At 48.2% G+C, this 71,432-nt stretch overlaps 1 protein-coding gene across 3 annotated transcripts; it reads right to left on the bottom strand.

Moving 5' to 3' along the window:
- Positions 1-26,701: 26,701 nt before the first annotated feature.
- HNF4A (hepatocyte nuclear factor 4 alpha) lies at positions 26,702-58,043 on the bottom strand. Of its 3 annotated transcripts, none has more exons than XM_064276103.1 (10): positions 57,929-58,043; positions 53,300-53,474; positions 51,922-52,016; positions 45,730-45,836; positions 44,856-45,011; positions 41,374-41,461; positions 40,144-40,299; positions 36,692-36,928; positions 31,872-32,024; positions 26,702-30,766 (listed from the first exon to the last, which is right to left on the bottom strand). In XM_064276103.1, the coding sequence occupies exons 1-10, from the start codon at positions 58,041-58,043 to the stop codon at positions 30,624-30,626; spliced, it is 1,425 nt and encodes a 474-aa protein (XP_064132173.1). In that variant the 3' UTR covers positions 26,702-30,623. The 3 variants fall into 3 exon arrangements, with proteins under 3 accessions (XP_064132173.1, XP_023406035.2, XP_064132172.1); XM_023550267.2 differs by having other exon boundaries at positions 31,902-32,024; XM_064276102.1 differs by having other exon boundaries at positions 26,703-30,766; positions 36,662-36,928.
- Between the last annotated feature and the right edge of the window lie 13,389 nt (positions 58,044-71,432).

Genomic DNA, 71,432 nt, shown 5'->3' with positions numbered 1-71,432 from the left:
GTCAGGATGGTGCAGGTCACCCTTCCTCTTCCTCACCCTCTTCACCCCAGCCCCCTTGGTCCCACCTGTGGGGGAGGGAAGGCGACATAGAGAAGGAGCAACCACATGGCCTTCCCCACTGTGGGCTGCCAGGCCCGAGCTGGGAGAGGGAGAAAGCTTAAACCTAAGTTAAGATGGGAATTTCGGCTAGTAGCTTATAAGGACAGTCTCATTTCTAAATTGAGATTGCGTTTGTAACTAAAGTGACCATAGAAACGCCTGTTGCCTAAAGGGAGCAGAAAAGTAATGGGGATGAGTTTCTCTAGGGGTGGGGAAAAATGTTACTCCATGGAATAAAGTGTAAAAGGGATACTGGGAGACAAAATAAAGATGTGCTTTGATTATGTCACTCATTGATCAGGCTTGTTCAACATACTGGTCGCAGCGAGTCTGAGAATTCTTCAGACCAAGTCTGAGAGATGAACATTCCAGAATGCCCTAGAACTTGGTTCTTTAGGCAGGCAAGAAGTGTGGATGTCTCTGGGAGCTTCTTGAGCCCTTGTAGATGCTGCTGGTGTCCCACTCAGAGTGATATCCCACTCAGCACACCCATCACCCCGGATGGTTCTGTTGTTGGTTTCTAATGTCTGATTGCTGCCCCCTTCTCCAGAGAATCGCCCTCAGCTGACAGGACTCACCTCACCCAGGAGGTTATCCCTTGGCCCACGAGGTGGCTGATGGCCAGTGACTGACTGGTACAGAAGTAAAAAAGGCAAGGCCCCTTGCTTTACCTGAGACCACATCCTTGCTTGTTTCCTTTCCCATTCTGCCTCCCTCACTCCCTTACCAGTTCCTCCCTTGATAAATCACATGCGCCTAATCCCTGCCTCAGGCTCTGCTTCTAGGGAACCTAGCCAAAGACAATCCTGGGCATCAGAGGGTGCTTTTAGGACTGGGCCATTTTACTAGCCCTGAGCCAAGCACCCCATAGTGAAATTTCTGAACCTGATATCAGATTGCTCTAGGTTCAACTCCCAGTACCATCACTTAACTGCTGTGTGACCTCAAGCAAACAGGTTACTGTACTTCTCTAAGCCTTGGTGTTCTCATCTGTAAAATGGAAGAAAAACTACCATCCACCTCATAGGGCTTTTCAAGGATTAAATGTACACAAGCACCCAGCATGGAGCCTGGCACAAGAAATTGTTCTATCATGATTACAGCAGTCTAACAGCACTGACTACGTGCTAAGGAAAAAGCTTTTTGCCATCTTGTTGAGGATGCTGTGTCCATGGGCTGGCTGGGGTGCAACTGTAATCAAATAGCCACTGTTTATGGAACATCCACTATGTGGTAATCCCTATGCCACATGCCATGTGTGTGCTCGTTCACTACATTTTCACTACCTTTCAAGGTTGATATGATTATCTCCATTTTACATATGAGAAAACTGAGGCTTAGAAAGCCTAATCAAAAGCCCATGGAGTCCACAGGTTAAACAATTAGTACATCCAGAATGACTAAAAGACTGACCATAGCAACTGATCATACACCATTGTCGGGGTTGTAAAATGGGTACAATCACTGGAAAACAATTTGGAAGTTTCTTAAAAAGTTTAAGCATACACTTATATGACCCAGCAATTGCACCCCTTCGGTATTTACCCAAGAGAAATGGAGGTGCCTGTCCACACAAAGACATGTATGTGAATATTCATAGCAGCTTTATTTGTAATAGCAAAAACTGGGGAGAAAACGTCCATCCACAGGTGAATGAGTAAACAAATGTGATGTAGATGACGCACACAGAGGAATATTACTCAGCAATAAAAAAGAACAAATTACTGCTATGAGCAACAACATCGATGAATCTCAAAATAGTTAAGCTGAGTGAAAGAAACCAGATTAAAAAAAAAAAGGGTAAACATTGTTTGATTTCATTTACATAAAATTCCAGAAAATGCAAAGTAAGCTATAGTGACAGACAGTAGTCAATAGTGACAGTATTTGCCTGGGAGTGGAGGGTATGGTGGGGAAGGAGGGTTTAGAAAGGGATACAAGAGAGCTTTGGGCATGATTGGTAATGTTCATCATCTTGATTGTGGTGATGGTTTCACGGGTGTACACAGATGTCAAAACCCATCAATTTATACAATTTAAACATGGACAGCTTATTGTTGTTCGAGGAGCCCTGGCGGCATAGTGGTTAAGCACTCGGCTGCTCACTGAAAGGTTAGCAGTTCAAATCACCAGCTACTCTGAGGAGGAAAGATGTGGCAGTCTGCTCCTGTGAAGATTACAGCCTTGGAAACCCTATGGGGGAGTTCTACTCTGTTCTATGGGGTCACTATGAGTCGGAATCAACAGCAATGGGATTGTCGTTTAAAAAGAAACAACTGGAAAGTGGCACCATTAGGATTTGAACCCATGTCTGTCTTTTCTGTCTAATGTGAAACCGTTGCTCTCACCACTCAGGAGCTGGCAAGTGATTAGAAGGCCTCTTTTTTCTGGTTGAAGACTTAGAGTCAGTTAAAATGGCATCACCTTCAAGAAGTCTTCCTTGATGTCCCCACAATGGCGGACTGTGGTTTTTCAGAGACCGCCTTCTCCACGGCCTCAGCCCACACCACCCTCCTGCCTGCGTTCAGGGTTTGCCAGTGGATACTTTCCTCACTCGGAGGGCCTTTCCCTTGTGTCCTCCCATATGGTCCTCCAAATATGCTGGTTGAGAGCTCAGCATCAGAATCAGTCTGACCTGACTTTGGATCCCAGCTCTGCCATTTACACCAGTTGTCTGACCTTGGATTCGTTCCTTCACATCTTTGAGCTTCAGATTTCTCATTTGAATAACAGTCGACACTACCTCAGAATTGCCTCACAATCAAATGAGAGAGTTTGAGCTAAACAATTAGCACGGATCCTGGTGTGTAATAAATCACTCAATAAATGTTAACTATTATCAATCTTTACCTGGTCAGTGGCTGCTGACTGTTTAAGTTTCTCAGCCTTTGAATCAAGTACTTACCCACCCAGCTTTATTTATTGACATGGAAAGATGCCCAGAGCTTGTTGAGGGAAAAAAAAAAAAAACAGGCTACAGAACCGTATATGTTTCATAGGTCATTTTAAGAATTAAAGGGAAAAATGGACATATAGCTCTTAGCATGGTGCCTGGCGCACAGGAAGCAGCTGCTAAAAGCTAGTGTGATTATTTGTAGTGTGGAAGCATTTTGTAGCCTGTCCAATGCTACTTTCAAATGTTGTTATGATTTTTAAAAATTGCCCTCAAGTCAATTCCGACTCATAATGACTCTATAGGACAGAGTAGAATTGCCCCATAGGGTTTCCTAGGCTGTAATCTCTATGGGAGCAGACTGACACATCTTTCTCCACTGTACTAGCTGATGGGTTCAAACCACCCACGGTTAGCAGCCATCACAACTCCTTATTGTTATGATAAATCAAAAAACAAAACAAAACCCCAAACCTGTTGTCGTTGAGTCGATTCTGACTCATAGAGACTCTATATATAGACAGAGTAGAACTGCTTTCCAAGGAGCAGCCGATGGATTCAAATCGCCCATCTTTTTGGTTAGCAGCCAAGCTTTTAACCACAGCGCCACCAGCTCCCATGAAATGAAATAACGTTTGTGATTGTGCTTAGAACAGGACGTGGGAGGGAGGGGGGGTAGGCCTGTGTGTTCCCTTCCATCATCCCTCTGGCACACTTGGTGGGCTATTCTGGGCAGGGCTTGGGATGGACTTGGAAATAATGGGTTTGACGTGGCCTTTGATAGTTTCTTGTGTAGTCCTGGAGCAAGAGAAACAGAAAAGCATTGCCCTTTGAAATTGAGACTCCACATGTGGATGAAGGGTGCCCTTTGCAGTAAGTGGATTCCCTGGGTACTGCAAACGGTTAACACACCCAACTGCTAACCGTGAGGTTGGAGGTTCAAGTCCACCCAGAGGTGACTCGGAAGAAAGGCCTGGTGATCTATTTCATTAAAAACCCTATGGAGCACAGTTCTACTCTAACACACATGGGGTCACCATGAGTCAGCATCTCCTGGAGGGCAGTTTCCAGTAGCTAAGATGCTGTGATAGAATATAGACACTTGAGGGTGCTGCAATCAATCTGCATTAGAGAAAAAGTGTGAAATAATAATACAACTGCTGTTATATTTGATAATGGCTTCCATTTACTGAGTTCTTTTTATCATTGTAAAAATATATACAACAGAACATTTGCCAATTCAACACTTTTCAGGTGTGCAATCTGGTGGTACACATTTAATGAATTCTTACTATGAGCTCCTAAGATGTGCTGAGAGGATCACAAGCTTTATCTCATTTTATCCTCCTGCCTGCCCCATGAGTTAGATACTACTACTAAGGATTTTGTGGATAGGGAGTGTTGCTCTTATAATTTTTTAAAAGAATATTTATTCTTTTTTTTTATTATTGTGTTTTAGGTGAAAGTTTACTGTACAAATTAGTTTCTCATTCGAAAATTTATACACAAATTGTTCTGTGACATTGATTGCAATCCCCACAACGTGTCAGCACTCTCCCCCTTTCCCTGTGTACCCCAGGTTCCCCATGTCCATTGGTCCAGGTTTTCTGTCCCTTCCTGCCTTCTCATCTTTGCTTTTGTTACCCATGAGGCCTCCTCTACTTGATTGAACTAAGAAGCACATTCCTCATGTGTGTTATTATTCCTTTCATAGGACTGTCTAGCCTTCGGCTTTCAGGTGGATTTGGGGAGTGACCTCAGTTCTGAGTTAGCAGGGTGTCCGGTGGCCATAGTTTCAGAGATCCCTCCAGTCTCTATCAGACCAGTAAATCTGGACTTTTTTGTGAATTTGAATTTTGTTCTATGTTTTTCTTCCACTCTGTCTGGAACCCTCTATTGTGATTCTATCAGAGCAATCCGTGGTGGTAGCTGGTCACCATCCATTTCTTCTGGGCTCGGGCTGGTGGAGGCTGTGGGTCACGCGGTCCATTAGTTTTTGGACTGATATTTTCCTTTCATCTTTGGTTTTCTTCATTCTCCTTTGCTCCAAATGTGATGAGGCCACAGATGTATTTTATATGGCTGCTCACAAGCTTTTAAGATCCCAGATGCTCCTCACCAAAGTAGGATGTAGAACATTTTCTTTATGAATTATGTTGTGCCAGTTGACCTAGATGTCCCCCGAGACCATGGTCTCCAGCCCTAGCCCCAATAACTTGGTCGCTCACAGTGTTTGACTGTGTCTAGGAACCTTCTGTGACTTTGCCTTGGTCAAGTTATGCTGACTTCCTGTATATTGTGTGTTGTCTTTCCTTTCACCAAAGTTAACACTTGTCTACTATTTAGTTAGTGATTTCCCCTCCCTCATAACCATCAAAGATTTTTGTTTTTTTTTTCCCTGTGTGTAAGCCTTTTCTTGAGTTTTTATAATAGTGGTCTCATACAATATATGTCATTTTGTGATTGGCTTTTTTCACTCAGCATGGATGAATAATGCCTCCCAGATTCAGCCCTGTCGTGAGATGTTCTGTGGATTCATCATCGTTCTCTATTGTTGGGTGGTATTACATTGTGTGTATGTACCATAATTTATTAGGATTTATTACTGTACTGAGTTATGGTTTAAAAATCTTGTAAAGTGAACAAATCTTAAGTGTATAGATTGAATTGTTACAAGTATATACACACAGGTAACCTCCACCCAGATCAAGATATAAAACTTCTCTAATACTTTCAGGTCACTACTCCCTTCCCACCCAAGGGAGCTACTATCCTGACTCCTATCACCCTAAGCTAGTTTTGCTTGTTTTTGAACTTTATATAAATGAAATCATACGTATGTAATCTTTAGAGTTGCCAGGTTTAGCAAATAAAGTGACAGCATTTCCAGTTAAATTTGAATTTCCCGTTCGGACATTCCTGTACTAAAAAATTATTCCCTGTTATCTGAAATTCACATTTCACTGGGTGGGTATCTTGTATTTTATCTGACAACCTTAGCGGTCTTTTGTGCCTGGCTTCTTTCAACATAACTGTGAAATTCATCCATGTTGTGGTGTGTATCAGTAGCTTACTCTTTTTTCATTGCTGTATAGTATTCCATTGTGTGAATGTACCACAATATATTTATTCCTTCTACTGTTGATGAAAGGAGCCCTGGCGTTCCAGTGGTTAAGCAATTGGCTGCTAATTGAAAGGCTGGCAATTCGAACTCACCCAAAGGCTCTGCAGGGAAAGACCTGGCTATTTGCAGATTACAGCCAAGAAAACCCTATGGGGCAGTGCAACTCTGTACACGTGGTTGCTATGAATCAGAATTGGCTCAGAAGTACCCAACAGCAACAACAGTTGATGGACAAGGATGGGTCGCTCTTAGAATGGCAGGATAGCAGAGAGCCAAGCAGGTGTACTCTAGCATCAGAGGCCTGCAGAAAGGAGGGGTGAATCCTAGCTCCACCTCTTACTACCTGTGAAACCTTGGTCAAGCTAGTTAATCTCGTGGTGCCTTGGCTAGTTCATCTTTAATATGGGCTAATAATAGTATCTCAAAGGGAATCGTAAGGTTTAAATGAGCTGTTACATATAAACCACTTAGAATAGGGCTCTGCACCGAGTTAGCACTCAAATGCTGCTGGTGTTATTGTGCCCCTTAGACCTAGGAGGAAACTGCAGTTCAGAGGTGTGAAAAGACTTTACACAGCTAGTCACACAGCTAGTAAATGATGGAGCCCTTTGGTCATTGATATTGGCTAAAATAGATTTATTCCTTCATTCGAAGATTTTTTTTTTTTTTTTTTTTGGTCAGGGGGGAGCATCTCCAATGTGCCAGGCACTGCTTTAGGTCCTGAAGTTACACAAGGAGCAAAAGAGCCAAAGTCCCAGCCCTTATGAAACATACATTGTAGGGGACCTAACATTTCTGTTGGCCTGCTATGTGCTTTACCTGTGCTTCCCATTAATTAAATGAAGTCGTGTCTGAAAAGCACTTAACGTGGAGCCCCACATGCATTACTGTTCTAGAAACAGCAGCTGTTAGCCAGAGTGTAGCAATTTCTATAGCCATCTTGGGTGATGGGTATCAGCAGCCCCGTTTTGCAGGTGGGAAAACTGATACCCAGAGAGGTGAAGGAACTGGCCCCAGTTAATGCTGCTAGTGCGAGGCAGAGCAGAAATTCAAAGTTGTGTCCACCTGACTCCAAAGCCCTCTTCTCAGACATCTTCACCCTGGCCTCCCACTTTGTTTGCTTTACACAGCTATAAAATCTAGCCATTGCTGTGGCCAGCTCCCAGGGGAAAGCACTGTGTCTAGGTTTTGCCTAGTCACACAGATCAGGGATATAGGACCCCTGGCCTCTCTCTACAACAATGAGCAAATTTCTGGAAAACTCTCAAGGCAATGGGTGCTTGTTTTTCAGTCCTGAGGGCCAGGGTGTATAAAAACAATACTAGGGTTCTAAGGTGGGCAAATCTGCTGCAAAAAGACCTCTTTAAAGTGTTGAAAAGCGAAGATGCCACTTTGAGGGCTAAGGTGCCCCTGACCCAAGCCATGATATTTTCAGTCACCCCATATGCATATGAAAGCTGGACAATGAATAAGGAAGACTGAAGAATTGGGTTATGGCATTGGTAAAGAATATTGAAATCTGTCTTGGAAGAAGTACAGCCAGAATGCTCTTGGAAGCAAGGATGGCAAGACTTCGTCTCACGTACTTTGGACATGTTATCAGGAGGGACCAGTCCCTAGAGAAGGACATCATGCTTGGTGAAGTAAAGGGTCAACAAAAAAGAGGAAGGCTTTCAATGAGATAGATTGACACAGTGGCTGTAACAATGGTCTCAAACATAGCAACAATTGTGAGGATGGCACAGGACCAGGCAGTGTTTCGTTCTGTTGTACAAGGTCGCTATCAGTCGGAACCGGCTCGAGTGCGCCTAACAACAAAAGGTAGGTTTTAAGGAGCACTGGTAGCACAGTGGTTAAGTGCTTGGCTGCTAACCAAAAGTTGGCAATCTGAACCCACCAGCTGGATAAAGATGTGGCAGGAGAAAGATGTGGCAGCCTGCTTCCATGAAGATTTACAGCCTTGGAAATTCTATGGGGGAGTTCTACTCTGTCCTATAGGGTTGCTATGAGCTGGAATCAACTATAGGGTTGCTATAAGTTGAAATCAACTTGACGGCAACGGGTTTAAGGTAGGCTTTGGATGTCTTTAAGAATTAGTGTGAACACTGAAGGGAGGATTAAAATCCCAAGAAGGAATATTTTGCCAAAGGAACAGGCCACTTCTAGTCTTTTTTGTTGGGATGAGACCACCATCCTTAAAGTTGGGGATCCAGTGTACAGCCCTGACCTACCCTACCCTTTGGAGTCCTCTGTGTCCCTGATGAGTCACTGATGTCCAGTCACTGCCATCCTTCCAGCCAAGGGCCCTGACTCATAGTAAAAAAGACCACACCTGTTGCTGTCAAATCACTCTCAATTCATGGTGACAGAGGAGAACTGAGCTCTGTAGGGTTTTCTTGGCTGTAATCCTTATGGAAGCAGATTGCCAGGTCTTTCTTTCATGGCACTGCTGGGTGGGTTTGAACTCCCAACGTTTTGATTAGAAGCCGAGCACAAACCATTTGTGCCACCCAGGAATCTGCAGCACATAGTAGGCCCTCAGTAAACATTCACTGAACACAGGAAGAGTGAATCATGTCCGTTTCTGGATTTTGTCCCACCTGTACTACCAGCATATCTGTTGCCTGTGTTCCCCCCAGGCCCAAGAATTAATGAATGAACCAAGTCACTATAATGTGCTAATAGTTTATAGGTATTTAGAAAGACAGGCAGCAAGACAGAGGAGACAATGGAATGGATGACCAATGGTGGCCCATCAGGCTATGGGGGGACTGGCCTTCTGAAAGTCCAGAGGCGCTGTTTCCTGTCCACTCCCTCCCCAGGAAAGGGCTGCTAGGAGTTTTCTGCCTGCAATCCCCCGCCCCATGACCTGATCTTCTATTACCCCAGCCTCGAAAAGGCTGGGCCCACATGGCCATAAATTCCTGTTATCATTAGTATCTCTCCAGCTCAAGCTGTTTGCCAGGAGCCCTACAGTTATTTTTATCACTTATGAGTCCTGTAATTATTTTTTATCACTTTTTCCTCACAGCAGTTTTGCAAGCAGGACTAGTTTTGCTCTGTTTCGATTTAGAGTTGAGGGTGCCCAAGTCTTCGGGGGTTTCAGAGAATTTCCTGGCTTGGTTCAAAGTTCCAGAGAGGATCAGGGTTTGAATTCACAGCCCGCACAGAAGTCTGAGTTGGGGCCTTGTGTGAGGCTAGAGGCTGTGGGAGAGATGGCAGGTGGAGAATAGCCATAAGGATCCAGGGAAAGGCCTTAGGCTTAGCTACTTCCTAGCTGTGTGGCCTTCGGCAAGTCACTCAACCTCTCTGGGTCTGTTTGTTCATCAGTCAAATGAGGCGGTAGTAAGAGTACCTGCCTCATGAGTAAGTACATGTAGGTACTCAACAACTGTGAGCTACTAGTTAACATTGAGCTGAGACCTAGATTCTAACTTAGACTCTGGCCCACCAGGTGACTTTGGGCAAGTCCCTTGCCCTCTCTGAGCCTCAGATTCTCCATCTGTAAAATGGGGATGAAATACTACATATCTTGCCTGCCTCACACCCTGGCTCTCTCATCTCCAGCACGTCACCTTTCTGCAGGCCCCCAAACCTACCAGCCTTTCTCCTGCATTTGCAACTTCCTGTTCTCTCTGCTTGGAACTAAGGCAAGCCCCAGCCCTCAGCTTTGCCCGGTTAGCTCTCAGTCACCCTCAGATTTCAACTCAGATGCCCTTCCTTCCCTCTCTCCCCCTTCCTTTGTTCACTCATCCCATAAAAATTTATCTAGCACCTACTATGTGCCAGGGTGGGCAAGACTGGTAAAGTCCCTGTCCTCATGAGGGGAGATAGACGATCACCTAAAGAGAATTTTTTTTTTTTTTTTTTCCTTTTCAAGCAAAGCAGTTACAGGCTGTGATGAGTACTTCATGAGGGGAAATTACAGCACCACGAGAGGAAGGTTGTTTTCCAGAAACCTCTCCAAGGGTCTCCTTTTGTTCTTATTAATTTCCTTGGATGGTCACATGGTACAAAATCCAAGCGGCACACAATGTCACATGGTCAAAAGCACTTCTCCTAAATATCTAGAATCGGCAAGTATATAGAGACCACAGTTTATTAGTGGTCACCAGGGCAGGCGGCCAGAAGGGGGAAAAAGGGGAATCACCATTTAGGGGACACTGAGTTTCTGTTAAGGGTGATGGAAAAGTTGGGGAATGGATACGGGTGATGATTGAACAACATGATGACCACAATTAACGTCACTGAACAGTACACGTGAAGAATGTTGAAATGGTAGACATTTTGTTACATATATTTATCATAATCAAAAAAAAAAACTCTAAAAAAAAAGAAGGTGCTTCTCCCTGTCACCCTCTCTTGTCCTCAGCTTTGCAGTCCTGAGAGGCCCCATTGTTGCCAGTTTCTTGGCAGTTGATGACATTCGTGGTGACAACTGAATCACAAGAAGAGGCAGCTGTTTGATGATACAGAAGGAGTCCAAAGGTCAGGAGCAAAGGCCCTGAGGCTGGACTCGTGTCCTGGAGTGGAGTGGGACGAGGACATGAGGTGGGGGCCTTGGGTTGTTACTGCATGTGGCAGGGGTATAACTGTGGATTTGAGGGTGGAGAGGGGCAGGGTGAGTGTTTTCCAATTTGTGTTTTATAAAATCCTTCTGTGGTTAAAGCAAGAATGAGGAGAAAAAAAGACTCCCTTTATGGATTGCAGGGGCCAGGCGGGGGAAGAAGACCCAGGGCCAAGGCAGGCAACTGCAGACTTCAGGATGGTGACGCCCAGGACGAGGATGGAGGAGTGGAGAAGGTGAGACAGGGTAGGACTCAGGTTGTCTGGGAGGTGGAGTTGAGACCAGCTTGGATCCCATTGTATGCCCGTTAGTAGTTATGTCTTCATGATTATTTGATTGGCGTTGCACGCTGTAGCCCTGGCACAGAGGGGGCCCTCCAGAAATGTTTGCTGAAGAGATGACTAAAGGATGAAAAGGCCCTTTGTAAATGGAGCCACACCCCTGAGAAACTACTACAGCAGCCTCCTACCGGCTCCTTCTGGATCACCTCCTAAGGCCCTCTCCTCCCACCATCCCTACCTGAAAGTCGTCTGGAGTCTGCTTCCCAATGGCAGAATTCTAGAACCTCAGCCTGAAGCCTTTCAGGTTTTCTTAGCTATGGAGCCCTTTTCCCATGAAAGCCTGGTATATAAAATATATAGAAAGTTATTTTACAACTTGAACCCAGGTGAGCAAAACAAACATGAATCTTTTTTTTAATGTATATAGTATTTTATTGTGTTTTGGTGAAGGTTTTTAGGTTCCCATTCCACAATTTCTACCCAAATTTTTCAGTGACATTGACTATGAACATTCTCATTATTTCTGTTCTGGTTTCCATTAATCTAGTTTCTCTGTCCCCTTACCTTCTCATCTTTGTTTTAAATAGACATGACTCGTAATGCAGATATTATAAAAAGCCATCCCCCAGAAAAGCTAGGCTATTTCATTCAACACCAAAATTTCAAACCTGGGGCTGACAATTGCGTCCTATGTGTTTATTCAACAGTCATCAGATGTTTGCTCTCGGCCAAGGGAGAATCCAGCAATCAGCCTCTGAATCCAGTTATTTCAGCATTTGGTTTCCTTTACATCTAAAGACATCATGCTTGGTAAAGTAGAGGGGGAGTGAAAAAGAGGAAGACCCTTAGCAAGATGGACTGACCCAGGGGCTGCAACAATGGGCTCAAACACAGCACAATTGTCAGGATGGCGCAGAACCGGGTAGCGTTTCTTTCTGTGGTACAGAGGGTTGCCATGAGTTGGAGCCAATTCAACGGCACCTAACAACAACATCCAAAGAATATCCAGAGAGATACTTCCAAACAGGAACAGTTTGTGTGTATGCATTTTCCAAAAACATTATTTTTTTCTGGACCCAAAAACGAAATTTTGATGAGATAAGGTAAGATCAAAATTTAAGTTTCAAAAAAAAAAGAAAAATTAATGGATAAAGCACCAGATGGCAGAAATAAAAAAAATACAGCTCACTAAATCTTCATAAAGAGAACACCACCATGTTGCTGGTGCCAAGATAGAAACAAACCACAGTCAGCCCCCCAGAAGCCTTCCTGTGCCCCTTTCCAGTCTCACCATCCACTCCTCTCAAGAGAACATCAGCAATTAGTCTTCTCTGTTGCTGAAGTTTACATACATGGAGTAACACCGGATGTACTCCTGTGCCTGGCTTATGTTTGTGAGAGTCATCCACATTGCATGTAGCTAGAGTTCAGTCATTCTCATTGCTGTATAGTGTTTCACCCTATGAATACCACAACTTCAAATAGTGATGGCTTTTTAACAGCTCAGCTAGTAATTTGAGTTCACAATCAGTTCAGAGGTTGGGACCAGGGACTGGGTTTGGCGCACAGACGGGTTTTGTTTCACCCACTTAATGTTTTTGTTTTGCTCTCATTGGATTAGTTCCTCTTAAAGGCGGCCCTCTGACTTCTCTTGGAGGATTGCCCACCGCTGGCCCCCTATCCCCACCTGCCAACATGCTGCTGGAGCTGAGCTGTGGCGACCCTTTCTCAGTGCATACATTCCCATTTTGCCACAGTCCCCACCACTCCCTGTTGTACTTCACTCAGCGACATTGCTTGCCTGGCCCTGTGAACATTTGAGTTTTCTACCCCAGCTTTAATCCAGCAGAGGTGGCCAAAAATGCTTTATTCTGAGGTCTCCACTACAATGGTTGGTCTGGCGGCCTCAGTTAGGACCTGAGTTTTCTGCACTGGGTTAAGCTTTGCAATGTACATTTGAGTGTTCAAATAATTGATTATTACCATTTCAAAACTGCTTTAAAATATATTTAAATGTGTAGTAGAAGTTACGGTTAAATATAGGGACCCGGGACCCAGATAGGAGCCCTGGCGATGCAGTGGTTAAGCGTTTGGCTGCTACCCAAATAGTCGGCAGTTTGAATCCACCAGCTGCTCCTTGGAAACTACGGGGCAGTTCCCCTCTGTCCTATAGGGTCGCTATGAGTTGGAAACGACTCAACAGCAACAGGTGTAGACCCAGACAGCCTGGAATCAAATCCTGACTCTCCCTCTTTTGGGAGCTGTGTGACCTCCGGCAATAATAGAACCTCTCTGTGCCACTGTACAAGGGGGGAATATTCATACCTCACTGGGTTCTTAGGAAGATTACACGAGCTAATTAAAAAGAAAAGAAGCTAAGATTAAATGCTCTAAAGTCATTAGAACAGTACCTGGCACATAGTAAGTGTTCAGCAAATGTTAGCTATTTATTATCTTTCAAGTTATTACGACCGGCAAATTGTCTGAACTGTTAGAATGACCAACCATCCCAGTTTGCCTGGGACTGAGGGAGCTGTAGGGAGATATGACTCTCAGTGCTAAAACTAGGAAAGTCCTGGGAAAACAGGATGACTTTGTCACCCTTGGCCTGCCTGACAGTTATGTGTCTCACTGTAACTTCGCAGACTGGCCTTTTAATTTTATTAAATTATAAATTGTATTTTGAAAACGACCTTTGAATCACATGTGGTAGAAGCCTAGAGCATGTCTTATGGGGGTAGTTTCTACAAAGCATTAATCTTGCCTACATTTCCCCCATTTTACAGGTTGGAAAACTGAGGCCCAGGGGTACAAAGCACTTCCATGCTAGTGACAGAGCTCTTCCCCAGTCCCCACCTTGATGTTTCTCCATCACTTCCTCCACATAGCTGGTGAATACTGTTTATTTTGTGTTAACCATGTGCTAGGTAACATACTAAGTGTTTTCCATTAATTTTATTCTCACAATAATCTTTGGAGGTGGGTTCTACCATTACACCCATTTTAGAGATGAAAAGTGGGTTCTTGCCTCTGTCCCACCTACCTCCGTATTCCTGGGATTATCATTTTTTCAAAGCTTCTGGGTTGTTCGAACAGTTAGCAGCAAAAACTCAGCTGTTAATCGAGATGTTAGAGCTTTGAGTCCACCCAGAGGTGCCTTGGAAGAAGGGCCTGGTGATCCGCTTCCAAAAAATCAGCCATCAAAAACTCTATGGAGCACAGTTCTACTCTGACACAAATGGGGTCCCTATGAGTCAGGATTGGCTTGATGGCAGCTGGTTTTATCATTCGTTCATGATTGATTTATTATGTATATATTTGGTCATTTGTGGTTTACTTGGAACTTGTGTCATGGGAAAAGTCACCCAGGTCCCCTGAGTCCTATGTAGGCACTGAGCCCAGCTCTCTGTCCTCTGAAATCTGAAGGACTTTATAGTTCAATCAGCAAATGTCTGCTCATCTTCTAGAGGGGCTATGTGGTCAATGACACAGAGACCCTGCCCTCAAAGACTCAAGTCTGGTGGGGAACCCAGCTCACCAGGGTCTCTTCCCACTGGACAGTTGGTGGCCTGAAGACTAAGACTGGATCTTTTCACCCCTGTGTCATTAAGAGAACAGCAGCAGGCGTGTAAAGTAGATCACGCCACAGGGGGCTAGAAGGCACACCAGGAGCCCGTAACTCCCCAGCCACGAACCATCAGGGTCCAGGCAGGGATACGCTGGCACCTCAGAGGGTTAAATCAGGATTTCCCAGTCTCAGCACCAGTGACATTTGGGGCCAGATTAAGTGCTTGACTACTAGCTGAAAGGTTGGCGGTTTGAACCCACCCAGAGGGGCTCCTTGGAGGACAGGCCTGGCGATCTGCTCCTGAAAGGTCACAGCCTTGAAAACCCTATGCAGCAGTCCCCTCTGCACACTTTGGGTTGCCACGAGTCAGAATCGACTCCGCAGCACCTAAGACCAACAACAATTCTTTGTTGTCGGAGTGGGCTCTCCTATGCATTGTAGGGTGTTTAGCAGCATCCCTGGCCTCCACTCGCTAGATGCCATTAGAGTTCCCTACACCAGCTGTGACAACAAAAAATGTCTCCTGACATTGCCAATGTCCTCTGGGGGGCAGGAACCATTGACTTAACTGAAGTGAGTTTTATGAAAGGACTATTTACAGAGGTGTGGGCAGCCTAAGGGAACCTACAAAAATGGCAAGGCATGCAGGGAAGAGGGACAGTGGAAGCTGTCACCAATCTGAGGCCTGCAGGGAAAGAGAGAACAGGGTTACTGGACCCAAAGACAGCTGGAGCCATGGAATTGAGGCCAAGACAGGAGTTGAGGCCTTGTAGAAATGTAAAACCCATTGCTGTCGGGGTGATTCTGACTCACGGTGATCCCATGTGTGTCAGAGTACAGCTGTGCTCCATAAAGTTCCAGTGGCTGATTTTTCAGAAGTAGATTGCCAGACCTTTCTTCCGACGTACTGCTAGGTGGATCTGAACTGCTAACTTTTCGGTTAGTAGCCTAGTGCACACCTGGTGCACTACCCAAGGACCTCATGGATAAATGCAGCCCCTGCCCAAATCAAGGCCAAACAGCAAGGGCGTGGGTGGTATAACCTGCCCTCCCCGCCCCCCCCCCCCACTTCTCCCTCATTCTGCCCTTTAATCTCTGCTCATTACTCCCTTTGACCGAATCCAACCAGAAGTCAGAAGCATGGGTGCTTGAGTGTTGTGGCCCATTGAGCCTTCTGGGACCCTAAGCAGAGCAGATGATGGTGTGGGTATGGTGGTGGTGGTGGGAAAACCAAGAATAACCGTTACAGGAAGCTGGAACAGGCTCCAAAAGGCACAGCATTTGAGCACAGTCTTAAAGGATGCATAGGAGTTTTCCAGATGAAAACAACCGGGAAAGGGTATTTCAACCGGGAAGAATAACATGTACAAAGGCAGGGAGTTACAAAAGGGCCTGGCTCACTTTATAGTTTATTTCATCATGATTGTTTGTTTGATTGATTGACTTGGTCCTACGTGCATTTGCTGGAAAAACATCCAAAAGGTACCAAAGGGCATAAAATGAAAAGCAGGTTTTCCTCCCACTCCTGATCCCAGCCACCGGACTCTCCTTCTCTGAGGTCACTTTTTTTTCCCCAGCGTCTTTTATCTCCTTCCAAAAATAGTCGTGCAAATGCCAAAAAAACAAACCAAACCCATTTCCCTTGAGTGGATTCAAACTCACAGTGACTCTATAGGACAGAGCAGAACTGCCCCGGAGGGTTTCCAAGGAGCGGCTGGTAGATTCGAACTGCCAACCTTCTGGTTAACAACCAAATGCTTAACCACTATACCACCAGGGTTCCAGTCATGCAAATATTGGTTGACAAATATATATGGTTTGTGTCACTAAAACTTCTCATTTGACTTAATTTCCACTGATGTTTGTTGAGTCTCTACTATTTGCAAGGAAATGGGGTGAGAGCACAGGCCTCACTGTGTGCTTTAGACATACCATGCTCAGCTTCCCATTTCTTCCAAGAGTTCTGCCATCTCTGTGGCGTGTGCTATGTTTATGTTGTTTGATTGATATTTCGTGAATTGAACTGAATTAAAGCTGCCGGAAGAACCAACAAATCTGCCTTGGAAGAAGGACGGTCAGAACGTTCCTTAGAAGTAAGGATGGAGAGATTTTGCCTTAAGTGTTTTAGATAAGTTATCAGGAGAGACCAGTCCCTGGAAAAGGACATCATACTTGGTAGAGTAGAGGGTCAGCAAAAAAGAGGAAGGCCTTCAACGAAATAGATTGACACAGTGGCTGCAACGATGGGCTCGAGCATAACAACAATTGTGAGGATGGCACAGGGCCGGACAGTGTTATGTCCTGTTATGCATAGATAGGGTCGCTATGAGTCAGAACTGTGTTGACAGCACCTAACAACGACAACAATGAAGCTAAACCATTGGCATGAAACAAACTGCAAATCAGGAGCGCACATGAAGCCTTGGTTCTGGTATGGAAGACCATGTGTTTTTGTTTTGAGGAGACAGTGTGGCCTCTGTCTCAAAGACCTGTTCTCGTCTGAGCCAATAGGACAGTTATCTACGAAGGGGATGCCTGTAGTATGTTCTAGACCCTAGAGGGTGGGCTGAACTGGGAGCAAGTTTGAGCCAACCAAATGGGTGAGACTTGGCCTGGCTCAGATCCGCCCAGGGAAGACCAGATCCTGCCGTTCTACTCCCAGCTGGTGTCTGCAGACCTTGGGGGAGTTTAAGACCAGGCGGAGTACCTGGGAGGGCCTGCTGGCTACGTGTATGGAGAGTCTCACAACCAACTCGTAAACTTGCAAATGTCTGGAAGCAAACAACGAAGACTGGGGCAGCAGATGCCAAGCCGAAACCCAGACACCAGAGCAACCTAGGTTGCCAGGACCAGGCGAGATTAGGGTCCTTGCTTACCCCTCTGCTCTTCCCATTGTGACCTCTCTTGTTCTCTCAAGACCGGGGTCTTTCCTGACGATGGCTGTGTGTTGAATGCCTTGGGGAAACACACCTGCTGCAGATGGACTGCCTGATTGTACCAGGTGCTGGCTACACACCAGCTCTCACCCTCATGGCCGCTCTGCAAGGAAGGCGTTGATTGTCCTCACTTTGCAAACTGGAAAGTGTTGATTATTCTCACCTTGGAAAAAGGAAAACGGAGGCCCTGAAAGGAGAGATGAAGGGCAGCGTAGAGGACCGTAAATGTGTAGTGATACCAACGGAACTTTGTGTCATAGAATGATGGAATGCTGAATGTAGAATCAGAGAATCTTAGAATCATGAAATCCAGGAGTCCTGGTCTGACAGGTTATCCACCGATCCACCCCCAGCTCCCCATTCATTCATCACACCACGTGGGCAACAGCTATCGCGGCCCATTTCCCGTCCACTCAGGCCTCTTCTCTCACCTGGAGTCTGCTTCCAGCCTCCTCTCTGGTCTCTCTTCCTTCCAAACCCCCCTCCACACAGCAGCCAGAGGCATCTTTTCAAAACGTTAAGCAGATTGTGTCTCTCCTCCCCTTAAAACCCTTCACTGACTCCCCTTTGCCCTTAGGATAAAGTTCAAACTCCTTGACGTGGTTTACTAGGCTCTCTGTCATCTGATTACATCCTCAACTCTTGCCACTCCGCCCCTCCCCCCCCCCCACTCTGTCCCAATTCATGCTGAACTTGTTACCTCCCCAGATGTGCCGTATATACGCTCACTTTTCTCACCCCTGGACCTTTGTACCTGCTGTTCCCTCTGCTTGGAACACAGACCATACCAGTACCTCCTCCTCTGGTTAAGATACCTTCCCTTCCTGTCTCAGCTCAGACATTGCCTCCTCCGGGAAGTCTCGCTGCTCACACCCCTCCCAGTGAGCCCCTCCCCCAGCCCCTGTGGGACCGTGTCACAGACCTCACTGTGTATTGTCTGTGTCGCCCTGCTCTCCTGTCTCCCCCCAGCTCAGGAGCCACAGGAGAGCAGAAGCAGGGCTTGTCTTTTCTCCTGAATCCCCAGCTCCCAGTGCTGTGCCTGGCAGAGAAGGTTGCTGCTGGACAAAGACACGTGCTGATAAATGAACCCAAAAATGTTAGAATCATGGAATTCATAATATATTAAAATCTCAGGCTCAGTGAAACAGAAGCCTAAAACCTCAGAATCATAGAATCGCAGCAAGTGTTAGAAACACAGAAACTGAGACTCTCAGAAGCTTAGGATCTCAAAGGTGGAAGAATTCTTTTCCCGGCATCTTGTCCAAGGATGGTTAGGGGAAAGTCTCAATTGTGCCCTTCTGTATTTTTTTTGTATTACTTAACTTACATTTTTACACCCATTTATATATTATATTACATTTACTTCTTACAAATATTTAATTTTATAATGTGTCCTATTATACATATGTGTGTATATGTATATATAGCACCTAATTCTTTTTTATTAAATCCATTGCCATCGAGTCAATTCCAACCGTGCTGGGCAACTGTATTAGTTGTCTATGGCTGTATAATAAATTACCCTGACTTAAAAAAACAAACATTTATTGTATCACAGTTTTTGTGTGTGTGTGTGTGTGCTAGGAATTCAGGAACAGCTTAGCTGGATAGTTCTGGCTCAGCATCTCTCCTGAATCAAACGTCAGATGGTGCCATGATCATCTGAAGGGTTGACCAGGGTGAGAGAACCCACTTCTAATTTGGCTCATTCACACGGCTGGCAGTCGGCAGGTGGCTTCAGCTCCCCTCTGTGTGGCTCTCACCACAGAGCTGCTTGCAGTTCCTCACAACATAGCTCTGGCTTCCCAACAGCGAGTGATCCCAGCAGTAAGACCCAAGCTACAATGCCTTTTTTTTTTTTTTTAGTTGTTGTTGTTGAGTATATGCACAGCAAAGCACAACCAATTCAGTAGTTTCAATTCAGTGCCGTTGATTATATTCTGAGTCATGTAACCATTGTCACCCTCCTTTTCTGATTTGTTCCTCCCCCATGAACATAAACTCACTGCCCTATAACTTCCCTTTCTCATCTTTCGAGTTGCCGTTGTCCGTCTGATCTGATATAGATAGATTTTTAAAGAGCATAATGCTGAAGGCAGATATTTTTTACTAGTTAAGTTAAACTATTGCTTTATTTTAAGAAGATTTCAGAGGACATTTTTGGTTTAAGGTTTAAAGATTATCCCAGGGCAATAGTTTCAGAGATCATCCAGCCTTCTGGATGACCAAGACAATTTGAAATCCTGTTCTGCACTCTTCCATCAGGATTCTTCTACAGAAACTTTGGTCAAAATATCCAGTAATGGTAGCTGGGCACCACCCAGTTCTTCTTGTTCCATGCCAAAGGAGGCAGTTGTTCATGGAGGCAATTAGTCACATTCCATATTCTCTTCCTAGTCCTGACTCTCCTTTGTCCTCTATTGCTCCAGGTGAATAGAAGCCAATTATTGTGCCTTGGATGGCTGCTTGCCAGCTTTTAAGACCCCAGAAACAACACAACAAACTAAGAGGTCGAACAGGCACACTAAACATATTATTAGGGGAATTAGCTGGGATATCCCATGAAACTATGACCCTAAACCTCCAAACCAAGGAACCACAACCCATGAGGAGTTTGGTTGTACATAAGCAGCCTCGGCAGCTACTCTTTTTTTTTTTTGTCATTGTTATAAACATGTTTGTCATACAACTTTGCCAATTCTACTTTTTACAGGTATACAACTTATTGACAGCACTTAGGGTAATTGGCTATGCAACCCTACCCTTAATCAATGAGATTTTTCCATCACTATGAACTGAAACTCAGTACTCCATAAGCAATAACCCTGATTTTGCCCCTCCCTTCCACCTCTGGTAACCACCAATAAATTTTGTCTCCATGTATTTGCCTGTTCTTGTCTTTTCATATAAGTGAAGTCATACAATATTTGTCCTTTTGTGATTGGCTTACTTCACTCAACATAATGTCTTCCAGCTCCGTCCATATTGTATCATGTATCAAAACTTCATTTCTCTTACTGGTTGAGTAGTATTCTATTGTATGTATGTGCCGCATTTTGTTTATCCCTTTATCTGCTGATGGGCATTTAGGCTGTTTCTACCTTTTGGCTATTGTGAATAGTGCTGCAAAAAACATTGGTGTACAAGTCTCTGCTTTCAAATCTTTTTGGTATATACCTAGGAATGGAATTGCTGGGTCATATGGTAGTTCTGGAGCCCTAGTGGTGAAGTGGTTAAGAGCTCAGGCTGCTAACCAAAAGGTTGGCAATTTGAATCCACCAGCTGCTCCTTGGAAACCCTATAGAGCAGTTCTACTCTGTCCTACAGGGTCACTATGAGTCGGAATTGACTTGACAGCACACAACAATGGTAGTTCTATTTTTAGTTTTTTGAGGAACCACAACACTGTTTTCCACAAGGGCTGTGCCATTTTGCATTCCCAACAGCAATGGATAAGGGTTCCAATTTCCCCACATCCTCACCAACATTTGTTATTCTGGGTTTTTTTTAATTAATCATTTTTATATCTTAGCCATCCCAAACCAAACCAAACCAAACCCGTTGCTGTCGAGTCAATCCCCACTCATAGCGACCCTATAGGACAGAGTAGAACTGCCCCACAGAGCTTCCAAGGAGCGCCTGGCCGATTCGAACTGCCGACCCTTTGGTTAGCAGCCATAGCACTTAACCACTACGCCACCAGGGTTTCCTAGCCATCCTAGCGGGAGTGAAATGGTATCTCATTGTGGCTTTGATTTGCATCTCTCTGATGGCTAATGACATTGACCATCTTTTCGTGTCTTTGGTGCCACAATGCCTTTTACGAAAGAGCCTTCAAAGTCACACGTTTCCACAATACCCTAGTGATTACCTCGGTCAACCTTGCTTAGTTTGGGAGGGGACTACAAAATGGTGTGAATACCAGGATGCAGGAATCTGTGAGGACCATCATGGAGGCTGGATACCACAGCAGCATTGAACAAGACTGACAAATTTCCTGCCTGCTCTTGTTGAGTTAACAGTCTGGGGAGCGGGGGAGGATCAAGGAAGACAATACACTGAAAATATATGAATAACTTTGGATAGTTATAAGTGCAATGAAGAAAACCAAACAAGACAATGATTTAGAGGAGGGGTCAGCAAACAATGGCCATGGGCCAAATCTTGCCAGCTACCTGCTTTTGTAAATAAAGTTTTATTGGGACTGAGCCACACCCATTTGCTTACATATTGTTTATGGCTGCTTTTGCACTGTATCGGCAGATCTAAGTAGCTGCAACCGAGACTGTATGACCTGCAAAACCTCAACTATTTAGCTAAGTTGGTCACGGGAGATCTCTCCAAGAGGTGACATTTAAGCAGAGACCTGAATGATTAGAAGGAGGTAGCCGTGGGAAGAGCTGGGGTAAGAATGTTCCAGACAAAGGGAGCATTTGGGCAAAGGCTGTGAAGTGGGAACAGGTTGGTGTATTGAGGATCAGGGAGGAGGCCAAGGGGGCTGGGATGGAGTGACTAAGGAGGACAGTGGTAGGAGACATGGGAGAAGTGATAAGGAGTCATGTTATGAAAGGCCTTGGGGCTCTAGGGAGGAATCTGAATTCTGTTCTAAGAATGATAGGAAGCCATGGGAGGGTCTTAAGCAAAAGGAGAGCAGATCTGATGGGTGGAAGAGATTCCTGGTATAGTTTGGCCTCATCCTCTGAGCAAGACTATACCTCTGCCACCCTTCTAAGTGCAGTTGTCCTAGAAATTGTTGGTCTGAACAAGTCCAGGGTAAAAGACCTTTCACATGATCTCTTGACTACGTGTTCACAACTTGGCAATCCCTCTTACCAGGAAGTCCTTTCCTGTGATCCACTTTGAGTTCCTTACCCTCCCATCCCAGTCTGTCTCTTCTGGATCTAGGAAATCTGTGGCACTGGGAAGAGCACTGGAGTTTGAACCCTAGTTTCCAGACCCTGCCCTGCCACTAACACTACCTGTGACCTTGAGCAGGTCAGGCAATCTCAATGGGCCTCAGCTTTCTTATCTGTAAAATAAGGTGAGTGTCTGATCTTGTTTGGTTTAAGACCAGGTGATTAAAGGTAGGGTGATGCCAGACGCATATACCATAGTCCTAGGAGAGCTGGAAGGGTGTGTGATGGTGCAGGTTGGGATGGACTTGACCAGACTGGGGTCGCTGACTTGGGTGATGAGAAAGAGGAGTGTTTGGTTCATTGGGCAGAAGGCTTCTTGCAAACCTTCCCAACAACAGGGAAGCTTGCTGATTCCCAAAGCTCCTTGGGATGGCAGACTTGGAATTGTTTGGCTGGGAAAATCCCTTTGAGAGAGATGAGAAGGGTCTGGGGACTGACCAGTGTCCATGTCAGCCTTGGGTGTTAGAAAGAGCACACGATCTATTGTCAGAGAGAACCCTGGATCCCTTGCTTATTTGCCCTGTGCCCTCTGTGTTCTCAGTTTCCTCATCTCTGAAATGGAAAAACACATAACTCAAGACACCTCAATTGTAAGAGTACTTTATGTGCCACTACAGAAGAAAACACACTGTCAATTAAGCTATGACAGTGCTTTCTTATCACTTAGAACTTCTATTTTATATTTTTTGAAAGAGCTCTTTGGGACTTATTTGGACATTTTTAAAACATATATCACCGTTTTGCATAAATAAAAAGGAAAATACAAGCAAAATAAATTAGTTAAGAATTCCTAAAACGTCTTCACACTCAGCGTCCAACTCACCTGGATCGTTTTCCTGCTCAGGATCTTCATTGTCTATATTTTTCACACGCTGTCATCTTCCATCCTATTAAAAACTTCAATCATGCTGCATTTCTTTAAAGAGTGCTCTAGTATTGTCTCTGGGATTTTCTTCCAAGCCATATGCTCCTATTCTCCAAATTTTGACCCCAGAGCTTTCTTGCTTTTATCAGAAGGTATCAATGGAAGCTTTCCAGGAAACAACTAGGACTCACATCGCTTCTTCAAACGGTCCTTAAATGATTTGCTGATGGAATACCTAGGAGTTACAGTTGTTAGACCACCAGAAATAATGAGTTAACCCAAACAGGTCATGACTGCCACCTGATCTGACCAACAGTGATTGTAAAATGCCATTGAGTTGGAGACACATCCTAAACCTGGAGATATCAGAATGTGGACAAAGGTGTGCCGTAGAATTAAAAACAATGGTAGTAACTGCTGTCTCTTGGGGTTTATGCGAGCACCCGATAATTCTGTGACAGTCATGACCATGAGCCCCAGAGTGCCTGGCTCAGCAGTGGCCACTCCCTGGCATTGCTCAACTATTCCCTGGCTCCCTCAGCCCAGGGCATCACCCTTGCAGGGCCAGCTCAGGTTTATGGCGACTATCGCTGCCCCTGCCAGACGTGATCTCAAAGCCATAAAGGCTTTTACAGTTTCGCTCTCCTCCTGAGATAAGCCTGGGGAGCGCTTCCCAAGGCCAGGGAGCAATTTCAGAGCCCTAGGGGGAGGGGCTGGGCGTTGCACACGTTGGGAAATGGAACAAGTTTTATGACCCCAACTTCTCTAAAAATACCACGTTCTCATATCCTCAACTTGAACCTGCTGGTGAAACTTCCGCCCCTGGAGGGCGGGTATAGGCCTTCATCCATTCACTCACTCACTCACTCCTTCGTTTGAGAAACACACAGTGGTGTGTAGGGAACACCAACCTGGGTTTTCTCACCTTGCTGCTATTATGCTGTGTGTGGACCCAGGATAAGTCGCTTCCCACCATCTATAAACCAAGGACAGTTAATTAAATCTACTTCATGACCTCAGTGAGGTAACTATTAGGACAGTGAGTGTGCCAACACACTCAGCACATAGTAGGCCCTTAAACAAGCCTTGCTTGGATCCCTTTCTTTTACCACCTGCATCAACCTTAGGTCCTTTTCCTTTCCAGGCTCCTTTTCCTCTTTCCAGCCTCGTTGGTGACATGGCCCCGAGCAAAGTCCTCACCTACATCTCTTCCCTGTCTACCAGTCAAACTAGTTGCTGGTGAGCCGACTCCGACTCCTGGCAACCCCATGGGTGTCAGATACAACCACGTTCCATAGAGTTTTCTGTGGCTAATTTTTCAGAAGTAGATTGCCAAGTCTTTCTTCTAAGGCACCTCTGGGGGGGCTCCAACCTTCAACCTTTCAGTTAGCAGCTAAGTGCCTTAACTGCACCACTCAGGGACTCCTCCCTATCTGCACTCCCTCTTTAAATGAATTCAAGCAACCATTTTTTTTTTTTCATTAAAAAAAAAATTAAGGTAAAATTTCCGTATACTAAAATGTACCCTTTTCAGCATACAGTTCGTCAAGTTTTGACAAACAGAGAGTAACATAACCATCATCGCAATCAAAATACAGAATATTTCCATCACCCCAAAACTCCCCTCCTCCATGCCCTTTGAATTCAAACCATATTAACACCTGGCAACCGTAGATCTGTTTTCTGTCCCTATAGTTTTTGCCTTTTCCAGAATGTCATATAGAGGGAATTGTATAATACGTAGCCTTTTAAAGTCTGACTTCTTTCTCCTTATGTTATTGCTTTTCCATAACCCCAGGGTGCCCAGGCGTGGGGCTTTGCCCATCAGCATTTGTCAAATGATGGACTCTCCACTATCCACACTACTTCTGTGGCCGTCGTGTAGTCACTAAGTCATCATCATCCTCCTCAATGCAATCAGATAACGAGAGTTTGAATCTCAGCTATTGGGCAGGGGCGTTGGGCAAGTCCCTTCTTCATTCTGAGCTTCAGTTTCCTCATTTGTAAAACAGAACAACAAGAATATCTGCCTCAGAGCATTGCTGTGGGGATTAAATTATGTCCAGCAACGTTTGGCAGAGAAAGCACTCAATAAATGTTGTCCTTGGCATCATAACTTGGTTTTTAGTCCCACCATCATCAAAAAGGTACATGGAATCCTGTGATTCAGCTCTCCTAGGTCACATTTTGGAATTTACATATGACACACCAATTTGAGAAATGTAGACCAGAGGTGATCTGGGTTCTACAAAGGAGGAAATAGGGCAATCACACCAATTTGGGGTGACAGGTCATTCATGCTTTGTGGAACTTCGTTTGGATCTTCACCCAGGGTCCCTTCTAGTTCTGGTCTCCACTCTGAGCAACAAGGCCTGATTTGGTACGATGGAATAAGAAGTTTCTAGCAGTATGGCTGGGGAAACAACATTTGTAGGGGGGCCAAGAGGAGGAGACGTCATCAGAATTCCCAATTCTTTATTAGGCCATATGGGTTGGTAGAGCGAGCATGATCTCAAGTCCTGGCTCAACAACTTACTATCTATGTGACCTAGGACAAGTCCCTTCATCTCTCTGAACCTCGGTTTCATCATCTATAAAAAGGGGATAATGAGATTTGCTGTTTGTCACCCAAGCTGATGTTATTTTGCAACTGAAATGGAAATCATACTGGTGGCTCTGGCTGCCCGTGCTGAGATTTGAGATTAACTGGGGCAAAGGGTTGATGAGGTGGAGGAACCAAGGCCAGAGGAATTTATGGCACCCCAGGTTTATGGTTTTGATATGGATTTATTAAGCACACTCTAGGACTGGACTAACCTCCTTTAGCCCCCACCCCCATGTCCATGCTGGCGGCAACATGGACAAGGCCTCTATCGCAACATTATGGAAAACGTTTCCTGGTGTTGATGAGTTGAGAGAAGTAACAGGGGAAGATGAGGATGACCCCAGGGTCGGACAGAAAGCTAGTGGGTGCCCCTGAGGCTGGAGAGTATCATGGTCAGCCTCTCACTTGTAAGAGACTGGGCAAAGAGTTCACATTCATTGAGTTCCGGTAGGTGCAGGGAACTGTGGTGGCACTTTGTGTACCTCATAAACATGGTGACTCTTATAGTTACCATTATGTCATTCAATTTAATTCTGACAGTACTCCTTGAGGGAGGTATCATTCCCATTTTACAGTGAGGCTTGGAGAGGTGGAGTGACCTGCCCAAGATTACACTGATCATCAAGATGCCTGACTCCCAGACCAGAACTCTTGTCCCCTCCCTTTAGGAAGAGCTTAAAGGGCCATCCTGCTCTACCCTTACCTCTGAGTGTCATTGTGTCTAGCATATTGACGGCAGTCTGTCCCACACTATGTGTCCCACAATCCAGCCATCAGCAAACCCCCATGCGCCCATCAGTGAATGCCCTGGTGTGCGGGTGAACGTTTGGGGAAAAAGTCATGATTTGTGGCATCTGCCATTGTTAGTGGTGTAAATGCTCCCACCACTGCTATTAACGTGACATCAATGAGCACAGGGTTGGGAAGAAAACTAACAACCTGTTCTTACGAGCTGGCTCCAACTCACCACCACATGAAAAAGATAAGGCTGTGGTCCCTGATGGCCAAGGCACAGTGCTACCCATGTAATTTAGCAGGGGGAAGGACCAAAGTGACTGAAGATGTAGCTGGAAATTCTTTTTTAAAACAACACTTGCTTTTATGAAATCTCCCCTTGCTAGATTGTCTGCTATTGTTAGTTAACCAAGGTCCCTGGAGGTGACCCAATACAGGGCTCCATCTTGGGCTCTGTGGTAGATGACAGATCCTTGTGCTCTTGCCATTCTCTCAGATCCTTTCATCACTCTGTCCCTCACTGCCCTCATATTCAGGAGGTAGGGTCATCTTTCACTTTCTCTGCATTCAGAGTTCTTGGAGCCAAGACACAATTCCCACCTCAGCCCCTCAAGGAAAACAACTTCCCTTGAGCCCCAGTTTCCTTATCTATAAAGTGAGGGCTAATAATAATGTCTAAGCTGCTTACCTCTTGATATGAAAATTAAAAATACAATAACAGATGTGAAAACTTTTTGTTTTTACACTGTAAAGGATTATACAACTATTCTCGTTCTTATTTCTAACACCTGAAAAAAAAAGACCGATCCAAGGAGTTAGAAAACATATGCGCCATTTATTTTTGTTTTATAAACTTTTTTTGTTAAAACACACAAGAGTAAGAAATGTTTTTTGCTTCTTTGCCCCACTGAGTGGCAGTGATGGGAGCTGCAGGGGTCAACAGGGAACCTAATGACAGTCGCACCTGCAGGAAGATGCTGATTGGTCTGATGGGACCCTCCAGCTTGATGTGAGTTTCACAATTAGTCCAATCAGGGTAGATCATAAAACAATTTGGCAAAAGCAACTGGCTTGATCATCACAAGAAACCAAGGCATGTCCATTTCTGATGCTTTCTTCTGTCCACTCCCAGAAGAGGTGTGTAGATTCTGTAGCCCGCTGAGAGCTGCCTGGAGAGGGGGTGTCTAGGTGGAAGCATTGTGGGGTCCATGCTGGGCTCTCCCAACCCTTTCTTAGTCCACAAGGCAGAAAGCGGAGGTCTGGGGTACAGGACTGATCTCCTGCCTCAGAAGGTTGCTAGCCCTAAAAGGACATTGTTACCCTTCTCCACCCCCATAGAAAGTTCTCTCAGCTTTGCTTCCAAGGCAGAGGCCTGAGCAACATTTGAGGGTGAAGGAACAAAGGGTGGGAATGATGGTGAAAACCAGAATGATTCCAGCTTCCCTGCCCTGCCCCAGACCAGTCTGAGCCCCTCTGCCTGGGATTTCTGGAGAATTGGAGTGAGGTGGGCTGAGGAAGGCTGAGAGCCTTGAGCAGGAAACAGCCTCTCCTAGGATTGGGGACTGTTTTGGTAGGGTGGAGAAAGACAATCTTGACAGCCGTGGGATGTGAGGCGATTTCTCTTGCACACACTGCCAATTGTACTCTCCATGCCTCTTTCTCAAAAAGGAATAATCACTAGTGTTAGAATTTCTGGCCACTGGGATACTGCCCCCATCCACTCAGAAGGTCAGCCCTGGGTGGGGGCAGGTAGCCAGTCAAACCATTCACCCTTCTACCTAACCATGCTTCCAGCCCCAGGACACAGTGGCATTTTCCAGAATTTCCCAAATCACCAAAATTCTGCATGGGTGAGACACTGACTGCTCCTTCCTGGGGTTTAATGTTTCCAGGCAGCACCTTGAGTGGTACTCCCCAGGGCAGGTCTCTACCCTTCTGGTGCCCCCCATTTCTATCATTCTGTCCTCCCCCATCTCCACTGTCCCACCCCGAGGCTACCAGGCCAGATGGGTTCTTCTCCCAGGAACCAACACCCTGCTGTCCCTCTCCCAGACTTGAAGAGTGAAGAGCAAAAAGGGTCCAGGAGTCATGAATTCTCCTTAATGTTGACCGGCAAACAGAATTCTGGACCCTGAGTGGATTTTGGTGCACCCTCGAGCCAATCTTACACCTGGGAGGGGGCAGGGCTCCTGGGGGAAAGGGAGCTTTGGCTTCTGAGGATGGTGAAGGGGGCAGAAAGTCTCTCAACTTGATCACAGTGAGACAGAGGGGCCCTTTCAGAGAGGATGTTCAGCTACTGTGGTTAAGAGCTTCCATTCTGATCCAGGCAGGCAAAATGGGTTCAAGTCCTTATTCTGCCACTTACTAGCTGTGTGAGTTCCAGAAAAATCGCTTAACCTCTTGGAACTCAAGTTCATCTTCTGTAGTGATCTCTGGGTAATTGTGAGGATAAATGAGATGATGCATGTTAAGTGCCTTAAGACGGGGCTAATTCCTCCTTCATATCTCTGTGATCCGAGAGGGCTCACCATCCCTCCTTCTCCATCCCCAAGCCACGCTGTAGTTCAGGTTCTCATCACTCTCACCTGGATTATATCAGGGCCCCCATCTGACCTCCCTGCTCCTTCCCAACCTGCCAATCTCTGTTGCTGTTGTTGTTAGGTGCTGTCGAGTCGACTCCAACTCATAGTGACCTTATCTATAACAGAACAAAACATTACCAGGTCCTGTGCCACCTTTGTGATTGTTGGTATGTTTCAGTCCACTACTAACCTCTATAGGACTGTTGTATTCATCTTCTGAGAACCTAGCTCAGCTACTCATGACCTAGGAAACCAAGTCTATAGGGCTCAGACTGGCATTCAAAGCCCCCATGCCCTCTCTGCTCCAGACAGTCTGGTCTCTTCACCGCCTTCCTCCTAACACCATTCTTCTGACATCTAGCCATTGCCCAGGCTGTTTCCCCTCACATGGAATGTCCTGTCTCATCTGCTCCACCAGCTCTAATCCTACCCTTCCTTCAAGGCCTTGCGGACAGTCTGCCTCCTTCCGGGTGCTCTCTCTGATACTCCAGCCCTCCCTCCAAGTTCCTGTTGCAGTTTTCAACCTTGGATGGTTCTCTCATTGTTGAAAGCCTATAGGGATCAGACTCCAAACACCCACACAAGTCCTTGAAGAAGGGAAGTGAGGTGGGGTGAGAGAAGGAACTGTCTCTTCCTTTTCAACAGTCTCCTATGCTGTGCCTGGCCCCAGTGTTTTAACATGTTCCTGGAATGACTGGGGGAATTGGTTAGGAGTCTTCTTCAGCCTCTGGAGAGGTAGCTTCAGAAAAAATAGGATCCCTGGGTGGTGCAAATGTTTAATGGGCTCAGTGGCTAACTGAAAGGTTGGAGGTTCAAGTCTACCCAGAGGTGCCTTGGAAAAGGCCTGGTGACCTACTTCTGAAAAACCAGCCATTGAAAACTCTGCAGAGCACAACTCTACTATGACACACATGGGGTGGCCATGAGTCAGGATCAACTTAACAGCTACTGGTTAAGGATGGTGACAGTGGAGGGGAGGAACATTTGAGTTTGATGTGGCAGAACTGGGAGGGTTAATGTGCTGCAATCTGACCCACCCTAAAAGGGCTCTGTGTCTGGGTATTATGTCCATACTTAGAGAGGCTGAGGGAGAAAGGAGCTATGTTTAAGGAGGGTTCCGTATTGTCTCCAGACAGCTGTCCTTTGGGGTGAAGAAACTGGGGTTGGATATGGATGAAGGTGAAGGCAGTGTCTTCGGCATGAGAAAAGCTGTCCAAGGCAGCTTTCCAGCCAGGGTCTCCCGAAGTCAAAGCCCTGTCACCCAGAGCAGAGGGTGAAGGGTGGCAATGGGATATATCCCTTGGCACAAGTCCTCGGGCCCTTTGCCCTTTCCATTACTGCTCTGGGCCTGGCCCTGTTGTCATGCCTTCTTTAGCTGTAATCGAGTGATCACCAGGCGCTCTTTGAGGGGGCTGCGGGGAGCTAGCAGAGCCCCCGACCCCCAGCGGCTTGCTAGATGACTTCTTGCTTGGTGATGGTTGGCTGGGGGATGGCAGAGGGGGGCTTGACAATCGTGGCAATGGCTCCTGGCAGGAGCTTGTAGGGCTCAGACGCTGAGCCACCTGGTGGTGAGGGCTGTGGAGTCTCAGGGGTAGCTGGAGGGACAAAGAGACAGGAGCTACTCAGAATTCCAGCCCTTTGGGGAAGCAAAGGAAGAGCCCTAGGATAACTCTTTCCCCTCTCTGAGATTTAGTTTCCTCATCTGTAGAATGCAAGACTTAAACTGGATAACTCCTAAAGTCTCCTACTGCTCAAAACTTTTATGAGCCCCAGATCATAAAGACTAAATTCCATGAGGTCTGGAAGGCTGTGGCTGGGATAGATTCTGTGGCCAGAGTCTTGCATCTAAGTCCTACCAACCCCCATGTTTTACACCATCTGAGATGAAAACTTGGGCTGCTTCTCCCAGGGCCCAACTTTGACTCTCCCCAAGGGCAATGAGACATGCATTGGGTGTACTCTTTCTTTGGAGAAGGAGCAGCAATAAGTGAGACCCAAAGGTCAGGCTAATTTGCTCCAAAAATACCACATCTTTGATATTTAAGAGATTAGCAACAGAAACTAATTGGCCCTACCCCACTAGTGAGTAACTTTGATCCAATTATCCAACTGTACCTCAGTGGACAATGTTATCGCAATGACAACATCATTCAATGGACAACTGTCTCAAAGAACAGTCTCAGTAAAATGAAATCTCATTTCAGTGAACCCCCTCATCCCAATGATAATCTTACTCTTTGAAGAATTTTACTCAATGACAAACTCACTCTTCTGAGGTTTTACCTAAGAGAATAGTCTAGCCCAGTGAATATCCTCAACCAGTGAATAGCCTCACCCAGTTGTCTAATGAATAGCCTTACTCAATTGGGCAGCCTTACTTCAGGGAACAATTTTACCTCATGGACAATATCTCCTAATGGAATTCTCATCCAATGAACATCCTTACCCAATAGCAACCTCATCCGGTGGGTTGCCTCATCTCAAGGTGAGATTTATTGAGTAGAGACTGTCAGGCATCTCAGTGGACAGCCTCAGTGAATAAACAGCCTTAACAAATAGGCAACCTCATCCCTCATTCCCTACCCTGGAGCACAGAGCATTGATGTATACTGGTTCCCACCTTCTAGACCCAACCTTCTTCTGCCTCCTCTCTCAGGTCCCATCCTCACCCCTTGCTGGGTAGATTCCCAGATTGCCCACCTGCCTGCCCCCTGGGACGGGGCCACTCACACATCTGTCCATTGCTGAGATGAGCAGGCATCGTGTTGGCAACAATGACATTTGTGCCCATGTGTTCCTGCATCAGATGAGGATGCAGGGGGTGGTGGGCGTGGGGTGCATCACTGGAGGACCCTGCAGGTGAAGAGGGGCTCAATTAGAATGGAGGATCTGGGATGAGAACCATAGACCTTGAGGCATCATCTTCGTCAGGTATGGCCAATCAACCTGCCCATCCATTATTGACAGTGCCTGTTGGGTACTTATTTCTGGGTTAGGAAACTGGGGTTTACCATTCCTATCCATAGAGAGGGTCCAGCAAACCAAGACAGCAAAAGTGATTTGAAAGGAACAAGGAGTATATAAGGAAGCTCTGAAATTATTTAAATATTATAATCAGTGGTGTATTGACTGTATAGTACTATAATGGATTTAATCAATGGCTCTCAAAGCTCCTTGGCATCCAATGCCTTCAACCATTTGGTCCCAACTAACCTTTCAGCCTCATCTCTCACACATCTGCTCCAGCCAAATGGCTCTACTTACAGCATCTATGTGTTCCCTTTACTTTCCTATCTCTATGCTCTTGCTCGTGCTATTGCTTCCATTAGAGATCACTTCCCTACTTCCCTACCCTATCCACAAGTCCAAATCCCAGCCCAGATATTTTCTCCTTTAGGAAGCCTCTCCTGATTCTCCCCACTCCAGTAGGAAGTAAATTTCTCCTTCTTCTGAAACCTATTTTGGGGACAAGCCACTTCCTCTGCCTATCGGCATTACAATTATAGATGCATTTTTCTTTTTTCTTTGGGGGTCTAACAAAGCGTCTGGAATCTAGTAACTGCTCAAAAAATGTGTCAGGGAACAACAGTACCATATAGGGTGGGATTTGGTAATAGGCCATGTCCACAAATATGAGAATGATAGTAATGGAATTTTAGGGCTGGCAGAGGCCTCTAAAGTACACCTGTTTCAATAATAGCTAACAACTATTGAATACTTATCACATGCCAGGCACTGTTGTACGGAGCTTTTTGTGTTTTAAATAATTTCATTCTCACAACCATTACTGTCCCATTTTACAGATCAGATGACAGGGCACAGACAGATTAATTTTCCTGCCCAAGTTTATCTGGCAACAGAGAACAAGCTCCTGATCCTCATCTCAATGACAATTGATTTGTAATAACCCCATACTCACAGGGTTGAAGTGAGAATCAAATGAGTTATCATATGATAGCTGTTCTCTACTGGTGGCAGTTTTGCCCCCCTCAGGGGATACTCGGTAATGTCTGGAGACATTTTTGTCTGTCACTATTAGGGGTGTGAGTGGGGCAGGGAGATGTTACTAGCATCTAGTGAGTAGAGGCCAGGGATGCTGCTAAACATCCTAGAGCGCACATGACAGTCCCCACTACAAAGAATTATCTAACCCAAAATATCCATAGTCCATGGTTGAGAAACCCTGCCATATGTAAAAGTGCTTTGGAGCTTGTAAAATGCTGACACACATGCTGGTTCACTGTGGCACCCACAGTTCACTTCCCAACCACCAAAGTTGTTTGTTATATTATGGATGAAATTGTTGGGAACCTTCAGGGAAGACTTCCCTTATTGGGTTTCTGGGGGAACAGAAACTACCTTGCTGTACCACACCTACTCTTGAGAGGTCATGCCCTCTCCACTTCCCATTCACCCTCATTCAAATGGTCTCCAAACACAAATATGACAATGATATTAATGGAATGTAGATAGTAATCATTGTGCCCAGGTGCTCAATGAGGCTTTGATGAGAATGGGGAAGTGGATGGGGCTCGAAGAATGTCCAAATTCTGGGCCCAGAAGAAGCCAAAAAGGTGAGGTCTCATTATGCCAACCCTGGCATCCCTATTCTATGGAGAGGACATGGGCACCAAGTGGCAGCAAGATTACCCGGGTGCTCAGGATTCTTAACTTATCCCCACACCACCCATTATCAAACTTTGTCATTCATTCCTCCTTAAACCTCTGGTCAGTCCACTTCTCTACCAATGAAGGGATCAGATGTGACTTCCTTATAGAGGCTCTGTCTCATTCCCAATCCAATTATATTTTCATAGAACCCCACCTTCTTCCATCAGAGCAGTTATAATCATTGTAATTATATAGTCATTGTTCAGGTGATGATTTGTCTAATTTAAATTCCAAGAGGTTAGGGGTTTTCTACATCTTGTGCACTGGTAAACCCGCTATGTGCCTGGCATACATCAAATACTCAATAAATATTGAATAAAGGCTAGAAGGTGAGGTTAAGGTGAGGATTTCTACCTCTATATAACCATTTCCGGAAACCCTGGTGGCGTAGTAGTTAAGTGCTACGGCTGCTTAACCAAAAGGTTGGCAGTTCGAATCCGACAGATGCAGCTCGGAAACTCTACGGAGCCGTTCTACTCTGTCCTACAGGGTCACTATGAGTCGGAATTGACTTGACAGCAGTGAGCTTGGTTTTTTTGATTTATGACCATTCCCAGACGTCTTCTCCTCCAGCTCCTTTAATGCTCATGTCATGCCCTTTGAAGGGATCATCTGAGAACTCTCGGTGGTAATCTCTACCTCCCGCTCAGTCTCGAGCTCACTGTCTTCTTCATCCCTGCTTCTTCCATCTCTCTGGCTAGTTCAAGATGCACATGGGTGATCCACCTGGCACCCTGCCCTCTCAGCTCCTTACCCTCTTTACTTGACTGAAGTTATCTTTTCCTGGCCCTCATTTCTGCCATCTATCCCATGGCCACACCCCAGACCAGTGGTGATTTTGTCATTTCCTCCCCCAGGGGGCATTTGGCAATGTCTGGGGACATTTTTGGTTGCCACAGCTGGGGTATACTGCTGGTATCTAGTGGGAGGAGACCAGGGAGGTTGATAAACATCCTACAGTGCACAGGACTGTCCTCACAACAAAGAATTATCCAGACACAAACGTCAATAGTGCCGAGGCTGAGAAATCCTGCCCTGGGACATGTCATCCCCAGTTAATGCATCACCTCTAAAATCTTGAGTTTAAGCACTTTTGCTTTGATTTTACCTCCTATCCTTCTAGCTCACGTAATCTAGTACCATCACTGCAGAAATTCTTCAAAATCGTTGAGGCTGTCAAGTCACTGACCCCACTTTACACATCTGTCACCCTATCTTCATTCTTCTTTCAATTCAGCCTAGATTCCATGGTCCACCATTGTAAGTCGTCCCTTGTAATCATCTGTGATGCCCTCATAGATCCCCTTCATAGTAAAACAGATCCAGAGGATTGTCCACGCTCACTATCTCCCCTTCTGTAATTTCACACTCATACTCTCTGGAACACTCCAAGTCTGGTTTCCATTCCCATAGTGCTCTGAATCTGCTCTTAACAAAATTACCGAGAACCTCCATGTTGCCAAATTCAACGGATCTCTCTCTCCAGCATTTAACACAATCAAATGCTCCATTCTCCTTAAAACATGCTCTTTTCTTGAATTCTGAAATCCCACACTTTCCTGGCTTTTCTGCTATCCCTCTGTCTAGTCTTCCTCGACCGCTTTCGGTGGTGCCTTCATTCTCCTGCCTCCTAACCACTGGGAAACTGTGGAGCTGCCTTTCACCCTGAACTTTGAGCTTTTGTTTGAACAACAGATTCATACATCCAACTGCCTCCTTAATAACTCAGCTTGGATATCTAATATAACTCAACTTGATAATTCAACTTGGATGTCATCCCAAGCTTAACTAAGGTCCATAACGGATTTCTTGGTCTACCCCCACACCACCACCACCATAGCTCAATCTTCCCCATCTCAGTAACTCCACTATCATTCCTGTCACTCTAGCAAAATTCTAGGTGTCGTCTTTGATTCTTCCCCTCACTCCCCACATCCAATCCATCAGCAAATCCTGTGGCTTCTACCTCCAAAATACATTGTCAAACTTATCTATGCTGTTTCCATTTCCACAGTCATGCCTTAGTCTAACCCTCCATCGTCCTTCTCCTGGTCAGTGGCAGTAACGTTCTAAAGGCCTCCTGCCTCCACTCTTGCCTCCCTGAAATCCCCTCTTTACCCAACGGTCAGAGTGATTTGTTCAAAATATTAGTCTGACTGTCACTCGCTTTACAATTGCTACAGTAAGAATAAAAATTCCAATTTCTGACCATACCCTACAAGCCCATATGTTTATGATTTAGCTTTCATCCAATTTCCATCTTCATCTCATAACTCCTCCCATCTCACAGCCTTGTCCTTCTTTCTCAACACACAAACCTCTCCTGCCTCAGAGCCTTTCACTAGTTACTTGTGCTTGGAATGTTTGTTTCTTGGCTTTTAAATGCTCTATATCCTTTTATCCATCAGGTCTTAGAACAAAAGTCACCACTTCAGAAAGATCCCCCTTGGCCAATCTATCTAAAGAGGCCCGTTTTCAGGTACCCTCTCTCATATTACCTGTTCATTTCAAAATCTGTAGTTAACTTACTTTTTTTATATTTGATTTCTGCCTATTCCCATCAGCCCTTACACACACACACAACCTCCCAGAGGGCAGAGATCTTGTTCTCTGCTCAATCTCCAGCACTTAAAACAGGGACTGGCAATGCTAGCCCCTCAGTGCCTGAACAAATGGACCATTGTCCCCATTCTTGAAATGAGGAAACTGAGGCTTAGACAGGTTAAGTGGCTCGCCCAAAGCTACCCAGTGAGGAGGCAATGGAGACGGCAGGTGAGCCCAGGTCGGTGTGAAGCTTGTCTCGTGCCCTCATTGCCCACCTCTCAGCCCCTCCTGGGGCTGGCATGGACCTCCCAGCAGCATCTCCTGCAGTAGGTTGTCGATCTTGGCCATGCCAAAAAGCTTGATGAACTGGATCTGCTCAATCATCTGCCAGGTGATGCTCTGCAGGGTGGGCAGCAGCAGCAGCAGCTCACCGAAACGGCCACGTGAGTCGTACTGGCGGTCATTGATGTAGTCCTCCAGGCTCACCTGCACCTGGGAACGCAGCCTCTTGATCTTGCTTGGGTCGCTCAGCCCCTTGGCATCTGCAACCGGAAAAAGTGTACAAGGGAGGGCAATGGGGACCAGCTGGAGCATCTGGGGAAGCAGGACCCAGACCTCACCTGGAGAATATGTCCCTGACTTGTGGGGCCCAGACAGGGGATGCTTAACGGACCAAGGTCACATATAAGTCCTCGGCAGGACTGGCATGAAGGCTCAGGGTCCTCAATCACCAGGGTACGCTAGCAGAAATTGTGGCTCCCTGGACTGTGACAGAAAAATGTTTCTACCACATTTCCTATAATGCAGAACTGAGTGATGGGGGTTGCGCTGGAGAGACAGGATTAAAGGAACACACTAAGACAGCACCTAGCAACCTCCTCATTTTACACGGGGGAAACTGAGGCATGGGGCAAGGGAAACACTTGCTCCAGGTCACACAGGCAGTTACTGGTAGATCCCGCAGCTGAGGGCCCACCTTCCCGACCTCCGCACATGCTGCTTCTGCAACCTTAGAATAGTCTTCCCTTCTTGGCCCCCTGGCCTGGCTCCTGCCTCCCAACACCTTGGGATCTCAGCTTAGGGTTCACCTCCTCCAGGCACGCTGCTCTGCTCCACCTACCCAAGTCTGTGTTATGAGCCTCCTCCAAGCCCCCAAAGTGCTGTTGTTCTTCCCACTGGTACCGACCACACAGGAAATAAGTGTCTCTCCCACCAGACTGTGAGCTCAGTGGGGCAGGGATAGCACCATGAGTAGTCAATGTTTGTTTAATGGGTGAGTGGATGAAGGAATGTGTAGATAAATGGAAGGATGAAAGAATGAAAAATTCAAAGAGTAAATTCTAGAAGGGGACTCAATGGTCATCCAGTGCTTTGCCTCAACCTTCACGAAGGCAATGCTTTTATTCTCCCTTTTACAAACAAAGTACGTGGTAGAAAGAGAATTTCACCCACACTTTCAGTCCAGGGCTCTCTCCAGTGAAAGGTGCTTGTACATTCTTTCATCAGTTACCAAACATTTATGACCACCTGCTACATGCCAAAGGAGCTCTGGTGGCGCAGTGGTTAAGTGCTCGGCTGCTAACCGACAGATCGGCATTTTGAACCCACCAGCCCCTCCGCAGGAGAAAGACGTGGTGGCCTGCTTCCGTAAAGAATACAGCCTTGGAAACCCTATGGGGCAGTCCTACTCTGACCTGTAGGGTTGCTATGAGTCGGAATCCACTTGACGGCAATGGGTGGGTTTACCACATGCCAGACCCTAGACTAGGGCCCCTGCCCCTCCAATCCAGGTCGCTGACTCTGACTCAGCATTGGTAACCCTGCATATTTTACAGAGCAATTCCTACCTGCCCGGCCTCAGGCAGAGCACTGCAGCGGACACAGCCTGGGTCAAGCCCTCAATGGACTAACTAAACCGAAACGGTTGCTGTTGAGTCGATTCCAACTCAGCAGGACCCTGTAGGACAGAGCAGAACTGCCTCACAGGGCTTCCAAGGAGCCGCTGGTGAATTCAAACTGCCGACCTTTTGGTTAGTAGCCGAGCTCTTAACCACTGCGCCACCAGGGCTCCCCTCTCAATGGAACTAGGCTAGAAATCTCACTGTCCAGGAGCTATGGAATAGCATATGGTGGTAAGAACATGGACTTGAGAGCTAAATAGTCTGAGTTTCAAAAGCAAGCTGTACTACTTCCTGGTTGTGTAATCTCGGGCAAGCTAATCAATCTTCCTAGCCTCAGTTTCCTTATCTGAAAAATGGGTATAATGATAGTACCAACTTCACAGGTACTGTGTTATGAGTGCCTGGGTGATTCGAACTGCCGACCTTTTGGTTAACAGCTGTAGCTCTTAACCACTACGCCAGCAGGGCTTCCAGGTTATGAGTGGTAAGAGATAACCCACATCAAGTGTCTAGAATGGTGTCTTAATAAGCACTCAATAAATGGTGGTCATCTTCCCCTTCAGAGTCCCCGGGTGGTGCAAGTGCTTAACAGGCTCAGCTGCTAACTGAAATGTTGGAGGTTCAAGTCCACCCAGAGGCACTTTCAAAAAATCAGTCACTGAAAACCCTACAGAGCACAATTCTGCTCTGACGCACATGGGGCGACCATAAGTCGGACTCGATGGCCACTGGTTTTTATCCTCCCCTTCATTACTATTATCACTAGAGGTGATCTCCCTGCAGGCAGGACCCTAGCACGCAGGGCCTGCATGGAGGAAAGGAAGCAAGCAAGCTTCCTGGGCTGAGGCACCTTGACATTGGGAAATGAAATCACGCTTTGCACAAAGATGTAACTACATAGCTGTGTTTCCAAAAATGCAGATGACCAAAGCCAGTAGATGGAACAGAGAGAGAGAGAGATAGTCAAGAGCTGAAGGAAAGGATAGGGATGTAACAGCCTCATTCCGCTAAGCAAGGAGTTGGAAGACACCATCTGCAGTGGATAGGACAAGAAACAATGGTGTAAGTGCGTAACTTAAGGTTACAAAGGCAATCAACAGAGACACTAAATAGCAATAAAAAATATATATTGGGAGGATGGGGGAGAAAAGATGAAAATGAAGAGAGTAAAATCCTCAACTATCATTAAAAAAAAAAAAAAAACAAACTTGTTGCCATCGAGTTGATTCTGACTCATAGTGGCCCTATAGGATAGAGTAGAACTGCCCCAGAAGGCTTCCAAGGAGCATCTGGTGGATTTGAACTGCGGACCTATGGCTACCAGCTGTAGCCACCAGGCTTTCGTTAACTATCATAGGGGGAAAACATTATCTAAAATGGAAAAAAAAAAAGAAGCCTTAGCATTTTGTTTAGAGCTGAAGTGGTAACTACCAGAAAAACAGCTATAAGAATGAGGAGTGGCTCCCCCTGGGGAAGAGGCCTCAGGCTGGACAAGCGGGATGGGGGACTAGTTACATTTTTAAGAACGCGTAGATATTCCATTGATAAATTTTTTTGAAGAAGAAAAGATGAAAGAAAGGGGGGGAAAAGGAAAATAGGAGGGAGGGAGAGAGGGGAAGGAGGGAGGGAGGGAGATAAGGAAGGAAGGAACAAACCAGGCCTTTGGAGTCTGTGTGAATGGTCAAGTCATTTCATCCCTTTGAGCCTCAATTTTCCTCATCTGTTAAATGGGGCTAATGAAAACAACCTCTCCCGATTGTTGTAACAATGAAACGAGGTTGTGAGCTCAGTGTTTGTAACCCAGTAAGAGAAGTCTGGCAGAGGTTCTGGCCACCAGTGGGAGGTGTGGGCTGTACCTGGGTCGAAGAAGATGATGGCTTTGAGGCAGGCATACTCATTGTCATCGATCTGCAACTCCTGGAAGGGCAGCACCAGCTCGTCCAGGATGCGCACGGACACGCGGTTCATCTCCGCCAGCTCTGGGCAGTGCCGGGGGACGATGTAGTCATTGCCTGGGTGGGTTGGGAGGGAGGGGGGATGGGACGGCCACCCTTGGGTTTACCGCTCTCCCCTAGTTTTGGCCTGGGTGTGCACTTTGCAATTGGCAATTAGCCAGCACCGCGGGAAGTGGGTCTCACAGGGACTTTCATGACCATTTTACAGATGAGGAAGCTGAAGCCCAGATCAAGGGGGTGAGTTGCCTGAAGTCAACTGGCTGGGGCTGGAGCCTGCTTTCAAAGACACCTTTTCCGTCACCCGAGCTCCATTCCCCAACACAACTCACAAGACGGATGACGATCAAGGGCCACTTGAGAGGAGATACCAAAGCGAAAAGGTTAAGGGCTCAGATCCTGGGGCTGGGCTGCCCAGGACGAATCATGGCTTTTCCACTTATAGCCAGGCATATTTGGATATATTATTTAACCTCTCTGTGCCTTATAGGGTTATTGTATTAAATGAGTTAATGTTTGTAACGTCCTTAGAATAGTACCTGGCACATAGTGTGCCTTACAGAAGCATTGAAAATAATAAATAAACATGCTGTGAGGCACAGTTGACATGGGCCAGGGGTTTGTGCCGTTCTGGGTGTGCCTCTTCCTCCAACTCCAGAAAGCACATCAGAATGGACGGGGGACTCAGGGATAACCCTGACTGCGCTCTAACTTTAATGCTGTTGTTTTTAGGTGCTGACGAGCTGATTTGTGGCTCCATGTGACAGAGAACTGCCCCATAGGGTTTTATTGGCTGTAATCTTTATAGGAGCAGATTGCCAGGTCTTTCTCCTGTGATGCTGCTGGGTGGGTTCAAAACACCAATCTTTTGGTTAGTAGCCATGTACTTCTTAACTGTTGTGTCACCAGGCCCCCTTAACTTTGATGCTGGGAAACTTTCATTTCTTACATCTTAGGGGGAATACAGTTGAGAAGCAAGTCCTGCAATCTTCCATTTGCAAGCCTGAGGACAGGGCTGTTCCTGATCTGCCTCCCCCACCCCTGCCTGCCATCCTGGAAACCTCCCATGCCTGGGCATGTGCCTTGCTGGCTGTGCCCTCTCAGAGCCCTGGCAGGGGCAGGCAGGGTCCTCACCTAGGAGCAGCACGTCCTTGAACACCATGGATCGCTTGGTGGTTCCGAGTAGCAGGTGCTCCCCGGCGTGGGCTCTGAGCAGGGCCACCTGGAAGAGAGAAGGGATAGCGTCTGCACCCCTGGGAAGGCTGCTGCTGGTAGCTCAGTGCCCTGGCAACTCATCTTAATGTTCCCCTCTGTCTGTTCCTGCCCGAACTAGAAAGTCAGTATCACAGCACTGCTGCTTCCTCCCCGAAGTGATAACCAGGGGCCTGGGGAAGACTCAGCAAAACCCCAGGAGGAGCAAAGACATGCAGCTTGGAGCCAGGAAACCTTGCAGTGACCCTGCCCAGGAACTGCTGTGTCCCCGGGCAGTTGCTGCTCCTCTCCCCGCCACCCTATCCACGTGCCTGGTGAAATTGGTGGCAACCTTCTTTTCAGTAGAGGCTCAAAGGCTTTTGTCAGGTTCTCAAAAGGGTCTATGACCCCCAAAGTTTTAAAACTGTGGGTCCTGAACTCCTACCAATGGACCAGCTGCAGAGAATTATGAAGGGTGCATTATAAAAACAGATTCTTAGACCCTACTACCAGAGGTTCTGATTCTATGGACCAAGGTCCATAGGGTGGGGCCTGGGAATCTGCATTTAACACGCTTCCCAGTTGATTCAGCTGTGCACTGGTATTTGGAAAATCACGGCTCCAGGGCATCTGCCACTTGACATTGTAGGATTCTAAGATTCAGAGTTACAAGAATTTGGATGTGGATATTGGTTCTCAGGGACGGCTCTTCCCAAGGCAAAGGTGTGAGTGCTGGTTCTTGGCAGGGGTCAGCTTGACAGATCCCTTCCCTGGAGGGAGGACAAGGCAGCCTGTGAAGACTGAACTCTGAGATGGGGGCCCAGGCAGTTCACAGGACGTCACCTGTCCTTTCAGCACCATTTGGTTTAGTGTTTGCAGGAAGACCAAATGATGGGCTGGTCAACAGTAGTAGCAGGCTGGTAGTCTCAAGGATCTTATCTGCAAGGCTAGGTTAAGGAATCCAGATGTTTTTTAGCAGGCCAAACTAGAAGGTAAAATGCTTTTGTTTATTAATTCGTTGAATTGTTCATTCTTTCCATGATCAAATGTTAAGTACCTACTAAGTGCCAGGCACTCAGGGACACAATGGTAAATAAGAGAGACAAGGTCAGAAGGAAAAGAGAGGAGGGAAGGTAGGAAGGAGGGAAAGAAAGAGAGAGACGGAGGAAAAGGGAAAGAAGGAAGGAGGGAATGAAGGAAGGAAGGAAAGCAGGGAGGGAGGGAGGGAAGAAAAAAAGGGAGGATGGAGGGAAAGGAGGAAGGGAAGAAAGACGGAGGGAGGGAAGAAGGTGAGGGTAGTGTGGTAGAGAACATTGGGGCAAGAGGGGTTACATTAGATGCAGAGGTCAGAGAAGGCCTCTCTAAGGCTGGAAAGATACCTGGCACATAGTAAGCCTTCAATAAATGTTTGTTATAAAAGAACAAAGGAATGGGTGAGTGGATGAATGAATGAACAAAGTTCTTGAGTTTCTCTCCATATTTGGCCCCTCCTGGGCAGCCGTCTGTCCTTACCCCTTTTATTCCCCTGTAGTTAGAACCTTGTGAGGATGACAAAAAAAGAAGAGAATTGAGAAACACTTTCCATGACCAGGTCAAAGGGAGGCAAAGGATGCTTGATGAGCACCTACCAGGTTCCAGGCTCTGGGCTAGGGGTTTTACCCCCAGAGGCTCTCACAGACAGAAGACCTGCTCTAGAATCCCAGCTCTGGGGCTAGCTTGCTCTCTGACCTTGGGCAAATCCCTTTCCCTCAGTCTCCTTGTCCAATTGTACCCAATCTTCTAGGTTTCTATGGATTGATGTCCAAAACAAACCAACAAGCAAACAAACTTAGAAGCTGGTTTCTGGAGCACCATTGACAGACTTTGGGTGTCCTTTGGAGGACAATGTCCCCCTATTCTCCAGGCGTTTCCTGCCCATCTTGGGCAAGGTGGGCTCCTTTTGGTCCATGAGTGGAGATCTGGCAACCACCTGGTCCCAGGTTCAGCCCCCTGACATGGTGGTTGTTCTGGGGGGTGGGCAGGCAGATGGGGGGGCGGTTAATGATTGTCCCACGTTATTGGCCACCCATCATTGCTCCCTGAGAATGCTCTGAGCTTCAGCCAGGGAGGTTTGGGTGGGAAACCGAGGTTAACAATTGTTCAGCTTGGGGGTGTCTTGTTGCCCTGCTAAGCCCCTGGGAAGGAACAGAAGGGATTAAACATTAATGTAGACTCTCCAGCAGAGGGGACCGGGGCCAGAGCAGAGAAGCAGGGGAGAGGGCAGGGGCAGCTTGGCCAAAACACCTGCCCTGCCATCTCTCCTAAAGGGGGAGGAATCTGTGCAAGGGGGCATCAGTCCCAGCCCGTGTGAGGCCAGGACAGCCAACTGGCGTTTGCATGGTGTATCCCACCATGCTAGGTGTTCTGGCAGGGTCTGGGGGCCAAAAGAGTTTGGGAAGCCCTTGTTTCCTCAAACTTCAACAGCTACCTTGACAGCAGGACTTCTCAGAAACTTTAATGTACTGCCGTGCATTATAAATCTCTTGTGCAAATATGCAAAATATATAAGCAAACACACCAGGAGCTGGTTTCTGGGCTACCTGTTCATTGGTGCCCTGAGTTGCCTTCAGAGCTGGGAAGGTGGCCCAGGCCAGCTCCCCTTTTCTAGACAGGGAGAATGTCTGTGGGGGCCTAGCGATTGCTCTGTGCAGGAGCTGACGTATCCGGGATCTCAGAAACTCATCTGTCTCCAGACTCCTCCAGTCCAGCCCTCTTTTTTCCCTGGAACATTTTGGTATTCCAGTGAATGCACTTTGGGAAATAAAATGCTGAGTTAAACCGTCTTGGTGGAATGCAAGGCAGAAACTAACATTTAGAACAGCTGGTGACATCCAGGCCCCATGTAGATGTTCCATTACATGACTTTGTGTTTTTCAAATAACAAGGTACTCAGTCCTCCCGACAACATTCTGAAGTGGATATTACCATTCTTACTTTACAGATGAGAAAACTGAGGCTCAAGAGAGGAAGTAACTTGTCCCAGGTCACACAGTCTTACAGCCAGGGCTCAAGCTCAAATCTCCTGACCCCTGGCCTCAGGAGAGCTGTATGGTGCTGTAGTTACGAGGCAGGACTTTGGTGCGTGCCTGCCTGGATTCTAATCCCAGCTCTGCAGGATACTAGCTGTGCAACCTTGAGCAAGCTACTGAACCTCTCTGTGTCCCAGTTTCCTCACCTGTAAGATGGGGATAATAATAGCACCGACCTCATTGGAGGGATTGAATGAGTTAATATTTGTAAAATGAGTAAAACAATTCTAGGCACACTGGAGCACTGTGCATGTTTTGATAGATAAAATTAAACCAGCCCCCACGGCTATACCCAGGGTGGGCCAGCAGGACCCTGTGCCCTGTGCTGCCCACTGCCACTGCCCTTGTCTCCCCTACCTGGTCGTCCAGGGGGAGCTCGCAGAAAGCTGGGATGTACTTGGCCCACTCGACCAGCACCAGCAGCTGCTCCTTCATGGACTCGCACACGTCCGAGATGCTGGCGATCTTCTTGGCCCGGATGTCACCATTGATCCCAGAGACAGGGGAAGTGATCTGAGGAAGTCAAAGGAAAACTCTGAGGATGGCCAGGTTCTCCCTACACTCTTTGTCCCTTGCACAGCACCCCTCTCCACGTCTGGAAAAGGGGGTCCTGGACTATGGGTGCCTTCCTAGCTCTGAAGGAAGCTCAGGGACAGAGCAGGCAGAAGGCGACACACTGTGGAGGCAGACATGAGGGACGAGGGCTCCCTCTGGGCCTTCCCCTGCTGTCTGCCCCTACAGCCCCCCTTCTAGCTCCCAAGAACTCCAAAGAACCCCTTGGCCCCAGGGGAGAGCAGGGCAAATATTATCATTCTCATCTGATAGATGAAGAAATTATGGCCCGGAGAGGGGCTGTGACTTGCCCAATGTCACACAGAGTGGGGTGGCTGAGTCGGTTTGCCACCTCTGGCCGTCACTCAGTCCTCTCAGGGCTAAGCTGATCTCAGGCCCTCAGTGAGAGCGAATGCAGGCAGCAGGATGAACTATAAAGTGTCCCAGGGCACCAGACCTGCATTCAAGTTCTGCCTTTGCTACAAAACAGGCTGTGGGGCACTGACGGCGCCTTGTTTCTGGACTCAGTTTCCCTTCTAGATATGAGGACCTTTTTACCTGCTGATCCAGGGCCTGGCTGGGAGAACAGGGGTGGAGGAGGGTGAGACTCTTCTTTGGTGTGGGGGATCCCTGGGCAGGTGGAAGGGGTCCATGGACAGGTGGGAAGTCACCCCAGTACCTGCTGAGACAAGACTTCAGCCTGTAGGAGGGCGTTGATGGAGGGCAGGCTGCTGTCTTCGTAGCTTGACCTTCGAGTGCTGATCCGGTCCCGCTCATTCTGGACGGCTGTGAGGAGGCAGAGAGCGCAGTGAGGAGGGGGCCAGGGGACAGGGGTCCCATGACTCACAAAGAGTGGATGAGGTACAAGGGGAGAGAATTCAACCTAGAGAGATAACTGCAAGCCTATTCTAAGGTAAAAGAAAAGCATTTGGAGGTGGAAGGGGATGGTATCTATTGGGCAGAGCCCAAGTCAACATGTGGGAATGAGCGAAGATTACTTCCAACTCAGCTTGTTGAAGAAGTTTCTAGACACCAGCAACCTGCCTCCCCTCTCCTCACCCCCCTTCCCCCTCACACAATAGGGCAGCTGGAGGAGTGATCAACCTGTTGTGGGAGGCATGCAAGATAGTGATGGCTTCACAGAGGGCTTAAGGTAGGTCTTGATCATTGAAGAGGGCATCTGACAAGATCATAGGTTTCCAAGCTCTGTTATAGAAAAGGGTCCCTTTCTTTCCAGATGAAAGTGTATAAAACAAGCAAAAGGGATTACTCTGGGTGACACCAAGATGGCTTGGAGCACTGGGACAGAGCCCTGGACAAGGGGATCAGGAGGTCTCCACCTGCACCAAAGGTCCCATCCACCAGCAGGAACTGCTAGTGCTCTAATCTAACCTTCTTAGAGACAGCAAGGCAAAGCTATTCCACTCCTCCCCACCCCTGGGCTCTCTTCCGGGAACTCAGGGACCTGGGCCTCTGTCCACCAGGGCCCCACACCCCACTGGCCACCTCCATTCAGGCCACTCCTGGCCTAAGATGTCAGATGGACCGTCTGCTGCCCAGACCCTGTCCCTGGCAATCCAAGAGGCCTCACAGTGCAACGAAGCTTTGCTGAAACTAGAAAGAGGGAGGCAGAAGCAGGAGACCTGGGTTCCTGTTTGGAATTCACTCTCTGTGTGCTCGTGGGAACCACATCCTCTTGCTGGGCCTCAGTTTTCCCATCTCAAACACTACTGCTTCTCTCCTAAACCTGGTCCTCTGCAGTCTTTGCCATCGCAGGAACTGGCAAGTTTATTCAGACCAAAAACCCTGGCGTCTTCCTGGACTCCTTTTTCTCTCACACCACACATTGGATCCACCAGCAAACGCTGTCAGTAATCCCACCAAAATAGATCTGCTGCTGGCATCTCCTCTGCTCCCACCCTAAGTGGAGCCCTGGGCCCCTTTCCAGGATTAAGGCAGACCCTCCTCACTGGTTTCCTTGCTTCTGGCCTCATAAGACAGAAAAACCAAACCAAATCAGTTGCCATCAAATTGATTCCAACTCATGGTCACCCATGTGTGTCAGAGTAGAACTGTACTCCACGGTGTTTTCAATGGCTGATTTTTTGGAAGTAGATTGCCAGGCCTTTCTTCCAAGGTACCTCCGAATGGACTCAAAACTCCAACTTTTCAGTTACTAGTTGAGCATGTTAACCATTTGCACCACGTAAGGACTCATCCTATTAAAACATAACTCAGGTGGTGTCCCTTAAAAACTCAGGTGGTGTCCCTTACATGGAGTAAAATTACAACTCCTCATTACAGCACCAGGCCCCCAAGATCCTGCCCCACTTCCTCTCCAATCTCACCTTTTACGTCCTCCCCTCATTTCCTCTGCTCCAGCTACACCAGCTTCCTTGCTCTTCCTCCAAGGAGCCCTGGTGATGCAACAGTTAAGCGCTCAGCTGCTAACTGAAAATCTGGCGGTTGGAACACACCCCGCGGCTCCATTGGAGAAAGATCTGTCAATCTGCTTCCATTATGATTACAGCCTAGGAAACCCTATGGAGCAGTTCTACTCTGTCACATGGGGTTGCTATGAGTCGGAAATTGATTCAATGGTGCCTAACAACTTAACAACTCTTCCTCCGATATCTCTGGCACACTCCCCCTCAGGGCCTTTGCACTGCTCAGAATTCTTTCCCATATGACCTAGCGTCTCTGCTTCGCTCATGGCTCTGAGCAGACATCACCTTCTCCAAGACACCCTGTCTAATATGGCATTTCCTCCCTCACACTCGGTCCCCTCACCCTACTCTATTTTTCTCCCTGCACTTAATGTAAAATGATTTGTTCACGTGTTTACTGCCTGGCTCTCTACGTGAAGGGAAGTGCCAGAGAGCAGGAACCATGTCCCTCTTGTTCACAGCTGTAGCCCCAGAGTCTAGAACAGTGCCTGGCACACAGTAGATGCTCAGTAAATACTTGCTGAGTAAATGAAAGAAGGAGTTGGATGAGACACACTCTAATTCTTACAAGCACCCTTTTTGTCAAGGGGACATTGACTTTCCAATTCTTCAACTTTTCCCTGATCTTACGCAGAGCTGCTGGGAAGAAATCAGACAAAAGTCAAATACTCCAAACTGAGTCCAGGACTCAGTGGGGTTTAATAGGGACCCTCTCCTTAATAGAGATAAGAGGAGACCTCTTCCTGAGGCCTCACTGGTCTCCTGCCCCACCACCCTGGACACGCCAGCTCACAGCCCAGCTCCTCTGCCCTGCTTGGTGCTCAGCCCCACCCGCCAACACCCTGCTGTGGCTGCTGGGCCTGCCAGGCGCCCGCACCCACCGGGGCGCCAGTGGCAGAGGCGGGCAGAATAAAAGGGCTGGTGTCAGCAGCTGCAGAGAAGGCTCCTCAAGGTTAGGCGGGCGTTATCAGCGCCCCAGCGCGAGCTCAGTCACGGAATGATGTTTTCCAAATGTTTGCTCAGTATTAGCAGGGTCGGGGACCTAATGTAACTTCTATTGAATATTAACCAATGGGGCAGAGGCAGAGAGGAGGATGAGCCTGTCTTCCCAGAGAACCCCTGAGTGAGAGCCTGGAGGGGGGCAGGGCCCAGGTCCAAAGAAGGTCCTTGTCACACAGCCCCTGGTCCATTACCAACTGGATTCCCACATCTCCCGCACCCCAGACCCCTGGGCCTGATTTCTGGGCTGGGTTTCAGATGCCAGGAACTGAGTATGTCCCCTAGGCCTGATGGCTAAGGTCCAGGCAAGTGTCCGTCTGCCTGGTCTCTGGTTGCAGAAAAAAAATCATAGCCTGTGGTTGGGCCCACTGAACCCAGGTTTCTGCCCAGAGTCTTTGCCCCTCCAGGGAACCTGCTTCCAGCCCCTGTGGAATGGTTCTTAGGCCGAGACTTACAGGCCTGAGGGATTTGGAACCCTTTCCTGTGCTCGAGAGGAAGTTTTGGGAATCTAGACCAGAGAAGATGCCTTTCTAGCTGATCACTCCCAGTTTCATTCCAGGGAGTTGGGTGTCTGCTTAGCTTTGGGGAGCCTGAGTTCTAGTCCTGACCCATCACAATACCTCCCTGGTCTGTTTCCCCATCTGTGAAGTGGGGAGGAAATAGATTTGATGGCCTCCTTATAGACCTGGCTGTTTTATAATCCCTATGTTTTCAGCTCAGACATTCTTGTCCTCGAGGACTACTTTTGGGTTTCAGTCCCCAAACCCTGCTAAAGCTATCTAGCAGAGAAATAAAAACTTGTCCCAATTCTCCTGATCAGTGAAGCTTCCAGTGAGAATTTCTTATGGCTTTGGGAACTGCCCACCAGGCCAAGAAGGGGTGGTTGAGGCTGTAAGACTGACTGATGGCGACCACATGTATGTGAGAGTAGAATTGTGTTGAGGGCAGAATATGATGTTTCAGAAGTAGATCGTCAGGCCTTCCTTCCAATGTGCCTGTGAAGGGACTTGAACATCTAACCTTTCAGTTAGCAGCCGAGCGTGTTAACCATTTGTACCATCCAGAGGCTCCATAAGACTTAAGTAGAACTAGTAATCACCTTAACTCCCCAGAGCTTGACCATGGTGGCAACTGAACACTTTGCAACCCTGGCCCATTCTCAAAGCAACCAAGTGATTGCGTGTGTCATGATCTTCTGGTTGACCCAGGCATGTAAATAAGTACCAATGTTTACTAGCCCATGCTCATTTACTGTCAGCCAAATTTCCTAGCCTCCTGGTATGATGTCGCTTCCTCTGGGCCAAGAAGCAAATGGCTATTTTCAAGGCCAAGCTAAGGCTGAATGGGCTGGGGTTTCAACCCCTCAGGGAGGCTGGGCATGGAATCTGCTAGCTCAGCAACAGCTCAGCAAGAGGGGGCCAGGGAACATGTCCTGGCAGGTCATGTTACCTGTACAGGTATGTCGCTGAATGTGTGGTTAGACCCACAGAGTTGGACCCATCAATCTGATCCTCTCGTCTTACAGATGGGAAAATTGGAGCCCAGAAGGGGCAGAAGCTTCCCTGACGTTACCCACGTGAAAATGACTGTGTGTTTAACGAGAGACAGATGCAAAGACTGACCACCTGCAGGACCAGCCTATATCCAGCCTAGGTAGGGAGCCATCTGCTCAGGTTGGCTGCCAACAGCTCTCCTCACCTGCCTGTCTCAAGGCCTGAAATTTCAACATGAAAGATTCATTCTCTTGAACACAAACCGTCTGAATAACACCTCTGGACAATCACAGAATTCTAAAGTCTTCGACTATCGGGATAATAGAATCACTGATTGTAAATCATAGAATGTTAGGCCCTTAGACTGTAGTTCTCCACCTATTTCTTGTCTCCAACTGTTCATATGTGCATCACATTCCCATTCGTAACATTTCTCAGTCCGCAGAGTGATTCTCAGCTTGGAAGAGTGGGCGAGAGAAGCTCAGCCCTATTGAAAAGCGGGCGGGGGAGAGGAAAACATATTGGTAGTTTGAAAAAGCCCTTCTCCCACTTTGCAAATCACTGAGATCTGGGGGTTAGAATTGCGGTGTTTGGAGCAGGAGGAGGCCTTGGAGACCATTCACTCCTTCCTTGGGGCCAGCAGACCCAGATCTTCCAGCAGGACTCATGCGCTCAGACTAAAGCCCCATAGAGACGGCATTTCCGAGAGGTGATGCAGAGAAAATGGGCTCAGAGGCTGACAGGAGAGGAGGAGGCTGCCAAAGCCAGGCGTCCCCTCCTCTGTCATGCTGGGGCAGGCTGGGTCCCAGGTTCCTGCTCCTGGGGTGTGGTGGTCCCAGGTTCTTGCTCCTGGGGTGTGGTGGGGTGTGTGTGTTTGTACAGGACTAGACTCAGGGTTTGGCTCAGGTGGCATAACTGTAGGCTGGAGTGAAGGTCTGGGGCTAGTCCCAGAGCTGGGAGCAGTGAGTTTGGGGGAGAAGGAAACAAAGACATTAGAAAACAACCTCCAATTACTTTGAGAAACAGTTAAAAGGTATTTGTCCCATGAGCTCGACTGAAAACAATTTTAAATATTTCTGGGGTCTGGAGGGCATGAGGAGGTAGAGATGAAGCATTGTCCAAACAGCATTGAATTTGACTCCCAAGCTTTTGGGGTTCATACCTCAGGTCTTCTGTTGACCAGCTACGGGGCCTTGGGCAATTTGCTTAACCAATCTGGGCCTCCGTTCCCTCATCCATGAAAAGGGGGGAATAATAATAGTGCCAGCCACACAGGCTCGTCATGAGAATAAAAGGAGCTATCAAATGTGAGAAATGCCCAGCCCAGCAATTGGCAGCAGCTGGTAGCGGAAGGCCTGGCAAGCCCTTAATGTCACGCTCCCATCTTCCCATTGACCTTCACCCAGGACGAGTCTGGTGTCTCGTTCCCATTTTCTAGAACATGAAAACTTGGGCAATCACCTGGTACATAAGGATGAAGAGTAAAGGAATTGGGGCAGGTGTCCCTGGGACAGGAAGCTGAGGAATAGAGCTCCCAGCTGGTCGAATTTATTAAGTCTAGGTGGTGGGTGTTGTACCATCATTTGCCCCACTTTTCCTGAAGTTTGAAATATTGTATTGAGAAAAATCACCCAATGTGGCTGCCTTGTGGTAGTGAAGGCAGTCATGGCAGCAGCTGCTGCTGGGAGCTTCCTAGCTGAGTGGGAGCTTATCTCTTCGAATCTTTCTCAAGACCAAGCCCAGCCCCTCCCTATGGTCAGATTTCCAGGCCCTCCCTCCTCTCAGCCATTAGCAAGTCCTTTCTCTTCTGATCCAGTCACCCTGGGGCCTGTCACCTAGTCATAAAGTCGTGGCTGCAGTTGTAAATGACTCTCTCAGGGAGCTGTGGGTGTGGGTGGGGTGCAGGGGTAATAGGGGGAGGGCCGGGCTCACCTTCCTTCTTCATGCCAGCCCGGAAGCACTTCTTGAGCCTGCAGTAGCGGCACTGGTTCCTCTTGTCTTTGTCCACCACGCATTGCCGGCTAAATCTGGGGAGGGCTTTGGATGGTTGGATGGAGAAGGGACAGTCTTCCCCCTCCCAGGAAGGAACTAGGACCCTGGCCATCTGATTGACCCCCAGCTTCCTTACTCGAACCCTTCATCCCAAGAGTTCCCACGCTGACTGAACAGGAGGTGGAAAGGCCCTGTGGCTTCTTTAAGAGTCCAATTCTGTCCTGCTAAAGATGGGGAAACTGAGGGTCAGAGAGGCAACATGTGGCCCTGTGGCACTCAGGACATCAGTGACAGTGCAGAGTTGGGAAACCTAGCCTTTTGAGTACCATCACATCTCTAAAAGCTCAGTGTCCACAGCAGGTGGCTTGTGTAAACCACTCTTTGGAGAGAGAGATGAAGTAGAAACAGTGCAGCCCAGTGGCAGGGGTGGGGCCCTGAGTGTCAACTCTGGCTCTGCCATTCATTTGAACCTGGTGACCTTGGGTAAATTTGTAGCCCTTGCCAAGCCACAGCTTCCTTATCTATAAAATGGGAATAACATTAGTAACCACCTCAGAGAGGTAGCCTGCCCCCCTGCCCATTGCTATCCAGTCGATTCTGACTCATAGCAACCCAATAGGACAGAGTAGAACTGCCCCATAGGGTTTCCAAGGAGTGGCTGGTGGATTTGAACTGCCGACCTTTTGCTTAGCAGCTGAGCTCTTAACCACTGTGTCACCAGGGTTCCCTCAGAGAGGTGTTGGCAGGTAAAAGTGAGGTAATATACAAAAGAGCTCAGCAAGTGCTCATAATTAACGGCTGCTATTATTTATTATTATTATTATTTTACTATTGCTGTTACCCAGAATGGGAGATCTTTTGAAGGAGACATATCTAAGGCTGTAGGGAGCCTGGTAAGTGGAAAGGCCTGGGGTCAATCCCCCATTTGCCCCAGAAAAGCACCAGGTTGGAGGATGGCCCCACGCTCTAAGGCTTCAGAGGAGGCTAGATCTTAAGGCTCTTGGGTCCTTACTTGCTAAAATGAGAATAATAACAACGGGCTTGCGGGACTGGTTCTACACTGTAGTGCATGCAAAGACTTTTAGTAAGTGCTTAATAAAGGGCAGCCAATAACTTCTGATCAGTGAATGGAGTTCCTAGATTAGATGTTCCCATCTGGATCCTCCAGGCCTAAGAAACCTGGGGCATCTTGAAGGCCTTGAAGGGCAGACGCCTCTGGAACCCAGTCAGGAAAGAGACAGACCCTGGGGAACATTAGCCCAAGTGCACTCATTTCTCAACTGGAGAAATCAAGTCCCTGAGCGGGGAGGCTCCTCACCTGCAGGAGTACATGTGGTTCTTCCTCACACTTCTCCGGAAGAAGCCCTTGCAGCCATCACAGCTCGAGGCCCCATAGTGTTTTCCTGTGGCCCGGTCCCCACAGATGGCACATAGGGCGCTGACGCCCAGGCTGTTGGGTGTGTTGAGGTTGGCGCTTTCTGATGGGGATGTGTCTGTGCCAGAAGAGATGGGAGAATGGACTCAGGAGGGCAGAGGGCCACCTCTTGGTGATGGGCATTCAGAAACCAGCATAAGTGTTGCAGGGATCTTCCCAGGGCTTTGGCCTCAGCCAGGCCTGCTTCTATTCCTGGCTCCTTCATCCATGACCGTGGGCAAAGCACATGGCCCTTTGGAACCTCAGTTTCACATCTATAAATTGGGGGTGGTTGTGACACTGATTTTACAGCATTGTTGGTGAGTATCTGCTTCTCTCCACGGTGGAGGCCACTAGCTGGGGCTTTCCCCGGGAAGGAATGAAAACCTGGCCATCTCCTAGCATGCATATGACCCTTGTAGACTTCTGATTAATGGGGTGGGAGGGCAGGGCAGGGCTGTGGAAGGGACAAATACCCCCTTCCCGCTTCTCCCCCAAACTAGGTCATGTCCCTCATTTCTCACCGAGCGATCAGGGCTGGGTGGGTCTCAGCCTGGTGCCCGGGACTCTCCCGGGGGAGCAGGGAAGAAATGCACTGAGAGCATTTGCTCATTTGCCTTCCTGGGAGGGTCATGGCAAGGTTCTGGGCACCTCTCGAATACCTCCCGTCCCAGAGGCAAAAGGTACTGGGTCTGCATAAATGTGAGGAGGGGGGATAAGAGTCAGGGTGGCAAAGGAGGTCTTGGATTGAGCACCAGGAGTCCTGCGCACTAGTGCTGATGCTGCCACTAATTTGCCTGTGATCTTGGGCAAGTTCTTTGTTCTCAATTCAGTTTCCCCTGGGCCTCAGTTTCCCTAACTGTAAAACAAGGTTTTGATGGTTAGAATTTGCATTTCTAACAAGTTTCCAGGTGATGCTAATGCTGATGGTTAGGGACCAATTCTGAGAACCACTGGTAGAGCAGTGGTTCTCACTTTTTATTATACCTAAGAATCACCTAGGGTCTTGTTAAGCTGTAGATTCTGGGGGTGGAAATGCAATTTCTCAGCAGGTGTTCGAACTGCAACAAACAGGTTCGAAGCCTTTCTGTAAAATGAGGCAGTTTGATTGGTCTGGGTTTTTTTTTTTTTTTTTAATTTCAGCATCTGAACCCTCTATTTTTTTGTAAGCAAATCTTCCATCAAGGATAGACACCTTGGAAAATATGATGAATGCTGTAGACTGTCTCCCCAGAAAATGGCACACACCACCCAGTTACACACACAGTTCCACAGAAACTCTGAACCTGTCCTTGGATTCCAAGGGGACAACCAGCTAAGAACTGGAGGGAGGCACAGTGTTATATTTAAGAGCACAAACTCTGGAGCCCCATGCCCACGTTCGAATCCTGGCTTCCCCACTGCTTAGTTGCGTGACATTGGCTGAGTTATTTCACATCCCCAAGCCTTAGTTTGCTCACTTATAAAATGGAGAGCACAATAGTCCCCAATGAATCAATATATATCAGTGTTCGTAAAATAAAAACGTTCCTGCAAAATAGAACTCAGAACGTATGACACCATTGCATCTCATTTCAGCCATCACCTCGCTGAATGTCTCCGGAGACTCCAAATGTGCCCAGGAGTGTGGCCCCCTCCACATGGTGAATTATTCCCGGAGTTGGGGGTAATTGTTAAGCCACTGTGGTGCCCTTTCTCCCTCAGCCTTGCCTCCCGACCCCCAGTGAGAGCTGACCCCACAACACCCCCACCCCAACCCCCAAGGTGAGCTGACCCCCAACTCCTAGCCATTTGGGCCCAGGCGGCAGGGCAAGAGCTCGTACTTCATCCCTCATTCTCCAAGGGGGACACCAAGGCTCAGAGGGGACAAATGACCTGCCCAGGGTCATCACACTGCTGCGAAGTAGAGTAGCCAGACCTACAGCTCAGGTGTGCTGGGCCCCTCTGACCAGTGCTGCACATGGTAAGGTGTCTGCTGGGACCTCTGATGAGCAAGGACCCCCTCCTACTGCTGCTTCTGAATGGGGGGCAGGGGTGGGTGGAGCTTATCCTTAAAGCCTGTGAGCCACCAGCCCAGGATGTATGCAAAACACTTTGGAGCAACTTCCAATGTTCCCAATTCTCAGACCACCTCAGACTCCAGGAATGTAAGCCCTTCTTACAGATGCTTCCAGTTCTTGAGACCACCCATGTAGGGGCTGGCACCAGTTACCAGTACAAAGGACTCAAGTGCCTCATCTTGTTTAATCCTTGGTCAGCTCTGGGAGGCAGATGCTATTATTTATCCCCACTCACAGATGAGGAAACTGAGCCTTAGAGAGGCACCTTGGTTTGCCAAGTTCACATAGGTAGGAAGGATCTATTCCAGAGTTTGAGCCCAGATCTTTCTGGCTCCAGAGCCAGAGGCTGTCCTGCTTGGGGACACCCAGCTAAGGGTCCAGACTTGGCCTCTACCTCAGAAGCACACAATTCCTGGGAACTGGGGACATGGGCTTTGAAGAGGTGGTGGGGCCGGGCCCCAGGGATCGGCCTGGGACTGGGCAGTGGCTGGGAGTGTGACAGCGCACACTGTCCCTGTAGGATCACACAGCACCCCACGGCAGACTCCTTGTTTACCACTTCCAGGCTGTGACCCTGGACATTCCTAAAAGCTGCTGGCTGGCAGGCTTAGGACGATTAAGCCCATTTTGTAGACTATGCAGAGGCCAGGAGAGGGCAGGTGACGTGCCCAAGGTCACACAGTGAGCGGATGCCAGGGATGGGCAAATACCAGTTAAGGCTGATCACAGCAGTGCGTGTCCTCCACCCCCACCCCCTGCCCGGCCGCTGCCTCCTCTTTCTAGCTGAGCTGACCACAGCGGTACAGACCTAGGCTGAAGACACAGCTGGATTCCAGCTGTGCAGGTCTGAGCCATGGAAGGGAGGCAGGTGTCAGGCTGACCTGGGCCAGCTGCCAGCTCTCCTCTGAGGCTGGCCCAGGACCAGTTAGGACCCTTCCCCTCTGGGGAGCTTCCTGGCTTCCAGGCCTCCTCCCTTGCCCAGCTCCCTGTGGAGGAGAACAGTCCACCCCCTAGTGATGTTGGAGAGGATGTAGAAACCTGGGGAGAGACATACACAGACCACAAAAATCTGCTCAAACAGCCATATTGCTGAGGTGAATCTCATCCGGCAAACGGCAAAATCAAAAACTCACACATCATGTCCGCATAATCGTGCAGACGAGAATGCTTATCCCCCGTACGGGGGTATACATGCAGCATCTGAAGCATGTACAGACAGCAGAGTGTAGCAAGGGTAATGAGTGCTCGGGGCAATCGCTAAGCTTGCTCCCCCTCCCCCCACTGACAAGGTGGGGGCTGGCGATTCACTGGCTGGCCTTGTCTGGCTCCCCCTTGGACTTGCAAATGCCCCCCCACAACCTGCTCACTACACCTCTGACAGACAGGGGCACATGACAAAACTCCATACAGGACATACATCCAGAAATCACAGGGCACACAAACATCCACACCCGCAGTAAATGCGGTCACAGACCCACAGAGACGGCACACGCATACCGATACCCACAGAAACGGGGACACACAGTTACAGTCGCTTACATTCACAAGCCAGACAAACATAGTCAGCCCTAGAGACGCACACGAACACAGATCCACTCAATGAACACAGGACACAGGAACGCAAGTATGTGAATGTCTACCCCCAGACACTGGTCTACCCAGAGACACTCGCATACCTACACGGCACACATACCCCAACCACACACTTACACAGAAACTCATATGTGCACACCAGGAGGAGGGTCACAATCACATACACAACACACACAGCTGAGTTGGAATCTTAGCCAAATTTCCCCTTCAAACTTCATTTTTTTTAAGTGGCATGTTCACCCCTAAAAGAGCCCCAAAGACAACCTGAAATGCAGTTGCGCCACCATGTCCAGGGACAGGACATACCTTTCCATCTCTCTGGGCTTAGACCCAAGGGGTTCAAGAAGGGACCACGTAGGGCTGTATTACTGGAGCTGGATGCCAAAAGGGAGCTCACCATCATGTCTCTGCTCTCAGTGACACACCAAGCAGGAACAGCTTTGAGGTACTGGAGACTGGGAGGGCCTGGCAGAAATACCTGGGATAGGCTTTTGCTGGAAATTTGCCCCTGCAGGCCTCACCCAGAATGCCCCTGGTCACTGTACCCAGGCACATTGGCTTCACCTGACAACATCTGTGCTAGCCCCACAGGACCAAACCAAAAAAAACTGTTGCCATTGAGTCAATTCTGACTCATAGCAACCCTATAGGACAGAGTGGAACTGCCCCATAGCTTTTCCAAACAGCAGCTGGTGGATTCATACTGCTGACCATTTTGTTTAGCAGCCAAATGCTTAACCACTGTGCCACGAGGGCTCCTACAGGACCAATCTACCATTTTCCATCACTTCCCTCCCAATCTTAAGTGCTAAAGACCCACTCCATACGTGAGCACACCTGCCCCCAACTGGCACACCTGGGCACGCCTGCCCACACCTACCATTGCCCATCGTCAGCACCTGCACATTCTCAAACTCCAGGGTGGTGTAGGCTGGGTCCAGCGCAGCACTGTAGTCAGCCATGTCCATGTCGACAAGGGTTTTGGAGAGGCGCATTCTCCCCTGCCACCACACCTCGGCCACCTGCCCAGCCCAGAATGCCCACCCCGCAGGCTCTAGGCCGAGCCTTGGCCCCCACCCTCTGCCCTCCCACTGCCTCCTCCCAGGCACCCTCTCTGCCTTCCTGCGTTTCAACTTGTCCTCTGGGAGGATCTGCCGAGAGTCTGGCCTAGCCTCTGCCAGGGGTGGAGGTTCTGCCGGGGAGGGGTGGGGGTTAATGGTTAATCTGGTCCCCCACTGGTGGATACGCTGGGCGGGGCTGCAGGGATTTAGCTATTTGTTGGTTTCTGGCTGACACTCGGGGTGCTAATTACAACTATTGGGGCCCCAGTTCACCAAAATTCAACTACTGAATCTTCAAGACAGGCACTAAAAGTCACTGATACCCTTGCCTGACCCTAACATAGCCACGCCAAGTCGTTGTCACCCTAAGTCTGGTTTCTAACAGATGCACTCAGACACTAAGCTCACCTCCAAGATGCCCTAATTCATAGCTTTCCAAATCATGGACATCTACCCTCGATGCTCTTGTACAGACCATGTTCCCTCGTGGTCCTTAAATTAGAAACCCGAATCCCAGGCCTCAGACACCAGTCACTTTGCTCTTTTTTCTGGGACCTTCCCTTCCCATTTCCTATTTCCCATTTCTCTCAGCTCCCTTTTCTTCTCTGCACTTCTCAAGGGGCAGAATGGACTGGAGGTCTGGGAGGGCCAGACTCTCCCCTCTCCTGTTCCCCATGACCCCATCAAGGCCCCCACCAGCCCCCACAGCTCCCAGGACAGGAGCTGCTCTGTGGAACAGGCACCACCTCCCCTTCCCCTGTTCTATTCTCATCCTTGCCTCCACCATCCCCCACCCCCCAGGACAGGAGGAGACAGGGCTTAGGCTCCACAGACCTGGATTTGCATTCAGGCGCCTACCACCTACTGATCACGTGGCTTTGGGTAAATCATTTGCCTCTCTGAGCCTCAGTTTCCTCTTCTGTAAAATGTGCAACGTCAGAGGGTGGTTTGAGTATTAAATGAGGTGCCATAAGTAAAACAAATATCAAGGGGTGCCTAGCTAACACCCCTTCCCTCCTCCTCCTCCATGCCCTCCTCTGTGCATCCTCTCTCTGTCCTCATTGCTTCTCTCTGCCATCTTCTTCACTTCAGAGCTGGCTTCATCAGCCGACGACCTTGGCGGCAGCACAGAACCTCAGCTCTGAAGGGCTTCTCGCTTGCTTTAACACCCTGCTGTCGCCATCTTGAAATGCTTAATGATTTTTGAACAAGGGGTCAGCAGTCTTGTTTCGGTCTGGGCCCACAAATTGCATAGGTTGGTCTGCCTCCCTCCGGCTCACGGTTCATGCCTTCTCCTCTCACGCCCTCCAGTCCTTACTGACTTTCGTAAAGATGCTTTCCAGGACTCCCCATGTAGATGGGGAGGGAAAATTGCCATGTAGAAGTTAGACAGTGACTTTGGAGCCTGGAAGGGCAAGTCAGAGGAACTTGGTAACATCCATGAGTGAGAGTGGGTAAATTAGTGAAAGGGCGAATTAATGGCTGAGCAAGTGAATGAGAGGGTGGGTGAATTAATGAGTGGGCAAATTAGTGAGAGTGAATTAATGAGTGGGCAGGCTGGAAAGACTTGGTAACACCTACGAGCAAGAATGGATAAATTAATGAAAGAACAAATTAATGAATGAGTGGGTGAATGAGTGAGTGGGTGAGTGAATTAATGAGTGGGTGAATGAGTCAGTGGGTAGATGAATTAATGAATGGGTGAATTAATGAGTAAGTGAGTAAGTGGGCAGGTTGGAGAAACTTGATAACACTCATGAGCAAGAGTGGGTAAATTAGTGAAAGGGCAAATTAATGAGTGAGGGGGTGTGTGAATTAATGAATGGTCAAATCAATGGGAGAGGGGTGTGTGCTTGTATGAGGTGGCATCATCCTCTCTGTACTCTTCCAGTTATTACAAGCCCTTTCTCAGCCCCACTCTATTCTCCCCCCTCCCCCAGCCTCTTCTCTGAAGCTGAGATAACCAGGGCATCCTGTTTCCTGGCGGGTGAGTGGGGACAGCAATTGTTCTGGAGAAGAGAGGTTGGGTTTGGAGTCAGGAGACCTGGTTTAGGAACAAGCTCATTCACTATCCAAACTGTTTAAATTACATCTCTTCTTCAGGCCTTAATTTCCCCATCTGTAAAATGGGAAGTCCATCCTGGCCCAGGTGTTTGTTGGTCAAGTCGAGACCCCCCAGGAAGGGAAGAAGAGCAAAACCCCCTCACCCACACTTTGAGATTAGATAGGATTCTGAGCTGAAGACTTCAAATACTGGCAGGCTCCTGTGCGCCCCGCCCTGGGGGCCACCTAATCCTGACTCCAGCGGCCTTGGGGGCAGTGCTGAGCTGGGTGGGAAGGAAAATCAAATACCTAAGGGATAAACACAGGTGGGGGGGCGGCTGGGGAGGGGCCTCAAGGGCAGGGCCCAGGTCCCTGCCACCTGTCTGGCACCTATGACAGGCCACACACAGCTACTCTCTGCACAATCCACAGTGAGTGCATGGTCTGTGTGTCCAGGGACCAGCCATTCTCACTTCACATTTCTGAAAGCGGGATGTAACCATTGGCATGCCAGAGTTTAACTGGTATAAAAATAAAGATGCATCTTAGAGTCAGTTAGGTCAGGTCTACTCTCAATCGCTAGGAAAGGACATCATGCCTGAGGGTCAGGGAAACCAGGGAAACCGTGAGATGGATTGACACGTAGCTGGAACAATGGTCTCCAACATACCAAGAATTGTGAGGATGGCAGAAGACAGGGCAATGTTTCATTCTGTTATACATAAGGTGCCATGAGTCAGACAGCAACAATATAATCAACTAGGGTCAGCCCTGCCATGCTGCCTACATGGCCCATTACATACAAGAACTACCAGGTGAACGGCCTGCACCAATGAGCTACTAAGTACATGATCCACGACACGCATGATTTACCGAACACACTGTGCATGATCCACTGCATAGGAGATGCATTCCAGAAGCCCATCTCTTACCTGGCTCACCCCATCCACATCCCACCACATGACAACCTACCCCATAAATAAATCTATCCACTCATCAATTATAAACAGCATAATCTATTACATACACGATTTACTCCATCCTTAGCTGACCCCAAACAATACTATCTAGATACATGTTCTTCACACAACCTTCCAAATGTAAGATCTACTGACTCCGGGACCTCAAGCACGTTACATATTATTTAAGTTACATATTATTTTGGAGCCTTGATTTCTTCTTCTGTAAAATGGGTCTAGCTTTCAGTTTGTTGGGAGAGTTGAATGAGATGATATTATAAGTTTCTTAAAAACAAACAAAAGCCAAAACAGTTGCCAAGTCAATTCCAACTCATGCGGACTCCATGCGTGTCAGAGGAGAACTGTGCTCCGTACGGTTTTCATGGCTGATTCTTTGGAAATAGGTAGGTCACCAAGACTTTCTTCCACAGTGGCTCTGGGTTCCTTTTGGTTAGCAGCCAAGCACATTAAACGTTTACACCACCTAGGAACTCCTCTAAGTTTCTTGTTATTAGTTGCTGTCGAGTTGATCCTAGCTCATGGCAACCCCATGTGTGTCAGAGCAGAACTGTGCTCCACAGGGTTTTCAAAGTTGTGACCTTTCAGAAGCAGGTTGCCAAGCCTGTGTTCCGGAGTGCCTCTGGGTGGGTTCGAACAGTTAACCTTTTGGGTAGTAGTTGAGTGCTTAACAGTTTGTATCACCTAGGGACTCCATAAGGTTCTTAGCCCTCTTTCATTTATTTTTTCTTCGAAGCATAAAGCACAGACCTTGGAGTCAGACAGACTTGGGTCAAAATCCAGGTACTGTCAACTTCCCAAGCTCTGTGACCTTCCTCGACCTTAGTTTTAGTGTTGGAAAAGTGGGTTTGGTGCCTTCTTTGCAGAAATGGTGTGGACATCAAAAGACCAAGTGGAGGTGTATAGAGAACAGTAATGATTATTGCCGTTGGTTGTTGACTCCTTGACCCACTGGCCACATAATCTGGTGGAATCAGGACCCCTGCTTAGGAGCACTCCTAGGTACGTCCTGCCCAGCGATGAGCAAACAGCAGCCTCGATGGCACCAGTTCAGGAGCCATTCTTTATCTTTGCCCCTCCTCCTCGGGTTTTCAGACCCCAGTTCAAAGGGCAAACATCCCCAGAGGACAACAGGGGACTTCAGAACTCACCTAGAGGCACAACTCCTTCATGTTAGATATGGAGGAAGGGAAGTATCCAGAAGGGAAGGAGGGATTTTTTTAATGGCTCTGCCCTGGGCAGCCAGAGATTGACGAGGGGTTGCCAGAGACCCGGCTGAGAGCAGGGAGCTCAAGTCTTTGGTGTGGACAGTGAGTGAGGGAGTGTACATATGGACCACGTCATTTTCCTTTTAAATTACGATAATGGCTAATGTTTATAAAGGGACAATTCAGGGCTAGGACCACTGCCAAGAACCTTCCCTCTTCTCATTTTACGTGCCTGTTGAGGTAGGGATTATTGTCATCCTTACTTTGTTGTTGTTAGTTGCCATCAAGTTGATTCCAACTCATGGTGACCCTCTGGGTGCACAGTAGAACTGTGCTCCATAGCGTTTTTGTGGCTGTGACCTTTTGGAAGCAGATCGCTAGGCCTATCTTCTGAGGCACTTCTGGGTGAGTTTGAACAACCAACCATTCGGCTAGTGGTCAATCGTTTCACCAGCTGTGCCACCCAGGGATTCCACCCTCCCTTTTCTGATGACAAAACTGAAGTTCAGAGAGGTGATGTGACTTGCCCAAGGCCACACAGATAGTAACTGGAGGCGCTGGCATTTGAACTTGAGTCTGACTTCAGAGCTCGAGGGCTTCACTCCCATGTGCTGTCTCTCTCCTGGAATCCCCTTCAGAATTCTGGAGCATTGGGGTTGGTGGTGTTACCGTTGTTTTACTGTTGGGGAGCTCAAGGATCTGAGAAGCAAAGAACCCTATCCCTAGGCACACAGTGAGCTCAGAGCCATCCTCCAGACACTGGGCTACCCACCCAGGGGCCACCTGGCTTCTCCACTTCCCCTTGGGGTTCACCACTCCGCTGTCTCCTATCTTTCCTTTCCCCTCTGTCCCCTCCACCCCGGGGCAGTGTAGCGACAATGGGGACTTATCAAGAAAAAGAACAAAAGTCGTGAGGGAAAGAAGCCAAGAGCCATCTCCACTCTGGGGTAGGGCCCTTCAGCTTTCGCCCCTTTGAAATTTCAAATTCCAGTTTGTGGACAAAGTCCTAACTATCTCACAATATAGGTCCCCAACCACTGACCAAACTCCAGTTCAGGCAGCCACCTGGCCTGAGGCTGGCCTGACCTTGCCGCTACCTTCAGGCTCCTTTCTAAGTCCCAGGGTGGAAGTCCTGGGCCAACTGCGGTCTGCCAGGCCATCTCTGCAGCCCCATTGCACACCACAGGGACCTCCCACCCACGAGGACAGCCTCGCTTCTGGAGCTGGGATCTGACGCTTGCTTGTACGAACGGCAGACACCAGGTAGGCCCCTTCCCCATTCCTGGGTATCTTTTCTCTTCCCTGAACTCGCAAAGCACTGTTCATGCCACTCTCTGCACTCTGGATACGGGACACTTTGGCTTCATCATATCATGGCCTCGTGGAACTCCAGGACTAGAAGGAATGGCTCTGCCAACCCACCCATGTGATAGATGGAGACACTGAGGCCCCAGAGAAATGGCAGCTGGCTGAAGGTTGAACCATAGACCTGGGGCTCCTCACTGAGCCCCAGAGCGTAGAGGGATTTGCTCATGGCCACACAGAGGTGGTGGGTGAGCCTCACCTTGACAAGGAGACCAAAAGCTCCGTGAGAGCCCCTTTGAATCATGGCAGCCCCTTTGCACCAAGGCAGCGCCTCCTGTGGGCTACAAATGGTGGCTTGTCTGCTCATTCATTGACTGGTGGCCACTGGGTTGCCATGGAGGCATTTCCGAGAGGAAGATGAGGGAGTTTGGGGCTGAAGGCCAGTAGGTTTGGAAGGAAACAACATCCATGTGGTTAACTGATAACTGACCCCCATCCCTGGGCCCCTCCAGGCCTCCTTCCTCTCTCCTCAGCACGATTAAGACGAACTTACCTCCCTGCTAATCATTGCTGAGCCTGTTGATTTTGCCTTAAAAAATTAACTGGGCATGAGTTTGCGGTTTGCCTCACCCCTAACCCTGCAAAGGTCTCTGTGGGCAGGAGGCCTCCTGGGTTATGCAAGAGGCCTCCGGCCTCTCCACGCACATCCCTCGGCCTTCTTGCTGCTCTCCAAAGGGTAGGTTTTGCTCAAGAGTCAACAGTCTGCTTGTTCCCCCTGCTCTGGGTCCTGAGCAAATTTGCTCTGTTACCAAAGAGAGATAAAGGCAGCTGGGGGAAGAGCTTTCCAAACAGGGATGCGAAGTGGCAGCTTTGAGCTCAGGATTCTAGAATCCTGCAGTGCCAGAGCCGAGTGCCTTAGGGTGATCAGGCCTGGGCGTTTTCAGTCTGGATTCTGAGCTTCTCAGGAGCCAAAGGAGTGAGGCCATAGGCCTCTGCTTCAACCAGCAGCTCCCTCTTCGCTGGCTCATAGACTTTGATTTGCCTTAGTATTTCATTCGAAAAATGGAGCCAGCTGCTCCTAAGGAGAGTTGTAAACCATTGGTCCAGCCTCATGCCACCATTGCACAGATGTGGGAGGAGGCAGGAGCAGGGAGGTGACACATCCAAGGATGGAAGGTCACCCCAGGTAACCTGGGTCTCCAGCTAGGAGGGGGACAGCAGGCACTCTCTCTGGGATGAAGTAACATGTTCTGAAGGATGTCAGTGAATAAGACAGCTCTGAGGACCCTCCCCCACCGTTCTCCCCTCCCTCCCAGAATGGCTGGAAGCAGAAAGGTGCCGAGAACAACTGGGAACCCCAAGTCAGGGGAATCCAGCCTGGCCTGTGTCCTGGGGGCCCGGTGAAGAGAATGAGGCAGACAAGGGCCTGTGACCCACAGCACAAACTGTGAACCAGGGGCTCCAAGTTACAACCTGTCTCAGCCACATCTGCTCTCGGATCCTCCAGGCCACGTAGATAGATGCAGAGCCCTCAGCTTTGCTCCCAGCTCTGCCCAGCCTCTCTCAAGCTCCCCGAGCCTCAGTTTCCTCACCTATAGATTGGGAACAACAATACCTAATGCCCAAGGTTGTTTGAGAGAATGAAATGAGTTGAAATAGAGTAAAACCTGTGAAAGCCAGAACATGTCAGAGAAGGGAATCTCAAATATTTTCCACTAAAAGGAGAAATACGAAAGTGGTAAGTCTACATCCTGTCAAAGGCAGAAAAGTTGAGAGACCAGGAAAAACAAGGCAGGTCCATAGAGTTCCGGCTTTCACAGGTTTCACTGTACGTGCGATAATAGCCCTGGCTGACAGTGAGAAAGTTGTTTTAAAGGGCTTTACACCTTAACTCATTTAATTCTGACAACCCTGTGAGGCAGACAATGTGCTTTATCTCCGTTTTACAGGTCAACACACCGAGGCACAGAGAGGTCGTGTTGTATGCTCACACAGCTTATAAGACACGAGAGCTGGGATTCAAACCTGAGCAGACTGGCTCCAGGGTCCATGCTCCTAATTACCAGCTACTCTGCCTTTCCAGGGCCTGAAACATAGTAAGTGTTCCAGGAAAGTGGACCAGTATGGTTATGAAATATCTGGGCCTTGTGAGCAGCATGCGGCATGAGGGCTGGAGGAGGTGGGAGAAGGATTTCTCTCTGGGCTGGAGTGGCCATGGGTTTCTGGGCAGCGGGAATGTCCAGAGGTGGAGAACATGGTGGGTGATGGTGGAAGGGGATGGAAGCCACACTGGCCAGAGAGCACCGGGCTGTGGGTGGCACTGACTGAGGACTCAGGAGGTAGGATAGGGAATATGGTCTGAAGAATGATCAGGAAGGAAGCCAGGAGGACTTGGGTCTGTGTAGGCGGGGCCTTCCTGCCAGCTGCCTCCCACCAGCTGGTGACTTGTGACTTCTGGGCTGAGGCTGTTGCTGCTCTCCTGTTTATGTTCTTCCCTTCTGTTTATGTTCCTGGCTTTATCTGCAGGGGTGACCTTGGGAGTCAGATGGGGCCTGCCCAGCCTCCATGGGGCCTGAGGGATGGGGAACCTCTGCCTGGCCCAGGCCCTGGTCTAGGGGTATGGGATGAACTCATATCCCAAAAGCCACCCTTAGTCTCCCAACACCCTTATTCTGAGGCATCCTGGGAATTTGCCTGGAGGTCACTGAGGGGCAATGTTTGGGAGTCCTTAGACTCAGGCCTTGGTTGCTGTGTACAGTTGTACAGGTTGCTCACTGCACAAAAGGAGTAAATAGGGTGGAAATCCAGCCCTTGTTCCATTTCCTAAGCCAAGTGCCCATGGAACTTTGCATACCCAGAGGGGATGCCATTTTCTTATTTGCACAAAGTCATTATGTGAGCTACTGGGATCCCAGCCTCAGCTCTGGTTTCAGCCACTGGATGACCTTGGGCAAGGACATTTCCCCTCCTCGGCCTTGGTTTCCCCATATGAGGAATTGTCTAGTATAGAGCAGAGATTCAACACTGGTGGTGAATTAGAATCTTCTGGGAACCTTTAAAAAATACCTATCGGCCCCATCACAGATGGTTGGGGTGGGTTCGTACAGGGCATCAGTATTTTTTAACACCCCCAGATAGGCGATCTGATGTGCAGCCAAGGTTGAGACCCACTGTTGCAGGGCTTGCAGTTAGAGCTGGAAAGACCTTGAAGCACATACCAGTTCTGCAACTTACTGGTTGCAACTTTAGAGAGTCTCAGTTTCCCCATCTGTAAGGTAGGAACGATGCTATCAAAAACCCATTGCTGTCAAGTCTATTTCAATTCACAGAGACTCTGTATAAGAGAGCAGAACTGACCCCTGGGTTTCCTAGGCTGTAATCTTTACGGGAGCAGATCACCAGGTCTTCTCTCCCTCGGAGTGGCTTCAAACTGTACACCTTCCAGTTAGCAGCTGAGCAATGAACCACTGTGCCACCAGGCTCCTAGGAACGATGATGGCCTCCCCATAAAGTCAGCATGCCGATTTAAATGAGATGATTTAAATCAGACTGTACTTGGCACTGTGTCCAGCACATAGGGAATTTCTGATTTCTGGTATCAATGGCTATTGTTGTTGTCGGCAAAATGAGATTGCCTTAAAATAAAGGGTCTTTCAGGCCAAGGATTCAGCAACTTGGAGACAGGCTTTCCCTTTTCCTTGGCGTCAAGTCCTAGTGCTTGGGCCTCAATCTCGGCTGTACACCTGGCATATTATTGAGATATGTGTGATTATTAATATTGTTGGATATTTCATCTAATTTGTTTAAAGATTTTTAGTTGATTTTTGAATCGGTTCTATACACACATGATTCAAAAGTCAAAACCATATAAGATGGTGCACATTGAGGAGTCTTGCTTCGACCCCCTTCTGTTCAACTCTCTTCCCTCCTCCCCACCATAGGTAACCACTTCTCTTGCTTCCTTATGAAGCTTCCCAGGCTTCTTCCTGCAGACAGGCAGCACAGAAGACGTGTTTTAGCATCTCCCCACTCCCTTTACACGGCCCTGCAACTCACTTTGTCCATTCATGTCATAGCTGGGAGCTTTTGCCACAGTAGTTGAAAGCAGGCTTTGAGGAAAGAAGGGGCTCAGAGAGGGAGTGTCATTTTCTCAGAAAGCCATGTCAATGCGATGGAACGAACTCTGCCTGACTCTAGAGCTGGTGTTTGTCCTACTGACCCCGTGTGGCTTTCCGGGAAGCCCGGCCCAGCCAAGCTTTGGAGACTAAACCTCTCTGGCAGAGAGTGGGGTGGGGGTGGGCTGTTAGGGCCCCCACTGTCTTAGAGTCACAAAGTCACAGAGGGGCTGAAGAGTGGAATAAGAAAATGTCCAAAGTCATCCAGATGGTGACCCAGCAAGGGGATGTCCCCTGGATGGGACAGTGGGACCCTATGGCTGTGCCCTCCAGGGGAGCCTGCCCAGAACTCTCTGTCCCCCTTGGACTGTGTGGCGGCAGGGGAGGTGTGGGGGAGGAGGAGAAGCAAGGGAAGCAGGGCCCAGGCAAGCATGAGACAAAGGGGATCCCATTTCCGGAAGTCAGGGAGGAGGATTTGGGATTCAAGGCAGAGGAGGCAGTGAAACTTCAGCCAAACGTTCTCTGTTGAGGCAGCCTCATGGGATTCTCCACCAGCTTCAGCTCACTGACCCACTGACGTTGGGCAAGTCACTCTCTCACTCTGTGCCTCGGTTTCCACAGACTACAAAATGAAGGCGATTAGATGGCAGATCTTTAGGCAGCCTTTCAGGAAGCTCAGAGCACTCAAGAAAGGCTCCACGGGGCTCCCCTCACCTTGTCGGGGGAATCTGGATCCTGTCTTGATCCAGAATGTCATCTGCCCATGGAGGCCCTGGGCCTTCATGAGTGGGGGCTGGGACACAGGCTATCCACACTGCCCCCAAATCTACGCACCTCCCCTTGGATCTGTGCCTCTCTCCCACCCTGTCTTCCTTTCCAGACAGGTGTGCAGTCAGGACCATACCTGGTGGGTCCCCGGGGATACCATGGCCCCAGTCTGACATCCTCTTCCTGGTGCTACCGGGTCCCACACAGAGAGGAAGGACTTCATCCTCGAGGGAGTTCCCACTGCCACCCTGGCACCCAGGACCCTGTGAAGGCTGCCGGGCAGAGCTAATCTCTTAATACTGGTCACAATGAGATTTCAGGGGTGGTGGGAGGCAGTCTCCATGGACACTGCAGACCTGTTCAGGACCCATGCAAGGAATTAGCCACAGGGTTTGGCAAGGGGCTCCCAGAGACCCAACCAAAACAGGAGTGGGAGACACAGTGACATGGACTCCTGGGTTCTGCTCTGGCCCTCCTGTTGTCTCTGTGGAGGACTTGAGACAAACCAGACCCCTTGCAAGGCCTTGGTTCTCTCCTGTTAAACTGGACTGAGTATTCCAGGGAGCCCTGTCACCTTTCTGAGCCTTAGTTTCTTCATTTTCAAAATGGGATTATAATCCTTAATGCATGGGTTTTTAAGAAGAATGTAGGCTTTCAAGTCTGTGGGACCTGAGTTTGAAGCCTGGCTTTGCCCTCCCAGACTGTGACCACCTAGGCCCTGGCATTTAATTCCTCTGAATCTCAGTTCCCTTATCTGTACAATGGGCACAATAATCCCAACCTGGCATCACTATTGTGCCTGAATACTAGGTAGTGATGCTCAGCAAACGTGAAATTTCCTTCTCAGTCTCTTTAACTGTCCCATCCACACCACATTTCTGCCCTTTGCAACCAATTGCCACTCTCAGAATCCGACAGCCTTTCTCTTGTCTCTGGCCCTTGGCCATGCCAGGCCTTCTGCCCAAACAGTTGTCACACCTCTCTCTTGGCCTCCTCATTCTTCAAGTCCCATCTAAATCATCTTCCTCCGGGAAGTCAGGCAGGGTCAGGGTCTCTACCTCTGTGCTCCCACAGCCCCCAGTCCTTCCCATCCATCAGAGTTTAATCAGATGGTGGGTACTGGTCACTTGTCTGCCTCCCCTATTGGACTGTGCCCTGTTTATCATTGTATGTCCAGGACTCGGTTGAATGGATAAATCAGTGAATGAATGATGGAATTCATCCATCCAATCATTCAACATTCATTCAACACCTTCCACAAGCACTGTTGTAGGTGCTGGGGGAGAAATTGTGAACCCAGTTAGACAAATTCCCTCCTTTACATTTCAGTTTGATCACATAAAAACACAGGATGCCCAGTTAAACTTGAATTTCAGATAGACCACAATTCTTTTTTTAGTATGAGTATATCCCAAATATTACAAGGGACATACTAATATTTAAAAAAAAAAAAAAAGTTGGTTCTCTGAAATTAAAATTTAACTAAATCAAAACCATCCCGGTGCCCTCGAGTCGATTCCGACTCATAAAATTTAACTGAGTGTCCTGTATTGTATTTGGCAACCCTACTCCCTCCTTCACAAAGCTTTCATTTTGGTGGGGAGGCAGGGTGCAGACAGAAGATAAATAAACAAAAAACAAGAAATGAATTTCAAATAATAGTTAAGTACAGTGAATCAAACAGCTGAGGGGATGGTGCTCGGGGGTGGACAGAGGGCATCTTTGGATGTGGTGGTTTCTGGGAAGGTGGCTTTTACCTGGATGGCACATTGCTAATCTTCAGTAAGATGCTACTTTGGAAAGCTCTTCAGGATCTTAAAGGACTCGGTGGAGGGTTGTTACCCCAGAGAGAGGGACGCAGGAGCGGGCAGAGGACGCAGACAGGTGAGGGGGTTGAGTCTCGCTTGACAGACTCCACAATTTTGCAACCTGGATCGGAGCCTTCACAAACCTTCGCGAACCCGCAGCCCCACCCCTCGGGTCAGCCAATGTGCTCAGCAGGGCAGGGAGCCAGAGGAAGGGGCCAGGGGGCTGTGCAAACGAGCGTGGCCACCGGGCCGGGGCTGGGACCCTGACACCTTCTCCCGCCCCACCGCTCTCCCCCGGATGCCCAAGGGCGCAGGGCAGAACCAGTACAGCGCAGAGCAGGAGGGCGTCAGGGAGGAGGCAGCCCCGACGCACAGCAGTGCCGCGTTTTGCGCTTCCCGGGCTCCTCCTAGTGGCCAATGCAGGACCTGACGCTCAGAAACTTTGAAATGACCACCCCGGCTTCTCCAATCACAGTGGATACTGCGCGACAATCCCATCAATCAACAGACGCAGACTACGTCTCTCCGACACAGCGGAAGACATTTTAATACGATCACCAATCACAGCTCTCTTACTTTAGTTGCGCGGCGCAGGCTAACTTCCCTCCAATCAAATGCCAGCATATGGATGACTGCACCAATCAGAATGCAAGATTTAAAAACTGGCTCCCCGAGGCGGGTACCGCGCTGTCATTCCACCGTTTACAAAACTTCGTTTTCCAACACCCTGCCCCAGTATGCAGTCGCGTTTGTGGGAGATCCCAGGCTTTGTGCTGGCTCCATGTGGAAACCAACATTTCTATTCAGGGGCATTTATAAATCTTAATATTTACTCTGTCACCTCCGATTATAGAAATTAATGTGGGGGTCTGGAGAGTGAAAAAAGTATGACGTTTGCTATGAGTCGACGGCAACGGGTTTGGTTTAGTTTTCGTTTTTGGAGTCAGACACACCGGAATTGGAGTCCACTTACTAGGCGAAGTAGGGCAATTCCCCCCCCCCCCCCCAGCCATTAAGAGAGAATGAAAATAATATCTATATTACTTGTTATATTCCATCACCCCATCCTCATCTCTTGTTATTCAAGCCCAGGACCTGG

Source organism: Loxodonta africana, chromosome 24 (genome assembly GCF_030014295.1).
Source record: "Loxodonta africana isolate mLoxAfr1 chromosome 24, mLoxAfr1.hap2, whole genome shotgun sequence".
NCBI lineage: Eukaryota > Metazoa > Chordata > Mammalia > Proboscidea > Elephantidae > Loxodonta > Loxodonta africana.
Note: the sequence above shows the minus strand (reverse complement) of the source record. Positions and strands in the feature narration are given on the sequence as shown.

What these genes read in the sequence shown, in the direction of transcription:
- HNF4A (XM_064276102.1), bottom strand. Translation starts at nt 58,043, where the DNA reads ATGCGCCTCTCCAAAACCCTTGTCGACATGGACATGGCTGACTACAGT. An exon ending in AACCACATGTACTCCTGCAG is followed by an intron (nt 52,017 to 53,299) that starts GTGAGGAGCCTC and finishes AGCCCTCCCCAG; the next exon opens with ATTTAGCCGGCAATGCGTGG. An exon ending in CAAGGACGTGCTGCTCCTAG is followed by an intron (nt 40,300 to 41,373) that starts GTGAGGACCCTG and finishes CAACCCACCCAG; the next exon opens with GCAATGACTACATCGTCCCC.